Genomic DNA, 72,089 nt, shown 5'->3' on the forward strand with positions numbered 1-72,089 from the left:
AGATTTACCCATGGAAATGGCTAATCCAGTTGTGGAATAAGTTTACAAATAATCACTCAGAACATGGCTGAATCATGCAAATTAGTTTATAGAAATGGAAGGATTTATGATGGTAATTCAAGATCAAGTAATAGCCATAAGAAATTACAGGAGGGCTACACATAGGGTCCAAGAATTATTCATCAAAACATATTATGTAAGGGCAAGGTAGAAATTGTACAATACAGCACTGCAGGATATAAAAATTCAGTACTTACTTAATACTTAACAAGATGCTAACTAAAAGCTAGAATTTTTCATCAGAAGCTCACCATCTTTCATAAACTAACAGATGGTACACCACCATACTGCAAATAGAGACATCAAAAAATCCTTACAATCTCAACCAACGAACTCTATTAGAAACACAGCATTTTCCTGGATAAAACTGTTGTCTATAATTGTCCAGACATAGCATTGATCCATAAAAATGTGTGGTGATGTTTTTAACAGGTGTTACCATACCAATACTCATTATTTCGGAGCTTTGTGGAATGAAAACTTTTCCAAACATTGTTGCTGTTTGTCCTTCATTTTCAAAGAGGACCAATGACATCATGGGGTAATGTCTTAAGCATGAACTGGATTTAAGTGAAGCAGAGTTGCACAAAGTCATCAGCCTCACTCTTTCTTCTGGAATCATCAAAGATATCCAGTAGCAAGAATGGTGATGGCTCAGGATGTTGTGAATGACATTGGCGTCTTTGATGTCTGACCAAGCTCTAAGTTCCCCACTGTGTCTTCTTCAGCTGCTTTCATTATTGTTGGGCCAAATTGCTCTCATCTACCCATTCCAAGAGAGGTCTTCTCCTGTTTAAGGCAGACATCCCCCTAACTCAGCAATGGGTTTGAGGCCAGAGGTTACTCTCAAATCAGTATAACTCATCTGCTGAGATAGTTTTGTCGAGGTGAGGCTGCTGCACATGCTACAGCTTCTTGGAGCCATAGGTGAGGGTTGAGTGAAAGTTGGACACTAGAGGTAGATGAGTGACCCTGAAAAGGACCCAGCAAACCCTCACACCAGAGGTGCTAGTCCTCTATGAACATCTCATACATCCCAAATATAATGATCTAGGAGAGGGGGAAAAAAGAAATCAAAATCATGTGCCAACATGCAATCTCTGTTATCTCTACTAGAGGAGTTTTTCAGAGGATGATTTCATTGAGCCAACAGATGAGATTATGTCCTCATACATTTATTCAATGAAAAACATTATTTTATACATCTTTGCAACAGGCTACAAAGTAGTAAAATAGAAGAATTTTTGGAGGATACTAACTTGTCCCTGAATTCAAAAGAGATGATGATGATGATGATGATGATGATGATAATGATGATGATGATGATGATGATGGCAATGATAATCCCTGAAAATGATATGAGGTTGAGGTGGGGTGAGGAGGATAGCAAAATAACTCAATGCCAGCTGGGGTAATACAGAGACATGTACACAGTGCTTTTCCACTTAATCTTGGAATGTACTTTGGGGCACTGAGAGATTCTGTGACTCACCTAACATCACATAGTCTGTATATGTCAGAGATAAGACTTGAACCTCAGTTGGAGGAATGCCCTGTGATGATACTGTTCAGCTCAATTTCATCTGGTCAGAGATAGATAGCATTATACTATATGATAATTCATATCATCCAACTATCCAGTATCTTTATATTATAATCACAGCCATGTATAGAACGTAGGCTAGATATACAAATATACCTGAATATACATTGCTCAGGCTCTATCAACATGTATGATAAAAATTTATGAGTAGATGAATTTTTAGGTTTCATTCTGGTTCCATTCTCAATATTGTTTCCTATTTCTGCTCTTTTGATAAATTATGTATCTTTATTAATTCTTATTTTGCTTGGTACTATATTCTAAATCCAGGGGTAGGAAAAAAATAGACTTTTTGAAAATCTTTCTGTTCACTAAATGAACATATCAAACTATCTTAAACAAACATCAAACTAAATGTAATTCACTTGTGAGTCATGACATCTCCTTCCTGATGTCATGGTCCTCTTTGAGAACAAAGAACAAACAGCAACCTGTGAGGAATAGTAGCTGCCCCACTAGGGACCAACTGGCTAGTTCCAATTGGGCAACATAACTCCTTTCCTCACCAAAAAGCAAAATACTACCACTACTACTACTACTACTAATAATAATAATAATAATCTTCAATATGAGTTCTGTCAGAAAAAATGTAATAATAGTACTTACCTCGTGGATTGTTTTGAGGAAAGGAATTGAGACTAAATCTATGATTTCATTCATAGAGGACACTCCCAGGTGAGGAAACTCCCTATACCAGTGCCTTCTCAGCATCATCTTCTCGACAGCTTATAGTCAGGGAGTAGCCTAGAACACTGAGAGCTTATGTGATTCAATCAGGGTGCCACAGCCAGTATGTAGAAGAAGCAGGGTTTGTAGTCAGATCTTCTTGGTTTCAAGCCCAGGCCTCTATTTACTGTACTATACTGCTCCTCTGGTACTTTGTGAACTTTAAAGCTTATTATAAATGTGAGTTATTACCAAATAATAAATTCATGTAATTTAAAAAAAAGTGAAACAAAGAGAGGGGACAAAGGGTTAAAAAACATCAAAACACAAATTGGTATATAAACTTTCATTGCCTTATGTGAGATCTTAGACAGAGGAATTTCTGTTAATATTCTTATTGGGCCCTAAGTATCAATAGCAGCAACAGATTTGGTGAAAGGCCAGAATTTCAGTTGCTTAGAAGAGGTAGAGAAGGGGTCCCAGTTTGGTAGAAAGTAGGAAATTAATAGGCAAGGACAGAACTCATATGAATGAACTCCAAGTCCTCTTTTCAGTGTATGATTAAATTTTGAAGTCTATTTGATTTTGCTTTCTCTTCTCCACCATTCTTTTCTCTAATCTCTCTTTTTGAAGTTTCAGAAACTACCTGTATAAAATAAATACATCTTGATCATGATATAATCCAGGATAGTGGTTATCATTCTTAATGTATTAATATTCTTTAATAATCTTAATATTCCTAAAGATTTTTTTTATTATTTGTTTCTTGTATTTCATTCAAATTATTTAACTCTAATAATACTTTAAAATGAGAAGCAGGTGGTGAATTGTTTGCGGAGTCGTGATTTGGTCCAGGCACTCTAGAAAATAGTTTGGAATTGTGCACCAAAAAATCACTAAACTGTGCATTCACTTTGACCCATTGATATTATCAATCCTAAATATATATTTTAGCACTTGGCTATATACCAGGAACCATGCTAAACAATGGAATTACAATAATAAGCAGAACTTTTTTTCCCCCTCATTGAGCTTATATTCTCATGGTGGAAGACAACACATAAAAATAAAGAAGTGTAAAATATTGGGGGAGAGATGAAGATATCTGCAGAAACATCATGAAGAAAGTCTAGGAAAGTCTGGAGTACAGCCTGGAGAGGAATTGAGATATAGCTGGCATGGGCATCCATCTTGAAATGGAGGTTCTGGGAGAAACATGACAATGAAGAGGGAGAAGCTACAGGAGTAAAGAGTATTCGCAGTGTGTGAAGTCCTGGGATAAAATGGTCTTACAGAGGAAAGAGGTTTCTGGATCGCTGTAGAGTCAGGAGCATAGCATGCAGAGGAATATCACTATCAGGTGTGTACTACACAAGATCTAAGAAAGAGGAAAAAGACCTATGTGTATAAACATATTACCTGCAACTTTTGTTGTTGCTGTTGTTGTAGAAAAACAAATTTAAACAAAAAGGTACTCAGCAATTGGAGAATGGTTGAAGAAATTGTGGTAGACACTTTGAATGTGATATAATTGTACTATAAGAAATAATGAAAGGAATGCTTTCAGAAAAACCTGGAGAAGCTTGAATGAGCTGATGCAGAATAAGCTATTCTGCATACAATCAGTTACAATATCATAGACAGGAACAAGCTGGAAAGACCTAAGAACTATGATTACCGCAAAGTCACAACTTGAGAGATCTGTTACCTACCTCAAGAGAGAGGGGTGATAAATTTAATTTGTAAAATGAGACATATTTTAGGACCAGGAAAATGATTATTTATTTGGCTTGAGTATGTTGGATAAAAGGATTGCACCGTTTATAATTACAGACAGTTTTAGCTTTATATAAATTGACATTATACAAATTTGACTTTAAAGACTTCTGAAAGAAATCCACATTAAAAAAATACCTACGGGTTCATTCTCTCTCTCTCTCTCTCTCTCTCTCTCTCTCTCTCTCTCTCTCTCTCTCTCTTCCTGTCCCTTGGCTATCTCCCCAACATCAAAAAACAAGCAAACAAAAATAAAATCTCCCAGTGAAAGCAGAATAGACAAGCAGAGAGATCATTACCACCTGCAGATCAAACGCTTCTCAGCAAGACCTTTGTCCAGCTCTGCCCAGCTGCCTCTATATCTGTCTTCCATCAGTTTCCTCTGGGGTTCTTCATGTCTGTCCCTGCTCCCCTGACACATGTTGCCTGTCTGTGTACAGCCCCCATGTGCCTGTCTCCAACCCTTGCGTGTCCCTCCTCTTGCTTTCACTTCTCTGTCTCCTGCAGGGTGTGCCCCCCCCGCCTGCCTTCCTCCTTCCCTTCCTTCCCCATGCCTGTGAACAAATTCACACTAAGTTAAAATCAATTTAAATAGAGGTCTTCAAAATGGTCCACCTACGTAAGGAGAGAACTATTGTACTATATTTGCTATCATTGTTGCTGTTAATATTGTTGTTGTTAGCCCTGGGAAATGGGGTGCTTAGCTATAGTGTTATCAAAAATAATGAAAAAAGAAAAAGAAAAAAATGTCATTGAAGCATTTTTTTAAATGCACAGAAGAAAATAGATAAAAGTTCAGTGGAAAACACAAACAAGCAAGCAGTTTTAAAAGTAGTTTGTTGAAATTGTTATAGACTCTATTTTTGACATTTTTTTATTTTGAATTTCAAATTCTCTCTGTCCCTCCTGCCTCTCCACCATCCACTGCAAAGGCAAGCAATATGATACCCCTTATACATGTGAAGTCATGCAAAACATATTTTCACATTGGTCTTGTTACAACAACAACAAAAAGGAAAAATAAAGAGAAAGAAAATAAATAAACCTCAATCTGCACTGAGTTCATCAGTTCTCTCTCTGGAGGTTTATAGTATTTTTCTTCATGAGTTCTCTGGAATTGTTTTAGATCATTGTATTGATCAGAGCAGCTACGTCTTTCACAATTGGTCATCATTATAATATTTCTTGTACAAAGCAATTGCAATGGCACAGTGTTCTCCTAGTTCCACTCATTTCCCTTTGTATCAGTTCCTATGTATCTTCCAAGGTTGTTCTAAAACCTTTTCCTTTATCATTTCTTACTCACAATAGTATCCTATCATAATCTTATACCACAGCATATTCACCCATTCCCCAGTTTATAGATATCTCTTCAATTTTCAGTTCTTTGTTACCACAAAAAAAGAACTGCTATAGATGAAATTATTATAGACTTAAAAAAACTATATATATATATATATAATAGATTTTACACATATTTCATGTCATACTTTGTATATGGAAATCTTTTTCACATTCATTAAATTCTGAATTTTTTTAAATGGCAATGCAAAGTTGGAATTGAATTTGTATTCAACCAATTTATAATAGTGGTAGGAAGAGAAGAAGGCAGAGAAGGAAGGGGAGAGGGAGAAGTAAGAGAGAAGGGAAGAAAAGGAGGAGGGAGAGGAAAGGCATAAGGAATGAAAGAGGAGAAGTAGAGTAGTTGACATTTATTTAGATATTTAAGATTTACACCCCATTGCCTAACCAAAAAAATGTAAAAAAAAAAAATAGAAACTCTTGAAAAAAAATTTACAAAGCACTTTACACACACTGTGAGGTAAAGTCCAAAAGATGTAGGAGCTATTACACTGAATAGAATGCTGGATGTCTAGTCTAGAAGTCTTCAGTTAAAATCTTACCTTAGACCCTTACTTACTTGTGTGACTCTGGGCAAGTGCCTTAACCTTTCTCAGTTTCAGTTTTGTCATCTATGAAATGGATGTAATATTTCCTATTTTTTTAGGATTATAAAGATCAAATGAGCTAATAAATATATATATATATATATGTAAAGTGCTTTGCAAATCTTAAATCACTATACACATTCTATTATTATTATCATTACTGTTTTGCTGTTAATGTTATTACTATTATATCTCTAATTCACAGATAAGGAAACCAAAACTTGGTGGATAAAAAATGAACCTAGTACTTCTTAATTCCAAGTCCAGTTCTATTTATGACTTTACAAAGCCTCAGGATCTCTTGTTGAAAATCTTCTGTTTTGGCCAAGTCACTTTGATTTTTTTAAGAGAAAGCTTATACCATTATGAGAAAGGAAAAAAATGCATTCTACTATTATATTATCACTCCTAGTGTAATTTTTTTTAATAAAAGCATTCTACTGGTGCTTTTAGTGGACTTTGGCCTGACTGGCTTCATACTGACCATAAATATCACTTTTCCATTACATTTGAAGTTTGATTAGATAATTTGTGCACAGCAATGGAAAATGATGTATAGTTTGCCCTTTGTTTACAAAACCATAAATTATTGTACCACTAGAGGAACAAATCTGAAGCAATTTTCTTCTCAACGAAATGATGCAGACATTTGGATAAAAGCTCATAACAGAAAAAAATTGCTCATTGGATGAAAAGTATATCAAGGTATTGTTCATTTTGAAGTTGTCTAAGGTATATATATATATTTTTTTAATTTTAAACAAAGCATAGTCAAGTCTTACTTTACATATTTCAGAAATCAAGCCCAAAAAGTATTTATTCAAATAAATGTTTGTGATATTTTGTGTTCAATTTATGTTCATTACTTCTTACTAATGTTGTAAGAGATGTAACTAGTCATAAAGACATAAAAATAAAAATGATCTGATATCTCCCTATGTGTGGTAATTTTTATTGACTCATATATCAGGTTAAATTTTTAAAAAGTGCTTATTTGCACTAATATCATTTCATATACTGTGACATGGAAATCAGACCCTATTCCACGTTCCTTATTCACCTTTACAAGGTTTGATTCTTAAGTTAGCAATGAAGCAAGCTCACAATTTATCAGCAACCCTAATTCTCTCTGAGAACTATCTACTGAATACATCCAGATATTGATAAGTTTCATCACTAATATATCATGCCTCTACATATTATGATTGTTATCTGTTTTCTAACCTCCTCATCACTATCTTCCTTTTGTCCCAGTGATGTATAATATAATCCCATAGCAAGATTATTTCTTCTTTTGCCTTAATCAATGTTCATTTTTGTTATCCATCATGCTTCCATCTTCTTGGTTTGGGATTTTCCTGACTGTACCTGGGAGTCAAAGTGGCCCAGTAGAAAGGGCACTGGATTTGGAGTCACAGGACATAGGCTTTTTGAATCATAGATTTTGACTCAAACCTTAGAGGTTCTTGAGTGGGACTAACTCCATTTATTGAGGAAACTGAGGCCCAATGAAGTAAAATTACTGCTAAAATTCTCACAAGCAAAAAGTAGCAAAGCCAGTATTTGGAACCACATCTTCAGACTCTAAATATCATCCCTTTCCTACTTTCACATACTGGATTCCAATCCTACTTCTTATGCTTACTATTTATGTCACCATGGCAAGTCATTTAACCTCCATTGGCCTCAATTTCCTCATTAGCAAAATAGAAGAGTTGAGACCAGATGATCTCTGAGGTCCCTTCTACCTCCATTTCTGTGATACCTATCTATCTGTCTGTCTGTCTATTCTATCTATCTATCTATCTATCTATCTATCTATCTATCTATCTATCTATCTATCTATCTATCAATCTGTCTGTCTATCATGTATAATTTATCAATTGCTACCATTGATATAATGTATATGCACATGTGTACATATATTCATATATGTATATAATGTATATACATATAATATGTACATATGTGTAATAGTTTCTTTCCTCTCATTTTAATAATGTTCCCTTTGAATAAGGAATATTGTTGAAGAACTATATCCGGTCATGAGTCTCATTCCACTAGATATCATTAATACCTATGAATGCAAATTTACACTCGAGTTAAGATCTCATTTTCACATTGTATGCTAGATGAATTTTGCAAATGTTTTAATAGGTATTGGATGTCATGAATTTCATACCTGTTTCTTTCTTTGATATTTTTCTCTCATGAATCACTGGTAACACCATTACCCCTCTGTTGTAACTATTCTTTCTAAAATACCAAGTTTGATAAATATATAATTTCTAGCTAAATTAATTTGTTCAATGCCATCACTATCAAAGTATGTAAGAATTATATTATAGAACCAGAAAAGATAATTTAAATATCATAGGAAATAAAAAACAAAGATTTCAAAGGAATTAATGAAAAAGAAATGAGACTAATGGGAACTTAGTGGTGCTGTATTTCAAGCTATGCCACCAAGCAGTAATTCGCAAAACTGTTGTGTGCTAGTTGAAGAACAGAGATCAATCAATCCATAAAAGATATCTATCAAAATTGCAACATAGATAAAGAACTGATTCAAATTTTTTGAAAGAGTCATAGCCCAATTGAAAAATGTTCTAAGGACTAGACCAAGCATTTCTAAAGGGAAGAAATGCAGATTATCTGTAGTCATATGAAAAATTCCTCCAAATTGCTATTAGAGAAGTGAAAATTCAAGCAATTCTGAGAGTTCACCTATTCCAAAGTTCCAAAGATGCCAATAAAATGAAAATGATAAATGATGAAGAAGTTTTGAGAAAACAGGCACTGATTAGTGAATCCGCATTGGTGGAACATGAATGAATTCAAACAACTATTCTGGAAAGTAATTTGAATTATACACAAAAAGTTGCTTAACAATACATACCCTTTTACCTAGCTTTTCCAGTGTAGGGTCTAGGTCCAAAAGTCACTAAAAAAATAGGAAAAGGATGTTAGTGTATATGTGTGTGTGTATCTACATATAGATAGATAGATAGATAGATAGATAGATAGATAGATAGATGTATATGTATATATATATGTGTGTGTGTGTGTGTATACATCTACATATGTGTGCATACATATACGTATTTATATACATGCATATATATGTGTGTGCATGTGTATATACATACATGTATGTGTGACTGTGTTCATATATGTGTGTGCGCATGTGTATGGTATGTATGTATGTGTATGTATCAGTTTTTTTTGTAGTGGCAAAAATCTGAAAATCCAAAGGATGCCCAGCAATTGAGGAAAGGCTGAAAAATGTGGTAGATAAAGGTGATGAAGTACTATTGTGCTATATGAGAAATGAGAATACAAATGATTTCAAAGAGACTGGAAAGACATATTAATTGATATATAGTGAAATGAGCAGAACCAGAAAAAAAAGTTGTACTGAAATGTCAATATTATCCAAATGAGCACTTTTGAAAACTTTTACAAACTACAACAGAATGAAGTGAGGAGAAACAAGAGAACAGTGTGATGATAACTTTGAAAACTATTAGAACTATTATCAATACAATGATCATCCATGATTCCAGAGGACTGATAGTAAAATAGTTTATCTACCTCCTGACAGAAAGGCTATGGATTCAGAGAACAGTATCTCAGATCTCCTCCCACCATTGGCTGCATTTATTTTGGACTTCCTTTGATTCTCCATTATGCCCCCACATCCACTTATCCCTCCCTCTCCCATAAACTCATTCTTAGAAAATCTCATCTTCTTATAAGAGTCATTCAACATTATCATTCACACCTCATCAGTACCCCTGATGTTCTGATAGGAGGGATTATCCAAGGGTAGGGAAGATGAAACCTGAAGGCCTCGTGTGGCCTTCTAAATCCTTAAGTGTGGCCTTTTGACTGAATCCAAATGGGTACTTAAGGATTTAGAAGGCCACATGTGGCCTTAAGGTGACAGCTCCCTCACCCTGATCCAGAAAGTCAAAGACAGTGGACAGAACAGAAATAGCCTCAGATATCTCATTTCCCGCCTGAATTTATTTACTTATTTTGCTAGTTACCTTTCCTACCTTTTAAAATTTTCTTTTCTGTATTATCTTTTGCCATTAGATTTTAAGTTCCTTGAGGGTAAAGACTGTCTTTTTCATAGTGGTGTCCCCAGTACTTAGCAAGTGTATGTCACATAGCAGATGCTTAAAAAATTTTTATTGATTGAAAATGAGCTGTGTATCTTTGTATATAGCCAGTAGGGGTATTTGTTTTATTTGACTATGGGTATTGGCTATATGTTATCCTTCTTTCCTATTTTTAATGGATTAAGAATAGGGAGGGAAAATATATATTTCTGCTCATGAAAAAAGAACAGAGATGTGGGGTGTGCTACAGATGTGGAATGTTTCATGTACTTTCACATCAGGGCAATATATTATAGTCTTATTTAATTGTTTTTACTTAGCTACAAGAGACTTCTCAAGGAGTGTGGGTAATCTGTAAATATTTGTAATATTTTTTAAAAATCAATAAAACTTTTTTTTAAGTTCTTGATATATTCTATACTTTCATGTTATAAAGTGCATGTAGTCTTTGAGAGGCTACTGCTTCTGTGGATTTGCAGTTAGTGTTCTGAGGCCTGAACTTGGCTATCTTTTTATAAGAGAGGAAATAATACTGGTTTTTAATTGTGGGAAACTTTCATGATAGTTCTACTTTAGTTTGCTAACCTGAGATGTTAAAACTAAGTTAGCCTATCACAATTTGGATAAAACCATCTACTAGCAAATGCCAATCTGTCTGCCTCAAAAGCAACCCCCCCCCCCACTTTGTGTTGGATCTCGTGGATCTAAGCAAACAGCTCAAGGACAGTGTTATGCTATGACAAGTCAGCGAGTATGATTGAACTAGCAGAGAGTACTTTATTGATTGACATAAGGAAAGCTATCTTCCCCTCTCCTGGAGGCATTTCATATTCTCAATGGTTGCAGACTTCAAGAGTATATTATAGAAAAGTGTTTTCTATACTGATAAAAGCAAAAAAAATACTTTTTGTCACATTTCCCTTTAAAATTCCATGAAGTGTTCAATTTTACATTAAAAAGTAATAACCAAATCTAAGGATTAATATTGATTGGGTGTCATTCCTCTGACTCCAATAATTGAAATATAGTGTTTGCTCCAAGAAGCAACCAATATAAGATGTTCTTTTTTTTAATCCAAGAATTTTTTTTACAGTCATTTATGCCATGAATTCATAGGGAATCGGTTCCAATAGCTCAGGTTCCTAGCCATTGGCTCTCACAAAGTGTGCTTCTCTGGGTGGAGCAGGCTGGCATTTCAGTTGAACCCAAGTCTCTTTTTCTTTGGCTTCCTTCTTCTTCTGATCACTTTCCTTTACCCACTTCAGGAAGCTATCTCTGCTCTTGAAATGCTTGATATGCTCAATGTGTATGTTAATTATCTTGGCTAAAATCTTGCCCTTAACCTATTTGTTTACAACAATGCCTACAGAATGCTAAGCAACATTATAGACCCGTCCTGTCTTATATTTGAAGGGCATTCCTTTCTGAACTGTGCCCATTCCCTTGATATCTACAATATCATCTTTCTTGTATATTTGCATATACGTAGCCAAAGGGACAACACCATGTTTTCAAAAGGGCCTAGAAAACTTTCATTGTGTCGCTCTCCTTTTTGCTTTTGTGTTTGTCATTTTGGCAACTCACTGGAATATGGCAGAGCCAGCAGAAAGCAAGAAACAATTTTAGGATTGTAAGATTATAGTTTTAGTGTATTAAGGGACCTTAGACAGCTATCTAATGCAATCCCATCTTCTACTTTATAGAGAAAGAAACTGTGGTCCAGACTTATCTTCCTGAATTCAAATCTGGCCTCAGACACTTTCTAGCTATGTGACCCTGGGCAAGTTACTTAACCCTTTTGGCCTCAGTTTCCTTATCTGTAAAATGAGCCGTAGAAGGAAATGACAAACCACTCTAATATCTCTGCCAAGAAAACCCCAAATGGGGTCACAAAGAGTTAAATATGACTAAACAACAATGCAAGCTGGAAATTTCAGAGTCAGGATTTAAACCCAAGCTCCAAATAAATATGAAGTTCTTTCATGCATGTAGAAAATGTGTCTACAAGTCTGTGGGAACTATAGCAAAAAGACACAAGTATATTTCAGAGCTGTCAAATCATGAATATGTACATCACACAAAAAGAAGAGAAATTTACAAAAGAAGTTCAAATTGTTGTTGTTTTTTTTTTTCTTCCAAGCAACTCATCACCCTTCCTTACAAATTGTATTCAGAAGGACCATATTATTCTGATTTTTGGGCAGAAGACTGTTCCACTCTGTACGTCTTCTTTACACTGCTCAGCAAAATGAATAGGTGATAGCTTTCAGCATTTGACACTGGCTGGAAAGATTAAGGAGTAGTGGTGACTTTGACAAATCAGATATATTAAAAACACTTGCTGGAGGGGTCTACTGCAGAAAGCCTGCTTTTCTGTCATCATAAACCAACATACTCTTTTTTTTTTCTTGTTGCTGTTTAAAAAAAAATACTGGTACTGAACAAAGGATTGAAATGGAATTCAATCAGATAAATTGCTGAACTTCAAGCATTTTGCAACTTACCTCCCTGGATCTTATGAATTTGGCCAGTGTACCTTCGAAACCAAAAGTAGTTAAATGTTAAATACAAATGCAAATACAAATACAAATGTTAAATACAAAGGACGTTAAATACAAAGTTTATGCTTCCTTTTGCAATGGATGGAACAATGGAGATAAAAACTGATTTTAAAACACCATTGCTTTGACACAGAAGTTTCTCATTGGCTAGAAGATTTAGACACTTTGCATGCTCAGTACCCCCAGCCTCTGGTATTTGTCATATTTTTCTATGCTACAGCAATTCTTAAGATTGTTGAGAGCTTAAAAATCATTTTTTTCAAATGCAGGATTCTCTCAGTGATATTGATGTTATTTAATCTGAACTGTGAGTAAGCTTTGTAAAGAAATTGTTTTCCCTTAAATCCAATTTTTACTGGTTGAAGGAGCTTTCCAGGGCTTTTCTCAGCTCCAAGGTCTCTGCACATTAGCTATATATCTGGCAGAGGAATTCTCTATTTAATAACCTTGTGTACAAAGGGTGGGTAAGGCCTGGATGTTAGGATGGACCAGTGAATTATATCTCCATTTACCAGAAAAACAGTTAGATACCCTTCTCAGTATCCATCATTCTCTCATTCTCCATTATCATATATTGTTACTGCTACCTGTGAGAGTATAAGCCCAATCACATGTGCTGTTTTAAATTAGCTAACTACTATTTAGTGAAATCCTGACTAATTGATTTAAACCAGCACATACCATTGGACATAAGTGGTGTTATTCAGTCATGTCTGACTCTTCATGACCCTATTTGGGATTTTCTTGGCAAAGATACCAATATCTGTTTTGCCCTTTCCTTCTCCAGCTCATTTTACAAATGAGGAAACTGAGGCAAACAGGATGAAGTGATTTGTCCAGGATCACACTGATAGTAAGTGTCTGAGGCTATATTTGAACCTAGGAAGATGAGTCTTCCTGATTCCAAGCCCAGTGCTCTATCTGCTGTGCCACCTAGCTAACAACAAGTATAATAATTATTGCTGCTACTACTACTACTACTACTACTACTACTACTACTACTGCTACTATTACTACTAGTACTACTACTACTACTGCAACTCCTACTACTCGAAATCCTGATTAGAAACAATTCAAATGATGTTTCCACACTGCAGTTTTACAAATGTTCAAAGGGTGACTATAAAGTTATGAGACTGATTTTTGCCTGGGGCTTATATAATATTTCATTATCTAATCCTTGCTCATAATATTATAGATCTAAAGCTGCAGGGACCTCAGAGATCATCTGGTTTAGCCCACTTACTCTATAGATGAAGAAACTGAGGCATAAGGACTTTAAGTGACTTTCCAAAAGTCACACAGATAGTCTACGCAGAAGCATGATTTTAATTCAGGTCCTCTGACTCCAAAGTCAGGTTCCATGTTATATTTAAATAAAATATATTTAAAATATTTAAATGATTACACTTTCTTAATACATAGATAAAGATATAGATGGTATAGATATAGATAGATGTTATAATTTTAAAATCACAGTCATTTCTAGATATATGGTTTCTCCTTCCCCACACCTCCACCCTCAGTGAACTTTCCATTGCAACAAGGAAACCAATACAGTTAAGCAAAACCAAAGGATATTAACCAGTAGCATAAGTGGGATTCCATATATATTTTTCCTCTTTGACAGAAAAAGAGAAAAATGCATTTTGCCATCTCTTCTCAGGGGCCGAGATTGGTCATTAAAACTTGATTTATAGGAGCAAAAGGAGGGACCATAAAAGCCATCCAGGCTAATCTTTTCATTTCTCAAATCAGGAAACTGAGTCTCAGAGAAGTGAACTGACCATCCCCAAGGTCACACACCTAATAAGTGAGTTGGAATTTAAACCCAGATTATCCTGATTTCAAGTCTAGTGCCCTCTCTATTCTGTCATTTATTTAGTTTCATTGTATTATTCTTCATCATTTCCATTTTTCCAAACATTCAAATTCCATATATTCATTTTGTATAAATTACTAATTCATAAAAGATTGTGGTTTGTGCATGTTTAGATAGTATGAAGTGTGTTTTTTAAGTTTATTTTTTTATTTCTTCATTTGTTTTCTATGAATTTGAAGTCCTATTAAAAATAACCTAGCTTGGGGCATATAGGTGGTTCAGTGGATAGAGCACCGGCCCTGAAGTCAGGAGGACCTGAGTTCAAATCCAGCACCAGACCAAACACTTGACACTTACTAGCTGTGTGACCCTGGGCAAGTCACTTAACCCCAATTGCCTAGCAAAAAGCAAATAATAATAATAATAATAACCTAGCTGCTTGGCAAACTCTGAACTACGTAAAGTGAATGAAAATCCCTTCAAGATCAAATTGTTTCTCAGAGCAAATGGGTTCAAACACTATATACTGCACAATTCAGACCCTTCTCTATTGAATCCCACATAGAGATCTTAGTACACTAGTTACTTATTTTTTTTGCTTTCATTTTTTTTCTTTTCAGAAAAGATATTTTACTGGTTAAAAAAATAGTAGTTTGGAGGAAATAGGGATTATATTTATTTGGATAAATTCCTCTACATGCTAACAGACTGAATTAGGGGAAATTATATCCCAATCATTACTTAAGAACCATTTCCCCCTGTTCAGGTACCAGATCTGCTGTTCATGTATCTTAAATAGTCATCCCAAGCCTTCAGAGTGACTCCTGTCACTGAAGTGTGTCCAGAGGAATATAGTTTGAGATAAAGAAAAATCTACATATTAGTCATCAAATTTGGAAGGGTAAGAAATAATGTGCAGTTGGAAATAAGCAAGTAAATATTTTTCAACCACTCTAGGTTAGATTTAGGGAAGCTAAGTGGCACAGTGAATACACCACCAGGCCTGAATTCAGTAAGATTCATCTTTTCTGAGTTCAAATCCAGCCTCAGACACTTACTAGCTGTATGACCCTGGGCAAGTCACTTCTCGCTGTTTGCCTCAGTTTTCTCATCTGTAAAATGGGCTGGAGAAGGAAATGGCAAACCATTCTAGTATCTTTGCCACAAAAACCTCAAATGGGTTCAGGAAGAGTAGGACGTAATTGAAAATAACTGAATAACAACAACAAAAGGCTAGATTTATATAAAGCATGAGAAAAGGACTCACCCTCTCTTTTTCAGTGCTAATAGCTTGGAATAACATGTACTTGCTTCATTAACCTGACATTTTAAAAAACATTTTTATATTGCAAAATATGTTTTTATTGTTTTTACAGAACATAAGAGTTTGGACTCTAATTTTTCTAGTAACTTCAAACTTTTAAACTCCTTTTCCACCTTATCTGTCACAAAAAGGTCTCTTGTGAATTGTGGAGGCAATAATTGACTGCTATTAACTGTTTTTTATGGAACCATAAAACATATGAATCAATCACCCATGCCAAGATGCATCTGAAGAACATCTCAGCCTCTCTGGAACTGTGTTCCTTTGACCATCTTTGAGATCCTAATGAGCCCAAGTACACAATGCCCTTTCAAATACTCTGAAGAGAATAAGGCTTCAGTGGTGAGGAGAGTGGCCAATGCTTTCTCCTGCCCTATCACTGCAAACTCATGGATAAGATTGTGAGGTTTAATTTTAGGCTTAATTATCCAAGTCATTTCCGAATTTGTGAGCTGTAGTCAGTAAACCAACATTTTGAACATTTAAATGCTAATAAAATAACAACAATAGTGAACTTCATGGGCAAAAATATTTATAGCAGTATTTTTATGGTGGTAAAAACTAAAACTGAGAGGATGTCCAACAGTTTAAAAATGGCCGAATGGTTGTGGTATATAAATGTTATCATGGAGGGGAAGTTTGGTGGTGCAGTGAATAAAGCACTGGCCTTGGAGTCAGGAGGACCTGAGTTCAAATTCGGCCTCAGACACTTGACACCTACCAGCTGTGTGACCCTGGGCAAGTCACGTAACCCCATTGCCTAGCCCCCCACCCCAAAAAAATGTGATAATGTAATACATTAACTCTGATTTAAGAAATAGATGATTTCAAAGAGATTTTCAAAGAGACAAAGATAACAAAGAAAGATATCAAATTATATAGAATGAAGTAAGCAGAAAAAATAATGTATACTCTAATGTCGGTAACATAAATTTGGATTTCAGATCAAAATATCAGACTTTACTTCTAGTGTCAATAATATAATTAGATAACTGGCCAATTTTTTTAAAATCCACAGTAATTGGTATTTCATTTCCCATCTCCATGTCTTTGCCCTGGCCATTTAGTATTCCTGGAAACCATTTCGTCTTTACTTCTTCCTCACAGAATCTCTCTTTCTCTTTAAGATTCAGTTCCGTCAAAGCCCTTTCTGATCCCTCAACAGCTAGTATGATTCCTCTCAAACTATTCTGTATTTAACTACTTTTATATAAATCTAGTAATTGACTTTACATACTTATATTTGTAGTTATCTCTCCCATTGGAATGTAAGCTACCTGGAATAAGGAATTGTTCCACTCATAATACTTATATCCAGCACCTAGCCCAATGGCTGCTGTATAGTAACCACTTAATATATACTTGTATAAAGAGAACCCCATATGAGGAGAGGGAGGAAGGGAGAGCAAGAAAGACAGAGAGAAAGAGCCTATCCATATAGCTGAAGTTTAGCTGTGGTGCAGCCTTATGATGGAAGGGAGGCAGAACTGAATCTCTACTAGCCTCTTCTCCAACAACACTTTTGTAAGGGAGACTTTAGTCCCTGCTAGGAGTGGGAACAGGAACTTGGAGGCAGAGGCCATTCTGCTCTCCTCAGAGAGAGGGGTGCCAGGCTAGAATTATATCTCCCTTAAATATTAGTATTTATTTAAATATCATTTAAATATATTTGATATATTATAATTTATTCTAAATTTTTATATGTTTATAAATATTTAATATTATTTTATTATTATATTATTATTATTCTGGGGCATCTGATCTGGTTCAATATTACTTCTGATTGCTTTGTCACTGTTATTGTGGGGAAGAACTTCAAGCTTTATATCCAAGGCTTGACTCCTTTCCCAATAGGGCCATCTCCAGTCATCCTGATCTATATATCACCATTGGACCCAAATGGCTGCAGAGGAGAAACTGAGGCTGGTGACTTTACATGGCCATCCCTCACTTAAATCCAATTCACTTGCATGCCATGATCCTCTTCAAGAATGAAGAATAAACAACAACAAACTTTCCCACTAAATACCAGGTTCCACAATGAGCACATACAGCAAATACAAACAAACAAAAGTCACACAAATCCATATCAGAAGAGGTACACACAGAAAATTATATACCAAACAATATATACCAGATTATATTGCACAAAATTATATATCAGACAATATGCAATGAAGGAGTTCTCCCACTGGGAGTGAGATAACTCAGCTCAAGCAAAAGAAATTGACCATGACCTCATCCAAGGGGAAACTCCCTGAAGTCTCTAATAGAGAAAGTTGGGGATAGCCACATGATGGAGAATGCTAGCTCCTGTCATATCTTTCCAGATCCTTTTCCTTCCTCAACATGAAGTAGAGTTGCCATCTTCCATCTTTCCTCTTGAAGCTGGAATCCAAAAGCACCTGGACTGATGATGGGCAAAGAAGGCTTGAAACTTGAAGGGTCTGAAAGAGAACTGAAGAAGACTGGAGTGCTTCCTCTCTTATCAACTCTGCCCCACCCCTCATTCAGGGCAGGGCCTTTATCTCTACCAATAAAAAGGTGGCCCATACCAATGGGCTTTGGGACAGAGGTTACACTTGTTTATTGATCCCTATATAGCACTTTAAAGTATGCAATATGCTTTACAAACATTTACAAACATGCTAAGGAATAAGGATTTCATGTGCATAGGATTTCCACTTGGTGACACTCCTTGCAGTGTAGGTTGATATCTTCCTGGTAACTTATAGTCTTAGAAAGTTGCTTAGAGCCCTGAAAATTGAAATGACTTTCCAATTGTCCCATAGTCAATATGTGTGACAGTAGGAACTTGAATCCAAATGTTCTTGGCTTTGAGATCAGTTCTCTATTGCACTCTGCCATGCTATGTCTTATCTGACAAAATATAAATTATTTTCTAGAGAGGATTTAGTTGAGAGAGAGAGAGAGAGAGAGAGAGAGAGAGAGAGAGTTTAAATCCATACTCAAGTGGTTGATGGTGGCATTGAGATGACCCTGGGCTCTTGAAGTCTGTGTCAAAAGAAGGAAAAGTCTGCCATGGTTTAAGAAACCAGAAAAATTTCAAGTGTGCTCTTTGACAACAGACCTGTGTCTATGGTCTGTCCAATAATCAGCACAGATAAGTATAGAGAAGCTCATCACCAGAAGTGATTTTCTCCCCCAAAGATTATAATCTGATGTTATGATAGGTTAAAGGAAGGAAACCTTCTATCATATTTGGTTGATCCCCTGGGGCTAATTTATATGGGGGATTGGACTAGAATTGCACAAAATGATTAGGCGAGGATAGGTGGCAATATGTACCATTAGAAGGAATTTCCAAATCTATGAGATCATAGGATCATTTGAATTAACTCATGAAGTGGGCAAAATTATGAAATTCATTTGAATAAATAATGATTATTCAATTTAATTCAGCAAACATTAAGTATTTACTATGTTTAGAGAACCATGCTAGGTGTTAAAGGAAATACAAAGAATTTCCCCCTAATTACTACATATTTTCTACTTATTTAGTGATATTCATTTTGTCTACCTTCACTAGAAAGTAGGTTGTTTTTTTTTTTGAGGGCAGTAAATGCTTTGGTTTTTGACTTTGTATATCCAGTACCTAATACCAACTGACCTAGGCAATCTGCTGATTACTAAATGTTCGTTGAATAAATTAGTAAATAAAACATTATCTCTATTCTCAGGTAATCTATAGCTTAATAGGTGAACAAGAAACAAAATAGATAATTAGATTACAGGGTATTACCATTTGCTAGGATAGTGCCTGACAAATAGTAGGCGCTATATAATTGTTTATTGATTATTTGGCTGATAAGAGCATTGAGCGAGTTTCAGAAATAAGTACAATTTGACTCTCAAGTGGGGAGGGTCATTACAACAAGTGATCAGGAAAGACAATGGAATAGTGGCATTTGGACTGTGCCTTAAAAGATGGGAATTCACCTAGCAAATATGAGGAAGGAGGGCATTTCAGACTTTTTTTTCCCTAAAGTATGCAAGCTAACACAGTAAGGAGACTATCAAAATGACTGTAGTAAGCAGTGACAAAGATCCAAATTAAGGCAGTGCTTGCAGGTTTGAAGAGAAGAGATGATGTGTAAGAGATGAAGAGGCAGAAAGGCCAGATTTGTCAGAAGATTGGATATATGGAGTGACTGAGAGTGGGGAATTGAGGATTACACCAATGCTGAAAGCCCAGGTGACTATAAGAATGGGGGTAGTCATCACCAAACCAGGGAAGTTTGGATGAGAAATTGGATTGGGGAAAATGCAATTTCTATTTTGGGCATGTTGAGCTTGAGTTACCTATGGGAAATCCAGTTCTGAATGTCTAATACATGTATGGTGATATGAGAGAGCTCATGAGGGAGGCTAGGGCTGCATATAGAAATCTAGAAGTCATCTGAATAGACATAATTAACCCTTGAGAGTTTGAAGGCAAAAATAATGTCAGTTAGGACACTACAATAATTATCTTGGTGAGAAAAGATGAGGACCAGAAGTAAGAGGCTTGTAATGGGAATAGAAAGGAAATATGAATGCCCATTTAGCAGAGTACCTTTCAACTTATATGTGCTTAGTAAATATTCATTAGAATTGAAATGAAGATTTCTTTCACAAGAATTCACAAAAGATTGGGCATAACAGGCGAGGGACAGAGAAAAATTAAAAACGACTCCAGGGTTTTGAGCCTGCATGATTGGGAAAATGATGGTTCATTAAAAATACAATCAAATAAAAGCTTTGGAGTATAAGGGGGAAATGGGGAGTGCCTTTTTGAACATTTTGAGTCTGAAACACTGCTAAAACATTGAGATAAAAGTATCTATGAAGCAGTTGAAAATATAGAACTGGAACTCTAGGGACAGCCTGTGGATAAGAATATAGATTGGACTACAGAAAAGTTGTAATTGAAGCCACGATAGTTAATGAAATCAAAAAGGAAAAAAAATGTAGGTAGAGAATTCAATTAGGCATACATTTAAGGCCAGAAGAAAGATGAGGAGCAAACAGGAAAAGAAAAAAGAAAAAAGATAGAGGGGGCAATAGTTCAATAGGTGAAATATAAGTGAATGAATATGAAAAAAATATTAATTGCTTACTATCAGTAAAATACACATGACAGATTTTGCAGTGCTATGAAAGCCAACGAAAGTTGGGTGGGAGGAGGCAGAAAGAAGGAATATGTCATCAACAATGTGAAATGTGGCAGAGAGATAGAAGATAATATGGTCTGAAAATGGTGAGATTAATGAAAAGCCAAGAGTTTCTGGGTAAATAATAATCAATTTATTAATTAGGCTAGCACACAATCAATAAATTGAAGCCAGTAATTTTCTCCAAAACCAAAGGCCCAGCATAGAGGCCATTGAATGTTTAAATACTTTTGGACAAAAAGAGTGTCCCTGAAAGTGAAAACAAATTCTGATTGGTTAATAATTAATGAGGGGGTAGACATATTGAAGAAGAGTTGGGTAAAAAGTCTTCAGCTCCTCCTGCTGAGGAATTGGTTTGCTAAGACTCAGCTGCTTCTAACAATCTGGACAAAAGAATTCATATTCACCCAGTCCTTCTTGAGTTGAACAATGGTGGAGTTAAAGTAAGAATTTCATCTATAAAAGATGGTCTGGTTAGGGTGAATTTTGGGGCAAGGTCAGAAATATCCTCAAGAGACTGGGCTTTGAATAAGCAAGGAAAAAGAGAGGGTCCCATATGTAAAATTTGTTGTTAATTTTTTTTTAAAAGAAAATAATCATTTTTCTCAATGGCTAATACATAATTTCCAAAAGTAGAAAGAAAATTATTAATAATTACTTTAAAAATATTTTATCTCATCATTAATAGAAGAGATAAAATTAAACAGTTTTAAGAAAACATTCAAAAGGGCAAAAAAATACAATGAAAATCGGTGCCATAGCATTTTGAAGTAATAGCTATGCTGATTCATTGCTGGTAGAATTGCAAACTTATAGGATTTTTCTGTTGAGCAATCTGGTAATATGTGATATATGTTACAAAAAATGATCATATCTGGTCTTCTGAGTAATATATTGTGTTTGACAGGAGAAGGCCAGCTCTCCCACAAAATTTCCGGAAAGAAAATGAAAAAAAAAAAAAACAAAGACACACCAATGATAAATCTCAAAAGAAAATGAAGTACATTTTTCCATCCTCCAGTCGTTTACTGCACTAAAAATAAATAAATAAATAGTCTGATGCTGGACTTTCTTTGCACAAGAGCTAGGAGGTGATTGATGGAATGGAATCATGGAGAAAATGGAAGACAATGGTTTTAAAAGATAGAGCTCAGGAGCTTGGTTCTTTTAAGAAGTTTCTTTCTCAGAAATAAGAGATAAGAAAGTGAGAATGGGTGAGGACATGGAATGTAAAGGAACAGATGTGCGAATGAAGGATTACACATTTAATAGCTTTAATCTCCTCAGTCAAGAGCTGTGGTGTACAAATTACTTGGGACATGAAAGGATTTTGATATGGCTTCATTTTGTGACAGCAATGGTCAGCCATATGTGCTTTTACTGAATCTTTGGTTGACTCAGAATATCTGATGTTGATGGAAAAGTGATTCACTCAAGACACAAAAAGACATATACAATTTGAAGATGGCTAGTGTGGGAACTTATTTTTGCTTGACTATGTATATGTGTTACAAGGGTTTGATTTTTTTTTTACAGCTTTGTGGGAGGTAGGAAAGGGAAAATAAATAATTGTTAGTTAAAAAAAAACACCAGGTTTAATTAGTTTTAGTTCTCAAATTCTGTCCATTGACTTCTAGATTTCATTTTGTACATTTTTACTGATGAAAATTAACTTTTCACTCAAGGCTATGCCAAAACCATAAAGTCTAAGCATCTTATTAAGATTGCAAAACATCTACCCCCCAAAAAAATTTGGAGTTTTTTTTTTTTTTTTTGTATTTTCAGGGATTCTGGAAGTTGTCTTGATTGAGGGAGGAATGAACTCAGATAAATATATTCAATGGGTGTATGGATAAAGGAATGAATGAATGAGTGAAACACATATTTACTATATGCAAAACACTGTAGTAAAAACAGGAGATAAAATAGAAAAACAAGTTAATCTCTGCTCTACAAGAGCTCACATATTGGCAGATAATACTGCTAGGTGTCTTCAGCTGCAATTAAGTCAGAGGGACAGAGGGCTTTTTCAGGGTGAGAAGCCCACAGGGATGGAGCCATATTCCAGGTGAAAAAATTGTTGGAGTATTATTGGAAAGTTTGGAGATATCAGATGGAAAGACTTCATTGTCCTTAGGACACCATTAGTGGCAAAGATGGTAAGAAATATTCTTCAGGGGCAGCTAGGTGGCACAAGGGATAGAACATCAGCCCTGGTGTCAAGAGGACTTGAGTTCAAATCTGGCCTCAGACACTTGACACTTACTAGCTGTGTGGCCCTGGGCAAGCCACTTAAACCCATTGCCTAGCCAAAAAATATATGTATTCTTCAATGTTATTTCCACTGATGAAACCAAATCCATTTCTGATGTTGAACCATTTGTCCATGCCAAGGTCTTTGGAAGAGAATACTTTTTCAGGTTTTCAATAGATATGGCTACAAGTGCCCCTGAAGAAGCAGTTGTCTTGTCCCATTTCTACCTGGGTTGCTTCTAGGTTGACAGCTTAGAAAACCTGGTGGAATCAGAGTTAGTGATGCAAAAGGCTATTATTCCCTAGCCTCTTGGGCTGTGTCTGAAGGTGTCTCCACTAGGCCCAAAGGAGACTTGGTGGCCAATGTGCTGATGGTTAATTGACTTGCCTGGTACATGTTGCCTATTATATTTCTCTTTCAAGGTGCCCTACTTCATCTAAGCTGGTTAGCCTGTTCCCTCAGTGGCAGTTCATCAGACGTTGATGTATATGACTAGTCCCTTTTCCACCTCATTTGTCCCCTTGATGATGATTGTGGGACTTGTCTAGAAACTAAGTACAGTGGCTCATTGTTTGGAATTATGTGATTCTCATTGGGTTTTGGGCAGAAGTTGATTCTGTTGAGGATAGTGGTCATTGTTCTAGAACTACAGAAATTCCCCAATGGAGATAGAGTACTGGATTTGGAAAAGAAAATTTTCCCCACCAAAGTCCGTGCACTATCAAATGGTTCAACATCATAAATGAATGTAATTTCATCACTGGCAATAATTAAAAAAAGATGCTTTCCATTCTAATTTTCCACTGTGCTGATGAGATATTTACAATAGATTTTTCCACCATGCTTCACTACTTTTTTTCTTGTTCATTTTTTTTTGGGGGGGGAAGGAAAAAGGGTCAACATTGACCAAAGAAAGTACTCAAAATAAAAATATGTAAAACACAGATCCTTGTCACAGTCTCACAGAATCATACCTGATACATGGCAATCCAGCCTTTGCTGGAAGATGTCTAATGATGGATAAATAACTGCAGTGACCAACTAATCCAACTCTGACTTGAACAAATAACCCTTCCACAATATAACTGACATATTGTCATTCAAGGTCCCTTGACAATATACAGTAAGAAGAAAACTCCAAAGTAGTTTATTCTGCTTTGATCGATATTCCAAAAGTAGTTTGTTCTACTTCGGAGCAGTTTTAATTTTTAGGCACAAAAAAAAAAAAGAAAAGAAAATCAAGCCTACATCTTCCTTTTTGTAACTTTTACCCATTGATCCTGGTTCTTAACTCTGTAGCCAAACAGAGCATGAAAACACCAAAAATATTTGAAAATGACTATCATTTCCATTACTCTGTTCTAAGGTAATCGTCCTTCATACAATTTTCACATGACATGGTCATATGGCCTTTCACCATCCTGTATAAAGCTTACATGTAATCTCCAGTTTATCCATGTCCTTCTTAAAATCTCGTGACCAGGACAGTGATTCTCATATCTATGGCATCATTTGGGATCCTTCCTCTTCTTCATATACCCAAAGCTCCATTAACCTGTAGGCAGAGTTTCCCTGAGGAGATAAAAAAGTGTGTCTGTGTGTGTGTATACACATATACACATATATGCAAACACATATGTGCATGTATATTTGTATATAGAGGGAATTCTATTTAATCAATATACATAGTTATTTGAAGCCAATAAGCTAAAAAATGAAATACATTGAGACCTTCTTAAAAGACATAAAATAATATATCACTTTGTCTCCTTCCTCCTACACCTACACAGAAAATGTATCCAATTTCAGTACTGCATATAGGACATTTCTACTTGTAAGGCTAACACCCTGAAAAGTGAACATTTAATTGCATGTGTTTTCTAAATTAAACTATTTCAAATTTAATTTCATCAAATGTATAATAGCTGATTCATAAATACAATTTACTTTTCTTTTTAGTAGTAGAATAACTGGTTCCCTGAAGACCAAAATACTTAAAAAAAAAAAAAAACAGGTTTACAAGAAAGAAAAATATTGGAACCTCAAGCCAAGTTCCCATTGAAGTCTATCACAATGGCAAGGAAGTACATGCATAGATTTTGTAAACATAGTAGGCTAAGGTAAAGTGCTTGAGAAATGTCATGCTCACATACTTTGGATAAATACTATAAATCATAAAGCCTCTGAAAAATAATAAATATATTTTATTGATCCAGTGTTGTTAAATTGGTTCCATTGGGATTTACCATATGATTTAGTTGGTACCTGACATGTAAACACTTGATTTACAAATGGCATACATATACAAATGGTTAGAAGAGCTGTGTGTATCCTAGGTTTGTAGCAATCCCACATGGAAATAACTGCCCTTACTGACCCCAACTAAGGACATCTATTATTTCAATCTATGCATTAATCAATTAACAAACATTTATTATGCATCTGGAACATAACCTGCTCTCCAATCCTGAATCTATAACTTACTTCAGGCAATTCACTTAACCTTAGGGGCTTCAGGTCCCTCATTTATAAAACAAGTTTGAAGTAAATGTACTCTGTAGTCCTTTCTGACTCTATATCTATTACCCTATGACTAATGACATCTAAGATTCCTGCAAATTTTAAGTCTATGATTCTATGATTTCTTCTTAGGTCCTTCCACCAACCCAAGTCATACCTTTTCTGCAAATTATAGCCTTAGAGAGGTACATGAGTTCAAATGACTTATCTGTCCCTCTACAATGCCATAAAAACATTTATAGGATCATAGGTGTAGAGGTACAGTGATATTAGAGATGATCAAGTCTAGCATTGTCATTTTAAAGATGATGAGACTGAGGCCCAGAGAGGTTAAGTGTTTTACCCAAGATAACATAACTGGTATCTGAGGCGGGATTCTGACACAAGGCTTCCTGACTCTGACATTGTATCCACTATTCCACATCTTTTCCATGGGTTTGCTAGGCTGCTGTCAATTATGTTAGAAGTCTAAAAGCCTTTTACAACTTTCTCCTGCTGGAGGAAAAAAAAAAACTCTGGAATGTCCAAACAATTTATCTGTAAGCAAACATTTGTAATGCAACTGGCTTCTTAAGTGAAGACGTCCTTAACTCTACTATCCTTACTTTTAATGAGGGCCACACAGAAAAATCAAGAGGCAAGAAGGAAAGTGGCTTTGAGTTCCTAGAGGTGAAATAAGGAAATTGGACTGAGGGAAATGGTCATATGCTTCAAACTGGAATATCCATGATCTTGCAAGAACACTGGTAATCAGTGATCTAGTCTCTTGATGAGCAGTCATCCATTAAAGGTCCTCAGTTAGAAATGACAGAGGAGACATAGTGATTAGAAATGTGGATCTTGGATATGAAGGAAATTCATTTTAGTTCAAAAAGGGGTAACTAATGATTGTTTGAAAACTTCTGCTGCTGAAGAGATCTTGTTATAGCTTTTAAAATGAGATTTTCTGACACCTCATACATTGTCCAAATCAATAAAAAAAAAAAAACTAATACGTGCCCAGAATCTTTTAAAGGCAGTTGCTAAGTTTCCATTTGTGTGTGTGTGCATGTGTGTGTGTGTGAGTGTGAGTGTGCGTGTGTGAGGTAAAAATGTTAACTCCCATGTTACTTTTGCTAAACTAACAGAAGGGTGGTATATAAAGCCCCCATGAAGATAACCATTAAAACAACAGCTTCTATTTTCCTAGATTGCCTAACAGTTGATGCATATTATTTACTGGCTCTAGAATTTGTCCAAGATTAACTAAAATCAATTTTATTTGAGCTTATTTTTTTTGTTCCTTCGCAAGTGAACCTATCTATATGTATTGGCCACTACCATTGCTCCAGATAATTTGAAACTGCCCAAAAATCTTTTCACTTCACCTTATTCTAATTCCCTTGTGGTTCCTTCCATGTTTTGTATTGATTCTACCATGTTAGAAGACAATGATTCCTTGGGGAGAGGTTATTCTGAACATTGCTTTGAAAACTAGAACTTTTTCTAGACCATGGCTTAGTTTCAACCAATCAACATTATAAACCTACTTGTGTGTGTAGATCTCTATGGTTGATTACAAATGAAAAAAGACAACACCCCCAAAATCACATCATAAAGGGACAATTTGGCAAGTGGTATGATTCTATTTATATACTACAAGCAACTATGTGGTATAGTGAATATGGTACTGGACTTGGAATCAGGAAGACCTAAATTCAAAGCCTGCCTCATTTATTTACTAGCTATGTGATGCAGAGCAAGTCACTTAATCCTCTCTGAGCCTTAGTTCCCTCATCTATAAAATGGGGGTAATAATACCATCTTTCTCACAGAGTTGTTGTAGAGATCAAATTATATCTATATTGATATGAATATAGATAATTTATATTAAATGTCAAAATTAAAATTCATAAATATATAATATATGTATATAAATTATGATCCTCATAACAACCCAGCTTGTGAGGTATGATTGTGTACATATATATGTGTGTGTATATATACAAATATATACATATACATATATACGTATATTTTATACACACATACATATATACTTTGTGTGTTTGTGTGTGTTTATCACAAAGAACTGTGTAAATACTAGATAGTAGTAGTTGATAGATCAGTGGAGTTAGGAGTAACCTGAGTCTGATACATACTACCTATGAAACCCTTAACAAGTCAGTTAAATTTGCTGAAACTTCATTTCCTCATCTGTAATATGGGGATAATAACATCACCAATCTTATGGGATTATTTTGAGAATTAAGCAAAATAATGAGTAAAGTGTCTTTCAAAACTTGAAGAGGAGGGGAAGAAGAAGAAGAGGAAAATAACACCTGAAAAAAAGAAATCACCAAATGGTAAAAGAAGCACAAAACTCCGCTGAAGAAAAACACCTTAAAAACCAAAATGGCCAAATGGAAAAAGAGGTACACAAATTTAATGAAGTAAAAAGAAAAAAACTCCTTAAAAAGCATAATTGTTCTAGTGGAAAAGGAGGTATGAAAGCTTACTGAAGAAAATGATTCCTTAAAAATTAAAATTGACCAACTGGAAGCCATTTACTCCATGAGACATCAATAAATACTAAAATGAAGTCAAAAGAAAGAAGTAAAGGATCACCCTACCCTAACACAAAGTCACAGCACTTTCAAACCTCAAATGATGGTTGTAATTGTTATTTACAAATTAGAAATTATAATTGTTATTCACAAATTACAAAGTTGTATCTGGATATATTTCAGAGAAGAAAAACTGAAACGGCCAGAGTAACTGAGGAGTTTTCAGGCTGGAAGCAAAAAGACTGACCAGGTATTTCTTTGTATCAAACACATTGATTTTTTTTAATGTTTGCATAAAGGGAAAAAGGAGGAAGTGTTTCCAAACTTCAGTGAATGACATACATTTCAGAATTAGTTGTCATCCCTGGCTCAACTTACAATAGCTAGAGTAACCTGTGTCTAACGGAGATTTCTAGGAACTATAAAAGTTCAAGTCACACTCAGAGATAGGTGATTAAGGAAACAAAACAAAAACCCCACACTATCTGTGAAAGCGACATTTGCTTTTATGGCTGTAGATTAACATATGTCTTATTCTTGCCATGTGAGCTGAAGGAGAAAAGTTGTTATTTCATCCATTTAGATAGAGATTGGCAGTGCATCAAGGAAATTACCCCCAAATCGTAGTATAAATCTCCAAAGAAAGCACAATTTCTCTGCAAAAATGAATAGTTTCCCTTTTTAAATGCACTGTAAGTGATTGAAAGACTATGATCTTGGATCATATTTTGTATTAAAGGCCTCGACCATGAGTATCCTCTGTTCAAGAACAAAATTCCATTTTTATGTCCCCTCAGTGAATGCACAGATGGGTTCTAGTCATATTATCAAACAAATAACTTGGAGGAAAGTCCAAGGCCCTACCAAAAAAAAAAAAATGAGCATAGATACAATCAAATCACAGGAAGTCAGTGTTTTATCTGCCCAGTGGGGGTTGCCTGGCAACACCGTTACTGTCAATTTCTCAGTGGGGTGCAATATATGTCCTTGTTTAGAATGCTATTAATCTTCATTATAACCAAGTAATTTAAGTTGTCAACTCTCTTGTGACTATTGGCTATCTGTTAACTCTACATTTAATGCTTGAATAGACTTTGCTTCCAAAAGGAAAAAAAATGCTGCTATAAATTTCTTTGTTTGGTTCAAACCTTATGGCAGCTTTAACACTGACATGTGTCTTCTGCCTCCTCACAACACAGTGTCTTTCTAACAGGATCATTGCCAAATGGACCATATAGAATGGTGAGGGATGCCATCTATTCACAAAGCTCATTGGAAGTAAACAGTTCAAAGGCATTGAGGAAAATTATAGCTGGGGGATGGTATAAAACAAAGGGCAAAGTGGTTATTCTGAAAGAAGGTGTGTCTTGCCCTAATAAACTCCATTTAAAAATCATACCAGCCACTTCTAAATAGTCAGAAGGAATGGATGACTTTAGCCTCTTTGATCAAAAGTACCACTCCTATTCATAACCCTGGGACCACTTTCCTTGAAAAGATTAAAGAAAGGTTAGCTAGTCAAGGGGAGAACAGGGGAGGAGAGGCAGCATCCCTCAGATGAACTTAGATTGGAAAGATAATATCCACAAAATGGAAAGAGTATGCATCCAAGAAAAAAAAATAGAATTGAGTTACTTACACTTATAAGAAGAGAGTCAGGAAAAGATGAAGTGAAAAGTGACCTTTAAGTTTGTGAATAATACTGAAAACAATAAAAACAGATTTAATAGGTACCTTTGGAGTAAGAAGAATGAGGAAGGGAGGGACCACTTATGTGAGGCAAGCAATGTGAAAACAGCACAGAGAGAATGCAGAAGTATTAAATCATTATTTTTCTTCAAACTTCCTACCTAGAAGAATAATCTTCAAGTTGGAAATACTAGAACAAAGATGAATAAGATGGAATTGAAGCCTGCAATGACTAAGGATATAAGAATAATAATTAGAATGATAATTAATAGTAATAATAGTGCTTAAAATAAATTATGGTCTTGTGGATTGATGAATTTTATTCTAGGCTATCAATGCAATCAACAATCATTTATCGTGTGCCTACTATGTGTCTCAGAGATACAAATCAAAACTTCTAATAGGCCCTGTCTACAAGGAGTTTCTATTTTATAGGAAGGTATAATATAGACACATATAAATTTTGAATGTATTTTTTAAAATTATATAAGAAGTGGAGAGGAATAAGAAATAGAGGTAGCCTTGAAGCCCCAAAGTCCCAAGTTCAAGTTCCAGCTATGACAAATCCCAACTGTATAATCCTGAGCAAGGCATTTAACATCTCTGGTACCATAAGTTTCGGAGAAAATGCCAATCTGCATCATTCTGTTTCAATTTACAATAGAAGAAATAACAACTAACATTGTTAGAGTCTCCTCACATGTGAGTTCCCTATTCCAAATGAGTAACAGGTCCAGTCCCTATCACTATGTAAATATAACATATATATTTTGGTAGGGCTCTAAGAGCTATTAGGAACAGAAAATGACTTGGGGAGATGACTTTTGAGTAGAGCATTGAAGGAAGTGAGAGGTCCAAGAAGGAGAGGAGAGAAGGGAACACAGTGTAGGCTAGGGTATTTTTTTTTAATTACAGATCTGATTCCTGAACTGATTCTGGTAAACTTTAAAGAATCTTGGTGAATAGAAGAGATATTGAAAGGCTACATGTGGACAAAAGATATTAATTTTCAGCTCTGAGAAACAAACAAAAAGATTAATTCTAGAAACAATAGACTAATGAGGTTGATATCAATCACTGGTAAAATTCCAGAATGGATTAATAATTTAATATTTTGTTGTCACTTAGGGAAAAAAATGATTCCTAAGAGCCAGAATAAGTTCACCAATAGCATGGAGCACCAAATTAAGTAAATTTCCTTTTCTGATAAGATTACTAGTCTTATAGATTAAGGTATAATAGAACATAGAAAAGGGCATTGGATTTAGAGTAAGATAATCTGTGTCCAAATCCTAGTACTGCTATTTTCTAGCCATGTTGCTAATTCTGGAGTAGTCTGATTTAATTCAGAGCAATGTATAGGGTAAGTTTAATCTTCACAATTAGAAAAGATTTAAGACTTTATGCTTAATCACAATTTAATTGAAAGAATGATGGATTCCTTAGTAAAATCTTTTACTTTGTTACACTGATTATGGGTAAGCCATGTCATAGATTAAAGAAACTGTCTGAAGCACATGACCTGTAGGCCGCATGAGGGCCCACAACACTCTCAAATTTAATGCTATAAACACATGTAGTTTTCTGAGTTAATATGTGGCTCTCAGGGATCTTTAGTGGTCCTATTTCTATTTGAGTTTGACACCAATGGGATAAAGAATCATCTAAAAACAATGTGAATTTTGAGACTCATCTTGTATGACTTTAGCTTAAACTTTATACAAAGTCCTATATCTGATTTTATTTTAGCCAAGTTGTTGCAACCTATTTAATTGAAGTTATGTTCTCACTTGCTGTTTCCAACACTAAGGTCTCCCCAGAATGATTTTGTAGGTAAACTCATCTCTTTTTACAAAGATAAAGTAAACCAGAATTGAATTATAGAATCCTAAGTTTATCTCACTTCTATTAAAGTCTGCTTTTATAATGTCTCATTAAGTTAGGAATTAGGTTGGAAATGGGAGGTGGGATAGGTCATAGGAGTTCATAATTTCTATATAATTCAATCAACCAACTGGGAAAGACTAGGGGCCTGGATCTGGAGACAAACTGTGGCTCTGTCATCTGAGAAACACTCTGGATATATATATAGTACCTGCTCAGAAGGCCATAGATTTCTTTGGCCATAGAAATGACCATCCATTAAAGTGTACAATGATTATGGACAGCCACACTGCAATATCAGTGAAATCAAAATGATTTTGAATTGCTGATTGCTCAGAGTTTCATTGCAAACTATAGTAATAAAAGATAACTGTTTCATACTATTATTCAGTGACCATTTATTTTTTCCAATAAGTGAATTGCAATCTAAAATGAGAAGAACATAGTGTTTTCATCTCAGAATTGATCACCTTGACTGTTATTTCTTACCTAATATATCATTTGAAAGTTGTTTGTTTGTTTTTATAGCCAGGTATGGTTTATTTAGAGAATCCCAGAGATGGCTTTTTTAGACAAATACTAAAACTTAAATACATAATAAGAAAAGAAAAAGAAGCAGAAACTTAAATATAAAATTAGAAAAGAAAAAAATGTCATGTGCACAGCAGAATATAGGAGAGGATTCAGAATATATAACAATAACTTTTCATTTCAAGAAAGTCTCTCTCTCTATATATAATATATATATATATATATAAATACTGCATGTTTTGTTGAAAGCTGTCCTTCTTTTCTTTGCCTCCTTGTAAGTTTTCTTTTCTCTGCTGCACACTTTTTACTTTCTTCTTTTTTCCCCCTTCCTCCCCCACAGCTCCCCCCTCTGAGGCTTCAATTAAGTTTGGATGTATTTATACATAGATATTGATATATGAATATACATATACATATATACACATACATATATACGCACATACAAACATATATAAACATGTATTTTCGCTAAGAGATTCTACTCCTAATATTTGTTCTTATGTTTGTGCACATCTCTTATTTCCTATTTCTCCTAACTCCTGTATTTTACTTCTACCTGCTACCTTTCCCCCTCTTATTAATTAACCTACCCCCCTCCAGCAATCCTCCCTTATCCTCCCATTCCTCTAAATCTAAACACCCTTTTCTACACCCCTTTAACCTATTCACTCCCCCTCCCCTCTAAAGATCCCCCCTTTATCCTCTTACCCCTCCTTATTCCCTTAGAGTTTTATTTCTTTCTAAATGTAGAAGACTTTAATACTCTTCTAGATGTATATGTATTTTTCCCTCTTGAACCCATTCCTGATGAAAGGATATTTCCAAAACAGCCCCCCTCCCCCATCTAATTCCTCTGTATTGGTTCTTCCTCTTGCACCTTGTTTGTATAAGAGATTTGCTACTGTAGCTGTTCTTGAATGGTTTTACTATTTAAAGCGTATCATACTCAGGTCTACCTCAATATTTCTTATAAGCTACCTAATTACTAATAACAATCTTAGACATAGGTTTTATATTCTACATACATAAAAGGTAAACATTCTATCCTTATTGAGGCCCTTGTAATTGGTCATTGGTATGTGCCTAGTATTTCTCTTGGCTCTTGTATGTTAGATCTTCTATTGAGTTCAGGATTTTTGTTTGTTTTGTTTTGTTTTCTCTTTGTTTTGTTTTGTTGTTCATTTTTTTAACAAAGTCCTGAAAGTCTGACAATTCGTTAAATGTATATATGTGTGTATATATATTCAGAATCATGCTTAATTTTGCTGGGTATGATCTTTTTGGCCAGAAGCCCAGTACTTTTGCTCTTTGATATATAGTGTTCTAAGACCTGTGATCTTTTAGTGTCACCACTACTAGTGGTGACATATGGTAGTACCACATGTATTTTTTTTTCTTGTTGCTCATAATATTTTGTCCTTGAGCTGGGGCTTTCAGGATTTGACTATAATATTCCTGTGAGTTTTCTTTGTAAAATCTCTTTCAGGTAGTGATTGGTGGATTTTTTCTATTTCTACTTTACCCCCTTGTTCTAAAGCTTCAGGACAATTTTCTTTAATTATTTCTTGTGTTATTGTATCAAGATTCTTTTTTTGATCATAGCTTTCAGGTAGTCCAATTATTCTTATGTTTTCTCTCCTTGATCTGTTCTCCAGATCAGTTGTTTTTTCTTACGAGATGTTTCACATTGTCTTCTATTTTTTTATTATATATTATTATTATTATTATTTCATCTCTTATAATTTCATTGGGCCACCATAATTGACTTAATGTACTTCATCAGTTCATATCATATGGGACAAGAAAGTGTAAAAATATCAGTCAAAAGTCTTCAATGTCTTCAAAACATTCAAAAGTCCTCAAAAGTCTTCATGCAGATTTAATCTTTAATAGTTTAAATCTGTATGAAGATTTTTGAAATACACCATACTTATTTTATGCATTAAAAAGGCTTTTCAATGTGTTCACTCAAATTTATTAACCCTGGGATGAATCATTGGTGACATTACACAGAATGAACTATGATTGGGTAAGGAGACATAAATGATGCTTTTTAAGTGTATTGTGATATGGAGTCATTTCATATAATAAAAGATAATGTTGGGAGACATCATGGTAAAAACAGATTGACACATAACCTTCTGAGACATGCAATCCTGGGAATTTGCTTGGAGGACTGAGGGTCACTTAGCTTTAAATATTATGGGAAATAGAGACTGAAAATATTTTCTCTCCATTTTTAAAAAGCAAAGAATCTGAGGCAGCTGGGCAGCACAGTGGATAGAGCACCGGCCCTGGAGTCACGAGGACCTGAGTTCAAATACAGCCTCAGAAACATAATACTCACTAGCTGTGTGACTCTGGGCAAGTCGCTTAACCCCAACTTCCACACTTAAAAAAAAAGAATCTTTTGCAATAATTACTTCATGATGTGAAACATATAAATACTAGCTCATAGCTTTTAACTGACCTTAATGAGTTTTGAATTATAGGTCTCCTCATATTATCCCTTAGGACAAATTGTCCATCACAGAGTAAATATGTCACCGAGTAAAAGAAATACTTGATTCTATGTGTTTTGTATGTAAAACCTTATAGATCTCTTATGAAAGAGGGTTTTTGCCACATCTGTGAGTTATACAGGAATGAACCCTTTAAGGTGGCTGCTTTAAAGGGAAACACACACACACACACACACACACACACACACACACACACATTCTGTGGGCTGGGCTGCTGTGTCTGTTTATCAAATTAGTTCTATTTATGCTCAGACATCATTGGATACTATTGCCACTCTGTAGGCTTCCTTATTATTATTATTTTTTGCACTAAGATCAGCTGCTTCAGTTTTTCCAAATAATCCTTATTTCCAAAGCCTTTAATCATTCTTCTTAGTTAGAGATAGTTTGCAAGTTTAGAACTCAAAAAGAAATGTTCATTTCTCAATGGACTGTCACTAATAGGATATTAAGTTGAAAGTTAGGAAGATGTCACAAGAGGAAGAATCAGGGCTTCTCTAATGTGAACTCAATTTCCTCCTTGTTTTACATAATTATTTACTTTTTCATTTCTCTACTTCAGAATTCTTTTAAAGAGTTTGTAAGAAATTAAAGCGAGTCTTTGCTGATTACCTTCAACTGACCTTTGTTACAAGTTGATGTAGTGGTGATGCAATATACTCAACCTAGGCAAGCCACAGGCAATGGCAGGAAAGAAGAGAGGAATTCTGACCTTGCCAGGGATTCCACTAACACAGTGATAGTACTATGTTACTTACCACAGTTTATTTAGATAATCACAGAGCTTTAGAGTGAGGAGACCTTGGAGATTATCCAGAGTGTTCATTTGTTAATTTGCCTTAAAATATTTTCCATAAAAAACCCTTGAATTACTATATTCTATTATACTGGTCTTAATTGCTTAATATTACAATATAAAGTTATTCTTATTTTTTAATGCACTGCAAGCTTGGCAGTGCATTGTAGAGGAGGCACACAATAAATGTCAGATCTACAAGCATTTATTCAGCAATTTCTCTGTACTAGGCATTGTGCTAAGTGCTGAAGATTCATTGAAAAGGGGGGAAAATAATTCCTGTCCTTAAAAAGCTCAAACAGCTCCTGTCTAATGGGAGTGTGGATAACATGAAAACAACTGTATCCAAATAAAATTTGAAGCATAAATTGAAGGTAATTTCATTGAATGGGATGCTAGATGGCACCATGGATAGAGTACAGGCCATGGAGTCTTGAAGACTCATCTTCGTGGGTTCAAATCTGGGCTCAGACATTTACTAGTTGTATGACCCTGGACAAGTCACTTGCCCCTGTTTGTCTCAGTTTGCTCCTTTGTAAAATAAGCTGTAGAAGAAAATGGTAAACCACTCCACTATCTCTGCCAAGAAAACCCCAAATGAGGTCACAAAGAGTTGGACACAAGTGACAACAATTGAACAACAACAATTTCATAGAAAAGACACTAAAATTAAAAAGGAATGGGAAAGATTTCTTTCAGCTAAAACTTTAAAAGAGCCAGAGAAGACAGGAGACAGAGAGTGGAGAAAATTCCAGATATGGGTGACAGCCAGTGAAAATGCCCAGAAATGAAGTTAAGTGTAGTGTAGTGTGTGTGTGTGTGTGTGTGTGTGTTTGTATATGTGTGTGTGTGTGTGTGTGTGAGAGAGAGAGAGAGAGAGAGAGAGAAACAGCAAGGAGGATGGTACCATTGGGTTACACATTATATGGAGGGGAGTGAGATATAAGAAGATTGGAGAGTTAGGAAAGGGCCAAGTTCTGAAGGTCCTCAAAATGTTTTCTTTTCCTTTTAATGAAATAAAATCATCTTTTATACATGTATACAAACTCATATGTAGCTTATGGTTTTACTATGCAAAGGCTAATAATCTGTTTGTTTAACTGGGATCCCATGTATTGATAGAGGCCTCAACATGATGACTATAGCTTGCTTTCCCATTTAAGAAGCAGAATGCATGAGAAATTTACTCATATTTTAAAAATTCATTAATTTCATCACTTAGAGAGAGAAGTGTTCTACTCAAATATCAAGTGATTAAGTTTGCAAAATTCTACTAGTATCCAACTCTAAAGCCTCATCTGGGCAAGAAAATTTCCATGAACTGTTCAGGACTGTGTCAACTCTGCCTTTGGTGTTCAGTCATATCTGACTCTTTGTAACCCCATTTTTATGTTTTCTTGACAAAGATGCTGGAGTGGTTTACCGTTTCCTTCTCCAGCTCATTTTACAAATGAGAAACTGAAGCAAATATAAGTGAAATGGCTAGTTGTGCTTCTTTATTATGGTCAGTAATATGTGTTTAGGATTTATTTATAGCACATACATGACAGATGTGTTAATGTTATTCAGCAAAAATATTGATCAGTGCATCTGGTTTCAGCTTTGTAACACATTATCAAATTCAGTAGAAAGCTTGATTCATGACTTAAAAGGACATGTAGTGAGTTCAATAATAATTAGTATACTATAATTTACTAGGAATCTATTGCTTCTAGAATGAAATGTCACTTCTCAACATGGGATTTAAAGCCCTGCATAATCTCACTCCAAACTGCCTTTCCAGCCTTATTTCATATCAATCCTCTTCTCATACTTTAATTTCCTACTAAATTGGTCTTCCGCCATATATCCACCCAGACCATTTCCCACGCTTGCAACTTCAAGGCTCATTTCAAGTGCAATTTCTTTTCAACGTAGATTAGAGATTCTTAACCTGTGGTCCATGTATTAATTTCAGGGGAGTCTGTGAACTTAAATGGAGCAGAGAAAATTACATATTTATTTCAACAAAATTCTTTCCTTTATATTTCTATTTATTTTATGCATTAAAAAAGTTATCTTGAGAAGTAGGTTTCACAAGACTGCCAAAAGGGTCCATGACCACAACAAAGGATTAAGAATTCCTGATGTAGACTTTACTAATGGTTATTCCATCCCATCTCTAATTACCTTATGTTTAGTTATTTGTGTATTTTCCTTTGCAACCTACTGTTCCTTCCCTCAGAATGCAAATGCTTTGAGAACATGAACTCTTCCATTTTTTTTCTCTATACACAGTCCTTAGAGGCATAGCACATAGCACACATTGGATATTTAATAAATGTCTGTTGTTTGATTTGATTTTAAAGACATCATTATTGAATGAAAAACAAAGTGACTGGTGTATTAATTTGACTTGTCAATTCTAACTCAGGAGAATAAGAAAATAAAAAAAGAAGGAAAGAGAGAAAACATATTCTCTTCCAAGTCCTAAATCAAGATTTTTCCTCTTACACAAAGGCAGGTCATTTCTTATTTTAAACTGTTCATGTCCTCTTGCCCTGTCTGCACCTTGCTACCTGAATAATGATGGCAAAAAAAAAAAAAAAAAAGCCTAGCAACCAACATGAGTGGTTTGAACTGAGAGAATTTAAAAAATGTTATTATATTAAAAAAAAACTTCTCAAGTTAGAAAAGAAGAAACTAAATAACTACTCCTATGATTTCTTAAATTTCTAATATTCAAGGAATTCTCTGAGTTTCTTTACTATCCTATTTGGTTACATTTGAAACCTGGGAACTTCTCAATGTCTTTAAAAAAAGACACACACACACATACACATAAACAAACAACAACAACAACAACAAAAAACCAGTGTTGTTAACAGATTTAGCATGATACAATTCTTCCAAAGATTATAATACAATAAAAATCTTGACAAACTTCCCAAATTTTCATTTTCACTTTCAGATTACTTCATGGTAGGAAATCCAACTTTCACAGTTCTATTCTTATTATCACAGTTGTGTCTGCTGTGTCTGTATCTTAGTGTAATTATAGTCAATTCCTATATTTAATTCCAGTCCTAAGAAGCATGTTATAATGAAATCAGTGCTCTGCATTTAAATTCTGCCAGCTATGTGACCATAGGCATGTTACTGCACTTCTCAGTGCTTCGGTTTTCTTATTTGTGTAACAAGATGATGATGATGATGATGATGATCATGATCATGATCAGGATGTCTCCATTACCAGGTGGTTTTGAGAAATGTGTTTTCTAAACTTTAAAGCACCATATAAAGGTCAGTTACTCCTATTATGCTCCTGGATTCTTTTCTTTTCCATCAAGTAAAGTTGTTTTGTTGTCTGTATCTTGTGTACTTTGTATGTTTTCTGCACCTGTTGTTTTGTGGTGCTAGCTACAAAAGCAAAGAGAGAAATACCTGTTATTAATAACAGGTATATACCTGTTATTATCCATTACTACTAATGTGGGAAACAACGTGTTATAACAGAGAATTGCCAAGAGAGCAGAAGTCCTAGGTCCCACTTCTGCCTCTTACATATCCATGCTATGTGACCCCAGGCAGGTCATTCAGCGTCCCCTCCCCCCAGGTATTCAAGATTTCAATCTACAGTGGAAATTGTGATCTTCATTGTTAGAGGGAGCCTGCTGGCCTTTTTGTACATCTAGATTTTGGAATCATCTACCATCCTGTTCCACCACCCACCAGAAAAGAAAACACACACACACACACACACACACACACCCCTATCTTTCTTTCTTTGGGGTAGTTAAAACTTAAAAAAAAAACATTAAGGGCCTACATTTTACTTTTCTCTTAAAAAAAACAGGTGGATTTGGTATATGTATATGTATGCACATGTGCATATAAGTAAGGAACTGTACATATATGCCTATATGTGTTTGCATGCATTGTAGATGTATAAAATTGTGTGTGTGTATGTTTGTGTTTGTAGATATGTATGAGTATGCATGATTTTGTGATTAAATGAATTTAAGGACCATCCTTCATTATTCTCTATCGTTACTTTGCTCCTACTGACATACTTTTCTTCTTAGACAGTTGCAAGCTAGCCTCTGAAGACTAAGTAAAGTATAGCTTGAGAGTTGAAACAGAGATTGAATGAGTTCACTACTTTTAGCAAATGTGATGTTCCCAGCAAACATTTGTGTGTGGGGGGGGGGCTGTAATACTTCTCAACTAGAAAAATTATAATAACCTCCTAAATAGTCTTATTTCTTCCATTCTATATTTTCTCTAATCTACCCTTTACTCCACTACAAAAAGAATCTGTCTAATGAACTACTATGACTTTATCCATCTGCTATTAATAAACCTTCAGGAGGAAAACCAAAACAAAAATATAGAACTGTTTCAGTTATTGGAGACATTTGATCTAAAAGAATCATGGGATCTTCTGAATCTCCATCCTCTCTCTTTGGGCTATCTCACATACCCCCATGTACAATCACACTGGAAGTTGTGTGAGGTGGAGAGGGAGGATGGTTATGGAGACAGTGATGCTAGAGGCATTGCTTGTCATGAGCTTGATCAATGTCATGTGATACAATTCAATCTCAGAGTCCTAGAGGAACCCTATAATGTGAGAATACATTCTTATGGCTATTTATAGCAATTTGTGAGCCCCTGATAGTATGTTCCCATTTATACACATCAGCCACACTATGGCTGACTCATAAATTTTACATTTTCAGTAAATAGGAAAGCAAGAACAAAAATCATCATAATGGCCCACTCGTAAACCAATGACATACTCTTCAATCAAGGCAAACAGTGTTGGCTGTAGAGAGTAGGGGCACTAGTACAGAAACCTAATAGCAAGGCACATGAGCAGGAAAACTTATGTGCATAAGACAACTTACAGTTCTTGTGTGCAGGATTAGATGTGGTCTCCTTAAGTTAACAGCCTGCCCTGTGTCATCTATTTTTCTTCTGAGTTTCTCTAGTTGACTGCTTAAAGAAGCTGACTCTTTGTTACTCTCATGCCACTGAAACAGTGTTGCACTCTTGTTTTTAAAACAGTGGCATTATGCTCTTTCAGTGAAGCAGAATCCTTAAGTCTGGAGTATACAGTTTCCTAAGTGTGCTATCTTGACTGAGTACAGAATCAACTTTAAGCTATTTTAGTGACAAGGTATTTTTTTTTTTAAACCAGCGAACTGCAAAGCTCCTCAGATCTAATCTTGGAGCTTTGAGTTATTTGTCCTCGTTAAGTCAGAGATGGCAGTAGAGGCCACTACAGTCAAGGTCCTGAGAGGTCTTGCAGGCAAGTTCAACCACCTCTTCACACAACAGGATTCTGTTTTCCTCAATGAGCTCCCCACAGTTTCAGAGGTCTCTAACAATCAAAAGCGCTATGAGATTATATTCATAGCTTCTCTGTCATTAGTCAGCTCTGGCAATATAGATGGTGCTCAAGAGAAGTACAGATAAAATCAGTTTGTTCTTTCCACAAGAGAATTCTGTTTCCTCCAATCAGGTTCTGGCAACTGCAAAGTTCTCCAGTAGTAAACTCCCAGCAGCTGCAATATTTGACTGACTTCAGTTAGCGTGTTAAGGCTGGAAGGGATACCTGTTATCTTCTGTTCCTCATTTGTGAAAGCAGCTGAGAAAATTGCCACTCTCGTTTTGTTTTTTTCCCATTAGTTTCACTCTTTGGGTGTCTGTTGTATCTTCCTTTTCTATTCATTCATTCATTCATTTATGCATTTATTGATTGTCTCTGGCTTCTCTTCTCATCTACTTAACTTCTGTCTGACTCAGTTTCCTCATCTGTAGAACAGGAATAATAATAGCACCTATCTCCCAGGCTTGTTTTAATGATAGATTGAGATAATATTGTGAACTGTTTTGTAAACTATAGAGCACTATATAAAAACTGACTTTTTATGCTAATGTTTCAAATATTGTCCTATCTCTAACTCAGGTTGAGAAACTTTAATCCATTTCTATCAGCTATAACATGAGCATACAATATTAAATGTTCCCAACATACCCAAATACTTCTTGGATTTACAATTTCTTGGCAACATCTTTCAGAACCTTGAAATGTAAATGAGCTGAAGCCTTACAATGTACTACAGCCATCCTAATCTATTCAGTGCTCTTTTCTCTGAGTTATTTTCAAGTAAGTCCTCTAAGTTACATTTATCTGAGGGATTATTTTCTTTCAAGTTTCCAAAATTATCTCAAGCTACTTTTCTCGCCTCCTGCCTTTTTTTTTTTGCTCCTTTCAGTAAGTAAAATATCTCCATATAAAAGGGGAAGTACTTTATATAAAGAATCAGTAAGAAACTTATAAGTTCTGATATTCCCTGTCAATTTACTTGAATGCATGAATGAATGAAAAAAATTAATTATTAGAAAATATTTAGATGTATAGTTTTATTTTTAGGAAATAGAGCATGGTACAATGGAAATTAGCAATGAATTTATCATTATGAAATTAGTAATGAACATATCAAAGGACTTTGATTCAAAGTCTGTCTCATTTGTTACGTATGTGACATTAGGCACTACCCTTGGCATCAGTTTTCTCATCTTTAAAATGAGGAAATTAGCATAAAACATTTCCAAAATCCCTTCTAGTGTTAAATTTATAATCCTAGGATATCAAGCAATTAGAGTTTGATATTATTTAATAGCAACCTTCAAGAAAATTCTGTAGAAAAGACAGAACCAAAAAAAAAATGTTTTTCATCGTCAAAACAACTTAGGAATGAATTACTAAATATGAGGAATTTTATGAGTAAACTTGTGTTCTCATCAAGGACAGTACATGAAAAATATGAAGCACATTTCTCTGATGTGGGTACTCAAAAAGTAATATTCACAGCTAAGAATAATCTCATTATCTTTGTTAAATTCTAATATGTAGTGAGATCGGCTAAGTGTCACAGTGAATAGAGCACTAGGCCTGGAGTCAGGAGGACCTGAGTTCAAATTTGGCCTCGCTTACTAGCTATGTGACCCTGGGCGTACATATGTATGTATATGCTATGTGTATGTATATTTGTATGCATATATTTATGTGTGTATATATGTATGCTAAGTGCTTTTACAAATATCTAATTTCACAAAGCAAAGATCTTCACTTTAAAACTATATATATTTCAAGGGGATAAATCAGTTTTTATTCTTATGATTTATGCACTGAATTTTGAAGATGAAGGGCCCCATCCCTTTTGAAATTCAAATAATAGCCAATATATATAACACTTTTAAAGTCTGCAAAGAGCTTCACATATCTTATCTCATTTCAACTTCACAGTAGTCCTAAGAGGTAAGTAGTGTTGTTATTCCCATTTTACAGTTAGGGAAACTGAAGTTGAGAAGTTAAATGACTTGCTCAGCTTCCCATTGTCATATAGCTAAAAAGAGCCTAGCATAGAATTTAAAATCAGCTCTTTCCAAATCCGTGTTCAGTGCTCTATTCCCTATGATAAGCTGCCAATCGGTATAGTGTTACATATCTAAATTCAACACTGAATAACTTCACACACACACACACACATACACACCCCAAAGCCAACTCTTTTAATAACTAATTTTTACCTCTTATAAAATCTTCAAGTACTCAAGCAATGTAGTAACTCAACATAATTTTCATTTTCTCAATGAGGAATGTACATTTCCTGAATATAAAGTGGAGAAGACATTCCACTTATAATCTCCATTTCACTTGGATTGACTTGGAAATGTGCCTGAATTTATATATATATATAGATAGATAGATATAGATATAGATATAGATATAGATATAGATAGATAGATAGATACATACACACATATATATGTGTGTATGTATGTATATGTATATATACGCATGTATATATGTATGTATGTGTGTATATGTATATATGTATATATATATTTGATCATATATATGATCAAATAAATATGTTAACTGGTAGAGCACTTCAACTACATTATTTCTTAATAATGTAAAAGATCTAAAAGATAAACACATGTATACAGAGAAAGAAATAATCTGATTAGAAAAGAAAAAATATTTTTGCAAGATAAGACTGAATATCAACAATTGAGGAAATGACATATGTTTATGAGAAATAAAATTGCAACATCTTTCAGACTAGTTGGGTAGTCTATTTTTTTTTATTTTTTACTTTTTGGTGAGGTGATCAGGGTTAAGTAACTTGCCCAGGGTCACCCAGCTAGTAAGTGCCAAGTGTCTGATGCTGAATTTGAACTCAGGTCATCCTGACTCCAAGGCCAGAGCCCGTTCTGCCACCTAGCTTCTTGGTAGCCTTTTTCTTAACCATATACCACTTCCACATCTTTTATTAACCTTCCACCCTGATAGTATTTCCACACAGTGACTCATTCTATCAAGAATAGATGTCAGATGAAATGGCTATCACAGTTATTATTCTCCCCATATTATAGATGTGGAAATTTTGAGGTAAGAGGGTTAAAAAGATTTGTGTGTTACCATACAGTTAGTACGTAGACAACTTTGAGGGATTGATCTGGACCACATTTAGTACACTTGCCATTTCATTATCTGCCTTTCAAAAAGTTATTACGTATTTCTAAGATATTTTAAATCTATATTCTTTGGGGGAAAGTTTCTATTATATCATTTTTAATAGAGTAGGGGTATTTTCTGATAAAACACTGGAAAAAAAAAGAGGAGGATGGAAGTCCATAATGGAAGATTAGAAAAATAATTACGACTCTTAGAGTTACAGGACCTGGATTTGAATCCTGTCTCTGATGCTTACCCATTGGATGACCTTGAGCAAGTTATTTTATTTCTACCCTTCAGTTTTACCATACAAAAAAAAAAAGTTGGGTTGGATTGGATGACCCTTGAGGGTTCCTCATCCTTCTCAATTTATGATACTTCAACCATATATATTTTAAAATAAACAATATGAGTAGTAGAAGCATGAAGTAAGAGGGGGGGAAATGTATATTTTGAGCCACAACATGTGACTTCACAATCAAGCTCTGCAATTAATATTTATGTAACTTGAGGCAAGTAATAACCTCCCTGGGCCTCAGGTTCATCATTAGCAAACTAAAAGATGTTGCACTAGATGACTTGTAAATTCCCTTCTGGAATCTGTGACTTTGTGAACAATTTCTTATCTTTCCTTCACTGTCTTAGACACAGAAAGGAAAATCTTTCTTTAAAATTATTTTATGTATTTATTCTTTTTTAAAAATGTATTTTATTTTCAGTTCACAGAATAAAACAAGCATTTCTGTAACACAATGCAATTAAAGAAAAAAACAACGATGATTGCACATGAAACTGCAAATCTAACATGTAGAACTTGCTATTCACTGTAAATACACAACAAAATTATTATGTAAATTTCTTTTTTTTTTCTCTTCTTTTTCCTATTTCTACTTTACCCTCTTGTTCTAGAACTTCAGGGCAATTTTCCTTAATAGTACCTTATAACGTTGGATCCAGCTTCTTTTATTTTTATTATTACAACTTTCAGGTAGTCTGACAATTGTTATATTGTTTTTTCTCTATCTGTTCTCCAAATCAGTTGGTTTTCTAATAAGATGTTTCAGATTCTCTTCTAGTATTTCTGGTTTTATTATTTCTTCGTGTCTTATAACATCATTCAATTCCTCTTGCCCAAATCTAGTCTTCAAGGAATTATTTTCTTCCTTAAGATTTTATACGTATTTTTTGAACTGGTTAATTTCCTTTTCATAATTTTCTTTGATTGCTTTTATTTTTTTCCTAATTTTTCCTTGATCTCTTTTATTTGATTTTTTTTAAATTCCTTTTTAAGTTTTTCCAAGAGCCCTTTTTTTTGGGTTTGTGACCATTTGACATCACTCTTTGGGATAGGGGTATTCTTCTTTTTGTTTGTTTGTTTTTTGGTTTGTTTTGTTTTGTTTTACCTCACTATGTTCCTCTGAATATGAACCCAGGTCTTCTTTTACACCTAAGTAGCTATTTATGGCTGTGTTCTTTTTTCCTTTGCTTACTCATTTTTTTTATTTTTATTTTGTTTTATTTTTAGAAGCTTACTATTATAATCAAGTTGTAATCCTAAGTTGAGGGCAATATTACCCTGGTGCTCATTTTACTGTTATTTTCTGAATTCTACCTAGGGCTTAACCTCAGGGATTCTTTTCTTCCCCTAACCCAATATTAGGACCCCCAGATACACTGTCCCAAAAATCATCTTGCTCCCTGTGGTACCACACTCATGTGTGCACTCCTGCTTGCCCATAGCCACAGCCAAAGACCACTTCTGGTTAGTACCTTCAGGCCTGGCTTCTTGAAGCAGCAGGAGTTCTTCAATCTTCTTCCACTCAGCCATGGTCAGTTCTTTAAGAGGTAAAAGTTTGTGAGATAAAAGTTCCTGAGTCTGTGAATGAGGTGAAAGTTGAGGTGAAATTTCTTGAGGCTAGTCTACTTTCTAACAGAACTACTCTAGGACCTGCTATTTGTTAATTTGGAGCAATTGGCCTGCAGATGTCTATATTTTACTCAGGCCAAATCTCAGCCCCTAGAGGTCCCATCATTTCTGAGGTCCTGTCAAGTTGTCTTAGGAAGACAACTGCTTCACCCCTTTATTTTTACTGCTCTACATTCATTTCATGGTGATTTTCTATCTGTTGTGGAGGAAATACAGAGCCTAGAAATTCCTGACCTACTCTGCCATTTTCCCAGAATGCCACTTATTCTTATTCTAAGTCAAATAGAATGAAAATTTGCCTAAACATAGATTTGTATAGAATTGTATAATAGAATCGTACACGAAGCTGCAAGTGTCACTATGATATACAGGCTACTTTTCTTTTTAATTCAATCTTCCAATAAATCAACCTGTAGCTTTTTTAGGCAATCGGGCTTATCTAAGCTTCTTTCTGTTTTTCTTTGAAAAAAAAAAGTCTCAGTGACACTTTTTAAAAAATTATTTATTTATTTATTGTAAAGGAAGAACTCTTAAACAGATTGATCAATTCCTTTAGTAAATCAATTAGTCCAACCTTCCAATCAGTAGACACATTTTCATGAAAACATTTCATTTTGGTGGGGGAAAGATAAATTCAGAATGACAGAGGAAGTAGACAAAACTCAATTACATATCTTCTTTCTGGGCCTCAGTTGCTTTATCTATAAAATGAGGAGGTTGGCCTTGATGGCCTCAATATTCTCTTCTAAGGTTTCAATCCTCTCATCTTCCATTCCTGACTATCAAATGGAACTCAGCTACCTGTAAACTGATAACAATGCAGACATATTTACTCATACATTTCTTTCTCTTAATGGATATTTCCTTGCTAGGATGGTGGATGAAAGAGGCCATTATCAACTGGAAATTGTGCTCCAATAATATTAGGCCTTGCAGCATGGGAACTTCAAGCATTTAATATCCCTACTGGTAGCCTTCTGTGACTGACAGCAGGAACTCCCTAGGCCCTTCAAAGCCAAGCCTTTGAAGACTTGATAAGAATATGTGAAAAAATAGAGACCTTTCCACATATTTTCAGGAAACACAATTAAGAAAATACTACTTTTTTTTTTGGCCTAAGGTTTCACAAAGCTAAGGACGTAAGCATGCTTCCTCATGAAAGTGGATCCAATAGACTTTATTTTGACATTTCTCCTTTCATAGTACAATTGCATTTTTTTTAATCCTCTTTCCTTTTTCTTCTTACATAAATGTGGAGAAAGATGCAAAAGCCTAGTGGGTAAAACCTCAAGATAAAGGTGGAGTTTTAAAAAATGTTTATGTAACAAGTTCTGATATCATGTAACCATTAATATTAATGAGTAGATTATTTATAGCTTCAATTATGATTAATATTTTATCATTGTAACCAGAGAATCTTTCCAGCTTTCTTGGTTTGTGCAATCTCATTTCATGATAGCTGCAATTATAACTATATATGTATACATGTATGTGTGTGTGTGTGTGTGTGTGTATAAATTGAGAGATAGAGATATAATGATACAGAGAGGAATGTCGATAAATGTTTAATAACTGGTTTTCCAAAAAAAAAAAGTTACACATGACACACTTTTAGCTTTATTCTAGCTTATTATAGTGTTTTCCCCCATCACTTTCATAAGTCTAGAGCAGAGCTTCCCAAGCTTATTTGGCCTACTTCCCCCTTTAAAACAATTATTCAGCACACCCCTGAAAATCTGCTTTCTTTAACCTTTTAACATTTTTTTGAATTTTTGTCATTCCAAAAAATATATAAAATTTCTATTTTTTAAATTATGTATCTTAAATTTAATAATTTATTATAAATTTGTGGGCTTTTCCTGCACTGAAATTTTGATGATGCAATATTGTATCATGCAACCTTATAGTAGTGTATTATAAACACATCATTACATGTATGTTTTCCTGTGGATGCATGCCGGACTTCCAACCATGCACAATGCATGCCTGCTGACACTTGCTTAAGACCTGTCTGTGGACTTGACCACTGATTGGTTATAGCTTGCCTTTTTTGTGTTTATTTGGAAAACAATGTAATCACTATGACTTTGACTATTTTACACAGAGGAAACATGTACAAACAGTTTGTCAAAATTTTCTTATCTCTTTTTTTCCTTATGTTTCCACTGCCCACTTATTTTTATCCAATCTCTCCCCCAATTGCACCTGAGGCTACTATAGACTCCTGGATCCTTCCAGCACTCTCCTAAGGACCAGTATCACCCACTTTGGGAATCTATGGTAGAGGATCAATAAAACAATAAATCAAGCATCAGTTTATAGCATTTTTAATTTCTAAGGTGTAAATACTGACAATTGAAAATTTAATAATCAGCTCTCTTTAGATAGTACAAGTTGACTACAGCATGGTCATGAGTGTGAGTGTGTGTATGTGTGTGTGTGTGTGTGTGTTTTATCTATAGAATGTTACTATTGTTATTTTTGTTGTAGTTTTGGTCTGGAGGAGGAGATGATTTGATATAGGAACTGTTGAGATCTATGATTTCATCCATGCAGGGAATTTATTCCACCAATGTTGATCAGCAATTCATCTGTTACAGCCTTATAAAAACTTGAAGACATCTAAATGAATGAACGAAGCACTGAATCTTCTCTTCTCTTGACTAAACACCTCTAAATCCTTCAACGTGACATGGACTCAAAGCTTTTCTTTATGCAGCTTGCATTATCTCAATATTCAGTTTCTCTTTGTTGTTCAGTCATTTTCAGTCACATTCATCTCTTCATGACCCCATTTGGGGCTTTTTTGGCAAAGATACTAGAGTGACTTGCCATTTCCTCCTGCAGCTCATTTTACAGATGAGGAAACTGAGACAACAGGGTTAAGTGACTTTGCCCAAGGTCATACAACTAATAAGTAAGTGTCTGAGGCCAGATTTGACCTCAGGAAAAACAATCTTCCTGACTCCAGACCTGGCACTGTATCTGTTGTACCCCTCCCTTCTGCCTCAACTTATTTACTTTCTACCTTAACTGTGGCACCCCAACCTGTACATCATTCTCTAGATATAGTCTAATTAGGGCAGAGAACAAAATAATTATCACTTATACATTTCTATAATTTATACCATTCTTAATAAAGCCAATTAATAAATTATTAGGTTAGTTTTTGTGGGATTTTTTGTTTTTTACTTTTTGTTTTTTTTGTTTTTTGGACTGGTAAAATCCATGGCTGACTCACATTGTTTTGGAATTTATGAAAATATTCAGATGTTTTTCACACAAACATCTAACTATAGCTCCCTTTCTTACACTTGTGAAATTGATTTTCTTTTTAAAACCCAAACGTAAAACATTTATTTTATGAAAGGAGGCTGAGGGTATAAGAAATAAAGAGAGTATGGGATGACTTTTCCTTGAACGAATGAATAAATAGTAAAGAACATATTAATTGCTTATTTCCCAAGCACCCTGATGTGTTCTGGGGATTCAAATATTAAAAAAAAAAAAGAAAAAAGAAAAGAAAAAGAAAAGAATACAGTCCTTGGAGCTTCCTTTCCAATGGAGGACCCATACACAAAGTATGTTGGTGTTAGAGGGAGGAGGATGAAGAGGAGAAAGAAAGGAAGACAAGGAGGATTATAACAAATCACTTGTGTTTAGGACAAAAAGTAGGGAAGAAAGTGTCATAGATTAAGTCATTTTTCTAGATGTTCACTAAATATCTTATGTATGATTGAATGATCCATTAATTCTAGACTGTATGGTATGGAGAAAAGAACCCTGGACATTCATTCAAGGCAGGCCTTGGCTCAAATATTGTCTTTACTACCCAATATCTGTGTGAACTGAGGCTCTCTGGAGTATAGGTGGTCATCTGTAAATACTGGGGTGGGAGTCCCAGGCCTTTAAGTTCCTTTCCAAAGGTTAAGTCTTATATAGCTTTGACTATATTGTGACATTCACATACGTGTTTATAGCTCTTTCTGATTCTGCTCAGGACCTTGCTGCTGTAACTGAAAGCACTCTACAAAATTTTAGTACCTGTAAAGAAATTCAGCATGGTGCAATGTCAAAGAATGGGTAACTGATTTTTCCTTAGCAGAGTTTCTTTTAGAAATAAAGTTTCATTTTCCATGTAGTAAGTGTATATTCATGCACTGCTGGTGATATGCCTCTTGGCATTGCACTCCCTTTGTGGCATCCCAAGTTTGATGATCATCTTTTCATACCAATTGTTCTTAACAGAGTTGCCTCTGCAACCCAGGATTGGAGTGAGATTACCACTTCTTAGAGCTGCAGGAAGTTCTATGGAGAAGACAAATCTGGTGTTTTCTCCTTTAAAAAGAGAAAAGAAAAATTATATGACATAACAGAGAATTCAAGTCAATTACTGTAAATTAGCCTTGCCATCATTCAGACCCAGAGATCAGATTAGATTATCTATCTCTTCTGTCTCCATTGTTATCTATTTCATCTTTCTATTGTACACATGAATATATACATATACACAGGCAAATATATATGTATATATATTTATATACATATGTGTGTATGTGTATGTATACACACAAACATATACACAGGCATATATATGATGTATAATGCATGTAGATATAAATATATATTTGTGTACAAATATACTCATGTGTATATACATGTATAGAGATACATCCACCTGTGTATACATTAAGGATGAGGGGAGGATGTGGGCCCACTCATTTGTCCCATTCCTTAAATCCTGAGTTCTTTTTAACTGTGAACAACTTTCAGCTTCCAGTCTACATTCCACTCCCCACCCCCATACAGAACAACAGCAACAAAAAAAAAGACTTAACAGTTTTCAGGAATGACTGGGTCTATCTACCTGTTTATGAGAAAACACAGAGGAAAGAACAGAAATGGTATGAGTTTAAATTTTGGTCAGCAAAACTATTCAACTGCATTCCAGCAGCTAGGTATAGTAGTGGATAGCAAAATTTGAAATTAGGAAGACCTGAGTAAAATTTGGCCTCAGTCATTCACTAGTTGTGTGCCATTGGACAAGTCACTTAACTTGTAAGTTTCCTCATCTATGAAACATAGATGGAAACAGCACCTAGCTCTCAAAATTATTGTGAGGATAAAAAAAAATAGTATTTTTGTAAAGTAATTTTCCTTTTTTCTAGATAGTGTTTATTTTTCCAATTATATGTAAAGACAGTTTTTAACATTTTTTTTTTCAAATTTAACCTAAAACATAGGGAGGTAAGACAAAGGAAGGCCAGGCTAGGTTAACAGAGTTGGGAGATTGGGTGTAGCCACCAGGAAAGGTCAGTTGATGGGATTATAGCCTCAGGAGAATGCCAGAGATTTGACCAAGTGGGAAAGTCCAGGGTTTTTTTCTTTCTGGGGTCTAGATCCCAACCCCATCATAACATATAGGTGATGTATGTGCAATTGATGGGGATAGGATCTGAACCCCTAAAAGGAAAAGACCATGTCTTTGGGATCTGGGACCCCAAAAAAGCAAATTTCTGCACTTTTCCCAAATCTCTGAGGTTTGCCTGAGGCTATAATCCACTCAACTGGCCTTTCATTATGGCTAAACTGAATCTCCCATTTCTGTTCCTTTACCTCCCAATTGTCCCTGCCACTTCCCACTCTTAATCCTCTGTAGACTCCATTCTCCCTTGGCCATATGGTTCAGGTCCCAGGTGTCCTGTTCATCTCAGTTTACTTACCCATCCAAATCCTCCTTAGACCCCTTCTTCAGTCCCCCAAGACTACTTGGCCACTCCTGGATCCCTCCCACAGTCTTTCTGTATATAAGATTCATCTTGTCTCCATTAAGATGCTCAGATTCTTAAAATTTGGCCTGCTTGCATTAGCCATACAAATGCTTAGATTCCTAAAGAGTCTGGCCAAGGTTTGAGCATGTATTAGTGTTGAGGTTTAGGGGTGCTGGGGCCTCAAAATAATGACATATGAGTCTTGCCTGAATGAATTCAACCCAAGTGTTCTTTCAGCCATAGACAAGGTTTATTAGAACATCAATTGGGGGTGGGTGAGATTTAAAGAAGACACCATATTGGCCACATGTTCAGGGATTTTCATTTTGGGGTCCAGATCCCAAAGACATGATCTTTTCCTTTTAGGGGTTCAGATCCCATCCCCATCACAATCATATAAAACATATGTCCATACTAATCATGTTGTGAAAGAAGAAACAGACCAAGTTGGCAGGGGAGCATAAAAAAATAAAGTGGAAATAGTATGCTTCGAACTGTATTCAGACTCTGTTGGTTCTTTCTCTGGATATGATTTGCATTTTCCATCATGAGTGGAATTGTCTTGGAACATTGTATTTCTGAGAATAGCTAAGTCATTCACAATTGATCATTGCACAGTGTTGCTGTTACTATGTACAATGTTCTCCTGGGTCTGCTCACTTCACTTTGCATCAGTTTGTATAAGTGTAAAATGATTTTCAAATATAAGATTATATATAAATGCTAATTGCTATTGTTGTTATGACATGGTTGGGACTGGGAACCCTCTTAAAAACAAACAACCCACTCATCCCTCCAAAGCAAACAAACAAACAAACAAACAAGATTTGTGCTTGGGGATGTATGGAGTGCTAAGTTTCACTTCAATTGCTTTATTTATAAATGTTGTTTGGGATTTGGTGAAAAGGTGGGGTTCAAGACCTGTTATATCATCCTGGTGGTGAACTCTTGGTGCATAAACCCTCCCAACTGATGCAAATATTCACCTACCTTTCATTTTTAGGTTTAGGGATTTGCCTGGGGCAGCAAATATAGTCAGAGTGTATCACAGGTAGTATTTGAATGTGAGACTTTAAGTACAAAACTATATAAAATAACCCATTAACCACTAGCTAAATTGAATGCAAGGAGGTTTTAGTTGGATTTGTAACACATTTTATAGGATTGTAATTTAATAGTGTGTATTTAACCTTCAAAAATTTAACCCACATATCATCAAAATTACTAATAATTACCCCTAAGAAATAAGCAGTGTGGTATAGTGAAAATAGCCCTGGCTTTGGGGTCTAAGGGATCTTGGTTCAAATCCCAGCTCCTCTGCTACTCACTATTTCTGTGGCTTTGGCCAAGTCAATTTACTTTTCTTGGCCTAGTATCCTCAACCTATAAAACCAGGGACTTGGGTTCAATGGTCTCTGAGGTCCTGATGAGCTCCAAGCCCACTATGTAATCCTATGTCTTTGATATAGTTTAGGAGTTCAGGGATCCTGGGACCCCAAAATCACAACATGAGGGTCCTGCCTGAAAGAATTCAACCCAAGCCTTCTTTCAGCCAAAGACAAGGTTTATTAGAAAATCCATCATATTGGGCAGATTCTTAAGGAGTCTAGGAGTCTGCAAGCATTGGCTAGAGTCTAAGAATCTAAGCAGTGGCTAGATTATAAGAAACTAAGCAGTGGCTAGATTGAGGAATCTGAGCATCTTAATGGAGACAAGGTGGACCTTATATACAGAAAAAACTGTTGGAGGGATCTAGGAGTGGCCAGTAAACTGGGGTGAACAGAACTCCTGGGACCTGAACCTCATGGCCAAGGGAGATTGGAGCCTAGCTAGGATTAAGGGTGGGAAATGGCCAGGGGCCATACATAGGGAAGTAAGACAAAGGAAGGCCAGGCTAGGTTAACAGAATTGGGAGATTGGATATAGCCACCAGGAAAGGTCAGTTGATGGGATTGTAGCCTCAGGAGAGTGCCAGAGATTTGACCAAGTGGGAAAGTCCAGGGTTTTTCCTTTCTGGGGACTAGATCTCAACCCCATCATCCTGACCTCAGAAATCAAACATTTGATGTGAATATTTGCAGTGGTGGGAATTTCTTGAAATGATAGCTGTTTGATTTTTGTCCTCTAGAAATTCCAATATTACTCATTGTGGAACTTTTGAAAGTTTAAAAAAAATCAGTATTTTGTCTATAGAAACTCAAAGTGACTTAGTGTTTGTTATAACACCCTAGGTTGAAATGATTACCACATTCAGCAAGGCAGATAACCTGAACTGTAGGGCTCCAAAGCAGCTACAGGCAATAGCCCTGAAGACTGCTTCAGTCTCTCTCCCACACCTAGACTGCCTCCAGGCACCAGATAAAAATTGGAGTGGCAGCCGTAGCAGTGCCTCTAGGCTAATGTTTCAGGCTCACCCATCACATTGATGTTTGCAGTAAGAGTTGTAGAGGAAAAGAAAAGAAAACAATTTTGGCTGGCTATTCGTGGTAGAGTAGTATGTCTATGAAGTGTCATGCTCATGTGTGTGTGTGTGTGTGTGTGTGTGTGTGTGTGTGTGAGAGAGAGAGAGAGAGAGAGAGAGAGAGAGAGAGAGAGAGACAAAGAGGAGAAGGATGAGGAGGAGGAGTTGTTGCTGTTTTGGGAAAACTTTTGAAAGTATTGTATCTTTTGGAAGATAGGCAAGCTGAACTGTCATTTATTTTGTGAGCCTGAAAGCTGCAGACTACTCACTCTCCCTCTCTTCATGTAGTCAGAACTTCTTTGCTACTACAGGCTTTCCCTTTCTTGTCCCTCAATGAGAGTGTGCCTTTTCAAACTCTGGTATAGAGGGAATTAGTGGAAACCAAGGGAAAGAGGGAAGGTAAAACTGATTGTGCCTTGCTACCTTCTTGATCTGATGTTATTGTTGTTCTGATGTTCACGATTTTATTTATAGAGACAGAGCTACCTTTATAGCTTGGTCATCATCAGGTTCAGGGTAGGTCCCCAAATTGTGACTATTCTCCATTTGTAAAGTGTCCTGTGGGCATATCCTCCTAAAAACAAATGCTCATGAGCTCTAACTACTTTGATGTAGTTTAGGGATTCAGGGGTCCTAGGACCCCAAAATCACAACACGTGGGTCCTGCCTGAAAGAATTTGACCCAAGCTTTCTTTCAGCCAAAGACAAGGTTTATTAGAATATCTGTCATATTGGGCAGACTCTTAAGGAGTCTGAACATGGGTAAGCAGTGGCTAGATTATAAGAATCTGAGCATCTTAATGGAGACAAGATGGACCTTATATACAAAATGACCATGGGAGGGATCTAGGAGTGGCCAAGTAGTCTCTGAGGTAATAGAATTCCAGGGACCTGGACCACATGGCCAAGGGAGAATGGAGAAATGTCCTGGGGCCATAGGGAGGTCCACAATGAAAGGCCAGTTGATGGGATTATAGCCTCAGGGGAATGACAGAGATTTGGCCATGTGGGAAAGTCCAGGGTTTTTCCTTTCTGGGGCCCAGAAACCAACCCCATCAACTTCTTAACAATCAGCCAGTAGACAAAATTAATAAGATGAGCAAATAATAACACTAGTTATTCCCTATCCACATCCCCAATTAAAACCAAAACAAAACAACCATGAATTCACTTTTCCACAAAGATACTTAGAATACACAGTAAGAGTGGGCCCAAACTCGTAGTATGATGGCACTGAGGCACTCATGAAGAGACCACATATGGTTGTGGCAATCCATGTCTCTAATACTAGAAGGCTTCCATGTCCTTTATCACTTTGATTATCATGCTACTCCTCCCTGGGTGCTATGTCTTTGTGGGGTGTATTGTTCATCTGGACTCCCTGGGTCTTCTTCATTCATAGATTTACTCTTGATTGCCAGAGCTAGTTCTTTCTTCAGGCCTTATTTGGCTTTCTTTGCTGCCTATGGTTCTGCTCCTTGAAGCATCTTCTTGTCCAGAGTGACTCAAGATGACTCCTTGTCTATGTTTCTGTCTCTGTAGAGAATGTGTCTCTAATCCCTAATTGGCATGTTGTATCCTACTGGGAAAGTAGCTCCACTACCATGGGCAATGAGGGGAAAGAGAGTTCTTTCTTTACACTCTACCTCCATAGGTGGAGGGATCACACTCAATCAAGCTGTGCCCAGATTTGAATGTCTACAGAGCTCAGCAAGCTAGTTTTTGTTTTATTTTATTTTTTAATGTTTTAAGTGACCAGAGACAGGACAAAGCTTCTCCCACCCAATGGCAAAGTACTCCATCTATATTCCCACCTCCAGTTCTAACAGAAAGAAAATTCACATTTCATGTAGGAATAGCCCAATAGTTACCCATTAATAACTCATCATTTCTGTTACTTATCCTTTTGCTTTCTGAGATCACATTTATCTTTTACACTTAGTTTAACACACTTTGTTATCTGTGATTACATCCTGGTCTGGGGAAAATCAGTTGGTCAAGGACAATTTAGCTGGACTCTTACAGTCCAATAACAGATTTCCTTCCACCACCACTTACCCATTTATTCCAATAGCTTTAAAATGTCACTTACAACCCCCTGGTCTAATTCACTTGAGCAAGGTATCTCTGTTTTCTAGAAAGGAGACTGAGTTCCACCTTTCACTCTGACCCCCTCTGTGTTCACCCTAGATAAACATTAACTGACATACAACATGCAACTTTTAATTTCTGTTGAGCAACATCTTTATGACATTCAAGCTTAAGAAACAAAGTGATGATTTAGAATAATTTTTAATTAATTAATTAATAATTTAGAATAATTTTTCATGTCTCCAAAACCCAAAGAAAAGCAAGAAGTTTGAAGTGAGTGAATCACCCATAATATGTTCCAAAGGGAGTAGGAAAGAGTGTCACCAATCTCTGTAGTCAGCCTGGGTTGGAATAGCATTGCAGAACCTAAGTACTGCATAGTTCAGGCTGGAATGATCCTTGCTGTCCGAACTCAGGACCCATCACAGCCGCTGGCAACCTCCCCATCTCCTCTCCATGGCCCCAGGGGAGCATAATCCTGCACCTGATAGCATTCATATACTCATTGCTTTCTGCTTGCTTAGCTTCTTTCTACCCACAAATCCCTTCCCCAAGATCAAATTCAACAGAACAATATGTAATCTACCCCAGGGATAAATCTGAAGTTTCTACTTACTTAAGAAATGGGGTAGGAGGGAAAGACACTCAGTTAGAAAGACACACCCTCCCCTCTCCCCTAATTTGAGACCAAGCTGTTTAAGAGTAATCTAAATGGTAGGTTACAGTGGTGTATTCAAAAGCAACGCTCTATATGGCAGAGGCATACTGTCATAAGTTGATCAAAAGTAATCCCTGACAGAACACTTTGAACTCACCCCAACCTACCTTCTCAGAAATCAATATTGTCAGAAGTCACAGGAGTCTGACCAAAAATATTCAGAGTTTAGCCCATGGCACCTCAAACTTGATAGGTCTAAAAATCAAATTTCTCATCTCACTGTGGCACAGTGAGACTAGTGTTCAAATTAGGAGTTACATGCCCCTTGTGGGCAGGGTCTTTCAGATTTCTCTTTGTGTCCTCAAAGCCCAGTGGAATACCTGGTACATACTAAGTGCTTAATAAATGCTTTTTGAATAACTGATAAGCCCATAGTATGTGCCAGTATTATTTTCCCATGCTCACTAATCAAAATTCGGGTTTTAAATTCCATGCTGCTAAGCCTAATAAATTAAAAAAAAAACTCCTATGTAAATTCATGAGAATTCTTTATTCTTTCCCATGTGTGGTTGATGCTTTCACTTCTTATGGGGGATTGCATGGTTATATGGCACTAATTTATGAGTATTACACTTTTCTTTTCCATTTTTTTAGAGATGCTTTGAAGTATTATATGATAGATGATTTAGAATATTTTATTTGTATTGTTGAAGGAGAGAGATTTTAGTAGCTGCATTTTCAAGAGAAGCCCTTTGTCTTATCAATAAGTGTCTGTACTAATATATTGATACTCCCATATCATTGCTACCTCATTGTTGCTGCTTCATAAAACAATGGGAATTTTGTCTTTGTGCCTCAAAGATACACACATTTATCAAAATATGATAAGCTAAGGTCAGGCTCATAGCTACAAATAACACTCACTGCATTTGATAAATAATACAATAAAATACCATGAACCACTCAGTGTAATGTATGATCTAACTGCACATATTTTGCTCAGCTGCTTTGCCACGTTCTTCACCATAGCAGAAGTCATACTATGATTCTGATAATAAAGAGCTCTGTTACTGAACCCATTAACTTATTTTCCCACTATTTCATTGCACAGTCCAGAAAAGATAAGTAATTGGCAACTTATATTAATAATGCCACTGAAGAATTTGCTAAATGACTCTCTACTATGTTTCATTGCTGTGAAAGCGTCTTAATTGAGCTCATGGCTTATTTATAAATATAGATTAAAGACTATTTTCTCCAAATTCCTTTAAACTGGAAAAAAAATCAACCTAATATAATTGTACAAAAAATGATTATCTTTGTGAACTTTATGGTTCTGAAGCCAGATGGATATGAATAATATAAAAATTAAATGTATATGTATCATAAAGTGTGTGTATGTGTGTGTATATGTATGTATGTGTATAAAGATTACCACTTGATTCCTAATAAGAGCTGGACCTCAAAAGTCAGAAAGATCAAAATGTCACCTTTGAGTGGGTTAGAATTGATTTTGAAGCATTTAAAGAATGACAGGGGAAAAAAGTCATTCCTGGAGGCTGTGATTTTCATTGCTATGAGTTTAGCATCATTTGGAAGCTCATCAAAATATGAAAGGATTAACAAAGACAGGTATTTAGAATTTTCCTTTGGAAGGAGAGAGTTAGAAATGAGAGGAGCTAATTACAGTTCCTACAGTGGTGACATTTTTTTTATGTAGTAGTCATTAAATTGTAATATTTAAGGCAATTTACTTAAAACAAGGAATAAATATAGAAACATATGTCCCCATAATTTGCCTAAAATGTTATTCATTTGTTAAATTTGAATATAAAATGAATGAAGTTTATATATTTTCATAGTCAGTTATATATGCACATATAGATATATTAATAATACACATATATGTATGCATGCTAGATACTTAACAACTTGGATAGCAGAGGAAACAACTATATCAATGAAGAAGAGGGGTCATACTAAAATAAGTTACCTTCTGGTCATATACCACTGCTATCCACAGATATATGAAGTCATAATATCATACTATTTTTTTATTCTTTCATAGATGTTAAGAATAATATTTGAACACACCATTTTTTGTTTCATTTTTCCTTGTTTTAAATTCAAGTAATTTTGGAGTAAATATGGAGAAAGATCTTGAAACAAAAAACCCATGTCTCCAGTCTCAACTCACAACATACGGAGTATCTTGCCCATTACTTTTCAAATATAAGTATAGTGTAATAAAAAGTGCTCTGGGTTGAGAGGCAGGAGACTCAAGTTCAAGTGTGAGCATTCTCACTGAAATGCAGTACAATCTCTAGTGATTCACTTCACTCATCAGAATTCTGGTTTTCATCTACAAAATGGCCTTTAGATAATCTCTAAGTTCCTGATTTTTCCCATTCTCTGATTATATAGAAAAATGACTGTTTAGCTCTTGGAGTAGTGGCAGAGGGATCCAAACACAGATCTATATGAAAGATAACAGAAAGTTAGATTGGAAGTGTTTACTCACAGGCTCCCTACTTATTTAGGTTTTTTTTTTTTGTTTTGTTTTGTTTGTTTTTCCACCTGAATCTTTGTGTGAAATTCAGTGGAGTCAGTCTGTACTTTTTTTTTTTCTATTTTGCTGGTCTTACCTCCATGAGACAGGTATCTCAATAAATCTATAATTTACTCAAAAAAAAATCAGTCTGTTCTTCAGATTTTTTTTTCATGTAGTTCTGTTTCAGTTTGGGTGCTAGAAACCCAGAAATGCAAGGGTACAGAGAGTCTGCTTCAAAAGAATTCAACCACTCAAGCCTTCCAGTACAGCTTATTTGTGATTCCAATAGAAGTAGGTGAGATTCTAAGAATCTGCTTAATTTAATGGAGGTAAGATTGATAAAAGACTGAGATAATTTGACTGTGACTAAGGAGTGGCAAGTAGCCTGGGGTGGGCCAGGAGCAGATAATGAAAGGAATTAAGTGGTAGGGCCACAATGAAAGGACAACAGGATTATTGAGTATCTGGGTAGAAATGTGTGGGAAAGTTCAGGGTTCAGGTCCCATCACCCCATCAGTACCACTCTGAATTCTTTTTTTTCCCCAAAATGTATTTAAACTATTGAATGGCTTCTATGTATAAAGCATTATGAAATCATTGAGGGAGATGAGAAGATAAATGAATAAGGATCCTTGGTCTCCACCCTAAGAAGAGTTTATATACTAAAACAGGAGATAAGATTGTTGTTTGTCCTTCATTTTCAAATGAAGGTTCAGATTTCATTTTGAAATGAAACTACGAAATCTTGGGTGATGTCCTGATTTGTGCAGGGATTGAATTTAAGTGAGGCAGATTTGCACAAAGTCCTCAGCCTCACTCTCTCTGGGACATTTTGATAAGTGCATTAGAAAGGTATGCAAAATATACTAGAAAAAACTCAGAGAACAAACCAGATTTGGTTTGAGACTTTGGTGTGAGATTTGACTAGAGGCATAGGAAAAACATCAGTAAGTCAATTAGTCAATGAACATGAATTAATTGCTTGCTATATATCAAAAATTATGCTAAGCATTGAGGACAAAAAGAACTGTAAGAACTCCATCCCTGCTCTGAAAGAACTCCTATTCTAGAAATGACATTTGATCTGGGTCTTAAAAGATAGAGTAGCTAGGATTTCAGCACTCAGATATATGGAACTGAGGCACCCCTGTTAAAAGAAACAAAGTGATTTAAGGCATGATATTTGGAAATCACAGGTCATTCCTTGAGTAATGGTCCATAGTCATATCTTTCACTGTTTTTGTGAGAACCAAGTGAGATATTTGTAAAGTACTTAGTGCAGTCTCAGGCACAAAGTAGGTGCTTAATAAATGCTATTTTCTTCCTTAAGCAAACTGAGTTAAGTGACTTGCCCAGGGTCACACAACTTGCAAGTATTTGAGACCCCATCTGAACTTCTGACTTTAGATCCAATTCTATATCTAAGACCTAGATGCTTCACTATTAAGGGCTTAATAAATGCTTCTTGTTTGATATATTATACAAGCTTACCAACCCAAGTAAATGTGGATGACAAATAATTAACTTTGTTAAAGTTTAGTATAACATAGAGTTAATACAGTGCAATCTATAAAGTCCACCATGCAAATAGTGTGCACTCTACAAATTTGGGTTATTATTTTACTACTGAGGAAAACATAGATGCAATTTGCTGGATGAAAGTTCAGTAAAATCCAAGGCTTGGAGAAACAAAAATCTTTGTTTATTAAATGGCCCTAGCAGATGCTAATGGGCAGCTAACTGCACTAACTGCATTGCATAGCTCCACGTCAAGGACACTTTTTCTTAAAGTAAACTACTTAACTTCACTTGAACAAGAGTGATTGACACTTTCAAAGAAATTTCACTCATTTCTGTTATATGGAAATAAAGTACATTTAGTCAATTTCAAGCTGGAGGAAATTGAGTTAGACTTCCTTCTAAATTAGTTTAGAGAGGACCATTAAGTAACTTTTATTCTAGTCGGAGAAGAATATTTTTACCTGAGACATGAAGTAGGTTTTCTACTACGTGGTACATTTAAACAATCAGCATTCAAATTCAGTAAGGAATAGATTTGGTGTTTTAAGAGCTTCTTTTTGGATTTTGAGACTATTTATATAGACTATTTAACCAAGAGAAAGAGGACCCTAGCTTCAGAATGATTTAGAAAGTGTATGAGTGACTTCAATTTACTCTTCAAAGTAGGTTGTAATGTGAATGAAACTACCTGTGCTTACTCTAGGTCCTGACAGACACAATGTGTACATTGTGATGTAAATCAGAGGCTATAACGTAGAACAGACTGAAACACTTTATAATAAAACAGCATAATGTTCATTATTCTCAAAAAGAAAGAGACTGAGAGATAGAGGGAGGGAACAAACAAAGCAGTGAATAGCTATATTAGACCTATCTTTTGTCCATTTAGGCATACACTCTACTTCTAAAATGACGGAGTTTTTTCTCAGAAGAGACAGGAGCTATGGGTTATAAAGTCAGCTGACCAAAATCTCTTACTTTAGAGATTCCCTCTAGGACAATTTCCACAGTTGAGTTTATAGAGGAAGGTATTTAAGTGTGAGAGGCATATGGGATAGAAGGAGATTGTGTTTTTTTTTCTCCTAGCTTGACCAATTGTAAATTTTGTGATTTTTAAAAATGTTTTATTGTGCTGTTGTTTTTTTGGGGGGTGTGGATTGTAACAAATAAGAAGACTTAGATCTGATGGAAGGAAATGATGCAGTTTGGGGTTGCTGAGAACCCTGAAATGTCAGGGTACAGAGCAATATCAACCTGGAATGAATTCAGGCATTCAAACCTTCCAGGCAAAGCTACAAGTTTGAGCCAGTAGAAGTGGGCTAGATTCCTAGTGAATCTGTGACTTAACTGTGGTAAGACTGATACTTATGTACAAAAAAGGAACAGTGAAAAGATCTGGATGGGATTAAGGAGTGGTAATAACCTGGACCAGGTGTGGAAGTGAAAGGATTTAAGTGGTCTGGAGTTGGTCCAGAGGACTGTGAAAGGAGTATTAAGTGGTCTGGAGTTGGCCCAGAGCCACTGTGAAAGAACTGTTGAGTATCTATGTGGGCTGGGATGGAGCAGATGTCTCTGGCTAAGATGCCAGTGGGCTTCTGAAATGTGATGGAAATTCAGGGACTAAGTTGCTTTCAAAGACATGGTCTTTTCTTTTTAGGGGTCCAGGTCCTATCACCCCATCGGAAATATTGTCCTAACAAGTGAGTTATCAAAAAGTAGAATCGACTAATTTTAGGGGACTGGTGACCTGTCCCCTTCCCAATCTTTTAGGCAAGGTTGACAATGAAGCAATGGTTGCAAAATGCCAACATTGAATAAAAGTTGGGATCTGGGTGTAGTGCTTAAGAATTAGAGCCAACGCAAACTAGCATGGGTTGAGTCCAGAGTATAAGGGTTTCCTCTCTTCAGAAAGTTTCAAGAAGAGATTTGATAAACAATTGTAGGTTTTGTAGTGGATATTCCTTTGGTGTAAACTTTACACTAATGGGGCCACCACCAATTGAACCTTTAAAACTTCAAGTTCTGTGATTTTGTGCTTCTGTGATGATTTGCATATAGATTAAACTGCTTATCCTCTGAAGACTGTATTGGTACTCAACGCCAAATGAAAGACCAGCAAAGATGGGCAGAATAGGAGGAAGCAGCACAGAAAAATACAGTTCTCCCTGACGGCTACTCCAATACAGATTTAGCAGCTACCACCATAAAGAATTGGAGATCTGGACAATGATGTTCCAAAAGGCAAAGATAGAGGCTAACTCAAAATAACTTCCCAGAAAAACTCAGTGTCATCCTGCAAAAGATATATATATATATATTATATATAACATATATATGTGTATATATATGTGTGTGTGTATATATATATATGTATATATGTATCTTCAATGAAGTAAAGGACATCCTGATGAATGATCTAAGTAGATTTAAGTAGAAACTTAGAAATATAAATGTATAAGTCAACAGAAACATAAAATGGTAAAAAAAAAAGGAATACTCAAAAGGGATTAAGTGATTGTTTTGACGTGTTTCAATTCTACTGGATAAAATGATGTAAATGTCTTCTCAGAACCCTGTCACCAGAGGTCTTAGAAATAGTTAAATAAGACAGGGAAAGCTAGATGGTACATGGGATAAGAGTGCCAGGCCTGGAGTCAGGAAGATTTCTCTTCCTGAGTTCAAATCTGACCTCAGAGACACAAATCAGGGAGAAGAAATAAATGAAGTAGGTAACTTGAACCTGCCTTTCATATTACCCAGTGCAAAAAGGATGACAAAACCAAGAGATATGAGTATAGAAATACATTCATCTCAACAGGGAAACAGGTATAAATAATAAAAGGGAGGAATGGCCAATATAATACTAGAGTAGATTCAGAGTGGGATTAGTGATAAACAAAATAAATTCTTACCTCACAGGGTAGATCCCAAAAAAAGAAAAGAAAAAAAGAAGAGATAAGAACCTGTGATTATGCTCCCAGGAAGAGAAAAGGGGAAAGGAAGTGGAAGCAAATTGCATCTAGGATCAAGCATTAGTGCTGAACACACTCCTTTTTTTTTTTTCCATCACTCTACACTTTGTGAAGAAGGAGTAGAAACAGAGAGAAGAAACATATAAGAATAGGTGGGTATAAAAAAAAAAAAACTATCAATGCAAATGGGATGAACTCATCCCAGTCTATAAATTAGAAGGGAATAGCAGAATGGAAAAAAAGGACAATCAAGCAATGCGTTTAGAAACATAAAGATTCACACAGTGTTAAAAGAAAAGGCTATATTAAAATCTAATGTGTAAAAAAAAAAAAACAAAGGAAGCAATCATGATCTCAGATAAGGCAACAGCAAAAATACATTTGGTTAGATAAGATAAATATTGAAAGTGCATAAGGTTAAAAATATGAAGTATGGAATAATTAGTATGAAGTTACACTAATACACAACTAAATAAAATAGCATCCAATACATAATAAAAAAAAGTTATTATAAGAAGAAATAGACTTAATAAAAAAATAGACATAATAAAAAATGTTATTATAAGGAGAAAAAGAAACAATACTAATGGGGGAACTTATTCCACCCATTCCAGAGTAAGATAGATTTAACCAAAAATAAATTTAAAAAAAAGAAATTAATGACCTGAATAGAATTTAATAAAAGTTAAATTTGATAGACCTTTGGTGATTAATGAATGAGAATATTTGTCAGCTATGTATAGCACCTTTATTCAATTTGAGCATGTATTACTGTTGAGGTTTAGAGGTTTAGGGCTGCTGGGACCCCAAAATCATGACACATGGGTCTGGCCCAAATGAATTCGACTCAAACCTTCTTTCAGCCTAAGACAAGGTTTATTAAAACATCAATCGGGGATGGGTGAGATTTAAAGAATCTACCATATTTGCCACACTCTTAAGGAATCTAAGCATTTGTATCACTAATGCAAGGGGGCCAGATCTTAAGAATCTGAGCACCTTAATGGAGGCCAGATGGATTTATATACAGAAAGACAGTGGGAGGGATGTAGGAGTGGCCAAGTTGTCTGGGTGAACACCAGGAACCTTGACCACTCTGCCAAGGGAGAATGGAGCCTAGATAGGATTAAGGGTGGGAAGTGGCCAGGGGCCACAGGGAGGTAAAAACAATGGAGGGCTAGGCTAGGTTAAGGGTAATAGAGAATTGGGAGAGTGGGATAGGCAATAGTGAAAGGTCAGTTGATAGGATTATAGCCTCAGGGGAATGTTTGGCCATGTGGGAAAGTCCAAAGCTTTTCCTTTTTTGGAGTCCAGATCCCAAAGACATGGTCTTTTCCTTTTAGAAGTTCAGATCCCATTCCTATCAGTAGGGTATAAAAAACTAATAAATAAACATAGAAAGGCAGAAATATTAAACACAATTATGGACCACAGTGCAATAAAAATTACATTCATTTAAGGACTATAAGAACTAAAAATCAATGAGAGAAAAAATAATAATCCTTTAAAAATGTCATATGAAAGGGGGGCAGCTAGGTGGCACAGTGGATAGAGCACCGGCCCTGAAGTCAGGAGGACCTGAGTTCAAATCTGGCCTCAGATCAAACTTGGCACTTACTAGCTGTATGACCCTGGGCAAGTCATTTAACCCCAATTGCCTCATTAAAAAAATGTCATATGAAAGAAAAAAAAGCATAGAAGTAATACTTTCATCAACAATAATTTAAATTAGACAGCATATCAGTTTTCTTTCTGAAGGGGAAGGGTTGTGTCCAAAGTAGTCCTTAAGGACAATGTATGTATCTAAAGAAGGCAGCTAGGTGGCACATTGGATAGAGAACCATGACTGGAGTCAGGAGGACCTGAGTTCAAATGTGATCTCAGATTCTTACTGGCTGTGTGACTCCGGGCAAGTCAGTTTCTCATAGGTAAAATAAACTGGAGAAGGAAATGACAAACTACTCCAGTACCTTTTCCTTCCTTCAAAAAAAAAAAAAATTGAGGTGATGGTGAATTAGATATGATGGAAATGACTCAAAAACTAATATATTTAAACTCTTTCACAAACCAAAGACAGAAAGAATCAATCAATTGGACAAACAACTAAGAAAAGAGTAACTAGAAAATGCACAAATAAAAAAAAATAAAAATCAGGAAGGAAATATTTAAAATCAATGGAGAGATTAGAAACATTGAAAGAAATAAAGACATTGTATTAATAAATAAGAGCTTTTTAGTAAACAACACAATACTACTCTATATACTGCACTACCTCGCTATAGCTTGTATCCTCTTGAGTATTGCTAAATTCTAATGCCTAAGGAAAATCAGTGGCTATTGCCTTGTATCTTTTGCGTTTCTTGTCTAATACTTGGGGAAAATGCTTACAATTTATGTTGCAGTTGGTTAATTTGGCAGTCTGTTGAAAGTCATTAAAATCAAGAAATTTAATCAAGTGGATTGTTCTAAGGGGGACCTTTAGTTTGCAGCCAATGTTCATTTCACTTGAAAATATGTTCACAAGTAACAATTAAAGCAATATTGATTTTAAGAAAAGTAAATTTGTAGAAAAGTATAACCCTTTTGTTTTTGATTGAGGCACATTCTTGACACAAATAAATTGAACTTTGCTATTTAGTACTCTTTTTTTGGTCAGGGCTTCTAATAGTATAAATATTCATTATTTTTTTTGAAGGGAACAAGCCTATTGCATGTCACTTATATTTCTTCTATTTAATCATTCAATTGTGTGTGTATATATACAATGTATGCTATATACACAAGTATATATGTACATGTGTATGCATATACATGCAGATATAGACACATGTGAATACGCATGTATATTTCTATATCTATATTTCTCTCATCTCTGTGTTTAGATATCTATCTCTATTTACCTCTACATAGATGAGCTATTAAATTTTATAAGCATATATGGTTTAATAGCTTATGTATACACATATATACATATATCAATATTTACACATCAATTATATATACATATGTTTATATCCACATGCACACATAGGTATAATGCCTAAATACACAGTTGCTAAAGCATATATATGTATACATATAATTATAAAAAGCAGCTTATCTAGCTATGTTTATAAAGGTAGAAATAGATATATAGAGATAGAAATAAAAGAGATGGAAATATATGCACATGCATACTCACACCTACATGTTTCTTCACACATATGTATATACACATGTGAGCATACATTGGATGGATATATGTATGTGTCTTCATACACATATATGTACATCTACATACACAAAAGAGTTTGAATACCTTAAAACAGCAGTAAGACTTTTAGACATGCTATACCCTTATCTACATCTGAAACTAGTTCAGAAAGAGATGAGATGGGCTCACTTTTGAGTAAAAGATCTTCCAAACAGTGTCAGTCATAGTGAATAGTATGGCCACCATAGAAGCTTGAAACTTTCAGATGATCATTTCTGTCACGCAAGATTTGGTTTTCTGGTGCTTGGAACTCAGTGTCACCCCTTGATCCTACCCATGCAAGACTCTGTAATTTGAAATTTCTTCTCTGCCACTCTGATTTCTTATTCTTTCTCTACCCCTTAGATCTTCACATTCTGAGTAAACGACTTAAATCTCTTTGATACGCTTTTCATATGGAGCAGTTCTTTGCACAAAAGCCAAATATTAAAATCAACTGTTAATTTATGTTACATATTATAGAAAAATATTTGTTTATGCCTGAAAAGAGTAGCAGAATATAATTTTTTTTTATTGAATCATTGAATTGATCAGCATGGCTAAGACATTTAAAATTGACTATTATACAATATTGCTTTTTTTCACGTACAAGGTTCTTCTAGTTTGGTTCACTTCACTGCATCAGTTCATATATGTCTCCCCAGATTTTTCTGAAATCACTCCACTTGTCATTTCTTAAAGCACAATCATATTCCATCATAATCATACATCACAAGTTGTCCAGCCATTCCCTAATTCATGGACATCCACCTCAAAAAGAACTACTACAACTATTTATGTACATATTGGTCCTTTTCTTTTTTTTTTTTAAATCTCTTGGGATATAGAGCTAGCAGTAGTATTGGTGGGCCAATAAGTATGCAGACTTTTATAGTTTCAAATTGTTCTCCGGAAAGGCTGGATCAGTTCACAACTCCACCAAGAGTGCATTAGTGTCCCAGTTGTTTCACATCTCCTCCAATGTTTGTCATTTTCCTTTTCTATCATATTATCCAATCTGCTAGGTATAAAGTCATACCTCAGAGATGTTTTAATTTTCACTTCTTTGATCAATAATGATTTGGGACATTTTTCAATTGACAAGAGATAGCTTTGATTTCTTCTTTTGAAAACTGCCTATTCATATTCTTTGACCATTTGTCAATTGGGGAATGGCTCAAATTTTTATAAATTTAACTCAGTTCTCTATGTATTTGACAAATGAGGCCTTTATCAGAGAAATTTGCTATAAAAAGTTTCCTCAGTTTTCTGCTTTTCTTTTAATGTTGATTGCATTAGTTTGTGCAAAAGCTTTTTAATTCTGTGTAAGCAAAATTATCCATTTTACTTCACATGTTCCTCTCTATCTTTTGTTTAGTAATAAATTCATCCCTTGTCCATATATCTAACAGGTAAAATTTTCCAAGCTTCCATAATTTTCTCATGCTATCAGTCTTTATGTCTAAATCGTTTGTGTATTTTGATCTTCTCTTGCTATATGATATGAGATGTTGGTCTATTCCTAGTTTCTTCCAAATGGATTTCTACTTTTCCCAGAATTTTTTGTCACATGTTGAGTTTTTTCTCCAAAGCTTAGATTTTGGGACTTGTCAAATACTAAATTACTGTGATTTGCTCCTTTCTATTATATACCTGATTGATTCCACTGATCTACCACTCTATTTCTTAGTCAGTACAAAATGGTTTTGATGATTCGTTTGAGATCTAGTACTGCTAAGCTACTTTTCGTCTTTCTTTTTTATGGATTTCCTTGTAATTCTTGACCTTTCTTCTTTTGGATGAGTTTTGTTATTTTTTAAAATTTATTTTTAATTATTTTTTTTATTATTCATTCATTCATTCATTTTGCCTTTTAGTGAGGTAACTGGGGTTAAGTAACTTGCTCAAGGTCACACAGCCAGTAAGTGTCAAATTTGAGGTCAAATTTGAACTCAGGTCCTCCTGACCGCAAGGCCGGAGCTTTATCCACTGTGCCACCTAGCTGCCCCTATTTTTATTTTTTCCTAGCTCTATAAAATAATATTTTAGTAGCTTGATTTGTATGGCACTGAGTAAGTGAATTAATTTAGGGAGAATGTTCATTTTTCATTATGTTGATTTAGCTTACCCACAAGTAATTAATATTTCTCTAATTGTTTAGATCTATTTTTATTTCTGTGAAAAGTGCTTTGTAATTGTGTTCATATAGCTTCCGAGTTTGTCTCAGCAGTTAGACACCCATGCATTTTATATTGTCTGGAATTATTTTAAACTGAATTTCTCTCTGCTGGACTTTTTTGGTAATATGTAGAAATGCTGATGATTTATGTTGGTTTATTTTATATTCTGCCACTTTGCTAAATTATTATTTGTTTCAACTAGTTTTTTTTTCAGTTGATTCTCTAGGATTCTCTAAGTATACCATCATATTGTCAGCAAAAAAAGTGATAGTTTTGTTTCCTCATTGCCTATTCTAATTCCTTCAATTTTTTTTCTTGTCTTACTGCTATAAACTAACATTTTTAATACAATATTAAATAATACTGGTGATAGTGGGTATCATTGCTTCACCCCTTATCTTACTGGGAAGGCTTCTAGCTTATCCTCATTACAGATAATACTGGTTGATGGTTTTAGACAGACAATGTTTTTTCATTTTAAGGAAATCTTAATTTGTTTCCATACTTTCTAGTACCTTTAATAGGAATGAATGTTGTACTTTGACATAAGATTTTTCTGTATCTATTAAAATAATCATATGATTTCTATATAGTTTTGTTATTGATATAGTCAAGTGTATTGATAGTTTTCTTACTATTAAACCATCCTTGAACTGCTGATATAAATTCCACCTGATCATAATGTATGAACTTTATGATATATTGCTTTAATCTCCTTGCTAGTATTTTAAAATTTTTCATTAATGTTCATTAGGGAAATTCATCTATAGATTTCTTTCTTTATCTTTGTTCTTCTTTGTTTAGTATCAACACCATATTTGTGTCACAAAAGGAATTTGGTAGGATTTATTTTTTTTAACATTTTCCAAAAAAAAAAACAACTTTATATGGTATTGGAGTTAATTGCTCTTTAAATGTTTGTTAGAATTCATTTTTGAATCCAATTGTTCCTGAGGATGTTTTCTCAGGAAACTCATTGATAGCCTGTTCAATTTATTTTCCTAATATGGGCTTTCTAAAATATTCTATTTCCTCACCTATCCATCTTGACAATTCATATTTTTTGTACACATTTGTCCATTTCATGTAGATTGTCTGATTTATAGGCATATAATTGAACAAAATAGCTCCTAAATAATTATTTAAATATCATCTTCATTTGGTGGAACATCCATCTTTTTCATTTTTGATACTGTTAATTAGGTTTTCTTTCTTATTTTTTAAATCAAATTAACCAATGGTTTATCTGTTTTATATAATTCCACCCCCCAAATAAACTAGCTCCTATTTTTAATTAGTTCATTTTTTTTCTACTTTCAATTTTATTAATCTCTCCTTTGATTTTCAGGATTTCCAATTTGGTATTTAATTGGGAATTTTTAATTTGTTCTTTTGTAGGTTTTTTTTTTTAATTACATGCCCATTTCATTGATCCGGTCTTTCTCTGTTTTATTGATGTAAGATTTTAGAGATATAAAATTTCTCTTAAATACTGCTTTGACTGTATTCCACAAATTTTGGTATGTTGTCTCATTTTTATAATTATCTTTAAAGAAATTATTGTTTTTCTAATTTATTCTTTGACCCACTCATTCTTTAGAATTAGGTTATTTCATTTCCAATTAATTTTAATCTATTTCCATGTCAATTTATTGAATTTTTTTATATTATGATCTGAAAATGATGATTTTATTTACTTATTTATTTTTGCTTTTCTGCATTTGATTGTGAAGTTTTTATGCCCTGATATGTAGTTAGTTTTTGTAAAGGTGCCATATATAGATGAGAAAAAGGTACACTCCTTTCTACTTCCATTCAGTTTTCTCCATTATTTTTTCTAAAACTCTGTGTATCTCCCAAACTTCTTTCTTATTTATTTTATGGTTAGATTTATATAGTTCTGGGAGAGGAAAATTGAGGTCCCTCACTAGTATAGTTTTATTATTTCCTTCTATAACTTGTTTAAATTTTCCTTAAGAATTTGAATGCTATGCCATTCAGGGCATATACATTAAGTATTGAAATTACTTCATTATCTGTGGTAACTTTTAGCTAAATGTCATTTGCCTGCAAATCTCTTTTAATTAGCTCTGTTTTTGCTTTTCCTTTTTCTAAGATCATGATTGCTCCTTTGCCTTTTCACACCAGCTGAAGCATAAAAATTCTGTGCCAGTTCCTTATTTTTACTCCGTCAGTGTATCTCTTTTTCAAATGTGTCTTGTAAACAATATATTGTTCAATTCTGTTTCCTAATCCATTCTCTTATCTGTTTACATTTTATGGGAGAACTCATCCCATTCAGTTATGATTACTGTGTTATTTCCCTCAATCCTATTTTCCCCGTTTATCCTCTCTCTCCCTCTCTCCTCTCTCTCTCTCTCTCTCTCTCTCTCTCTCTCTCTCTCT

This window comes from Vombatus ursinus, unplaced genomic scaffold (assembly GCF_900497805.2).
Source record: "Vombatus ursinus unplaced genomic scaffold, bare-nosed wombat genome assembly UNPS02014874.1, whole genome shotgun sequence".
Taxonomy (NCBI): Eukaryota; Metazoa; Chordata; class Mammalia; order Diprotodontia; family Vombatidae; genus Vombatus; species Vombatus ursinus.